Source organism: Saccoglossus kowalevskii, chromosome 8, assembly GCF_978046115.1.
Source record: "Saccoglossus kowalevskii chromosome 8, keSacKowa6.1, whole genome shotgun sequence".
NCBI classification, from domain to species: domain Eukaryota; kingdom Metazoa; phylum Hemichordata; class Enteropneusta; family Harrimaniidae; genus Saccoglossus; species Saccoglossus kowalevskii.
Window position 1 is genome coordinate 20,050,767 of NC_140648.1, and position 53,163 is coordinate 20,103,929.

The window sequence follows — 53,163 nt, forward strand, 5'->3', positions numbered from 1 at the left end:
TGCCCAGATCATGTGCTTTTTGGAACACAAATCATGAAAGTTTAAAAATGCATCATTTAATACGCCATCTGCAGAGGCTGATCTTCACTCTTATATAGATAACCATGATTTATATATAGCTTCAGTAGCGCCTCATTTCAAATGCAGCTTATGTGTTTGTTGTTTGTGCTGGTGGTTGGGCGAGGATAGACGTGTCCGTGTTTTTCTCAGCCAATTATTTGTGTTTACTTTAATACATGACCAAGAACAGTACTGAATCAGATTGTTCTATTTTTAACATTAAGTCACATGAATTTTTATCAAAACTTGTAGCCGATTAAGTTGTCAATTAATATATTCAAAAGCAAGAGTCATGTTTCTAATATTTGATACCATACGGCCACACCTGGGATTTTTCGAGAGAAAAAAATCATCATCAGCACCGCATTGAGCGAATTATCATCCAACAATCCTCCCAAAATACATTTGTAAATGTTACAAACGGCAAATTCACAGAGCAAGATATCTTCTGAATGATAACATTAGAGACACCCCTAACTGGTCGCCATATTTAATAAAATTGCAGACACAACACAGGAAATTGCACAAACTTTAAAACAAAAATATTTTGTTTCTTTATATAAAATATTTATAAGTTTTATAAATTTGAAAGAATGGTTGAAAAATTGACTAATTTTGCCTCAGTTGATGCATACTATTCATACAGAATATCTTTTGCATGCATGGCTGTAAATAAGTCAAGGGTTTCATGAGTACGGTAAGTTTTATAAATTTCCATAAAAGCATCATATCTTCATAAAATGGAGTGTAAACCTAACACACATACATTTCAATTTGTATATTACGTTAATAAAAATCTGATTTGAAGGCATTGGTCATAATGCAGCACTGTTAAAAGTTTTGAAAACAAGTCATTGTCAATGACACGTCCCCGTTCCGTTCATATTTGAGTGACATATACATTCAAAGCAGATCATGACCGAAATGCACCTGCATATGTACAACACATTGTGCTAAATCTGAACAAAATCCATCCATGCATGACTGAGATCCGGTTCTGGAATTGTGAAAATACGTGATTTTGATGCATTTTCGGCCTTAAAATGGCTATCATTTCGCTATTGTTAAGCAGATCATGAAACAAAGGCACATATCTATTTGTGACATGATGTACCATGTGTGTGTGAAGTTTGAACTTGATCAATCCAGACATGTCTTGGATACGGATCCAGAACTGAATTCTTTAACAAAATGGCCGCCAGTCGGCCATTTCGAACTTGATCCGAAAAAAAAAAGACGTGCATCAAGGTCCTATTATGTTTAATGTATGTACCAAATTTGAACAAAATCCATCCATGCATAACTGAGATACGGGTCCGGAATGGTGAAAATGTGCGATTTCAATGCATTTTCGGCCTTAAAGCGGCCGCCATTTGGCTATCGTTAATGAGATCATGATACAAATGCACATACATATTTGTGACATGATGTACCTTGTGTGTGTGAAGTTTGAACTCGATCAATCCAAGCATGTCTCGGATACGGATCCAGAACTGAATTCTTTAAAACAAAATGGCCGCCAGTCGGCTATTTCGAACTTGATCCGAAAAAAAAAATGACGTGCATCAAGGTCCTATTATGTTTAATGTATGTACCAAGTTTGAATGAAATCCGTCCATGCATAACTGAGATCCGGGTCCGGAATGGTGAAAATGTGCGATTTCAATGCAGTTTCGGCCTTAAAGCGGCCGCCATTTGGCTATCGTTAATGAGATCATGAAACAAATACACATACATATTTGTGACATGATGTACCTTGTGTGTGTGAAGTTTGAACTTGATCAATCCAGACATGTCTCGGATACGGATCCAGAACTGAATTCTTTAAAACAAAATGGCCGCCAGTCGGCTATTTCGAACTTGATCCGAAAAAAAAATGACGTGCATCAAGGTCCTATTATGTTTAATGTATGTACCAAATTTGAATGAAATCCGTCCATGCATAACTGAGATCCGGGTCCGGAATGGTGAAAATGTGCGATTTCAATGCATTTTCGGCCTTAAAGCGGCCGCCATTTGGCTATCGTTAATGAGATCATGAAACAAATGCACATACATATTTGTGACATGATGTACCTTGTGTGTGTGAAGTTTGAACTCGATCAATCCAAGCATGTCTCAGATACGGATCCAGAACTGAATTCTTTAAAACAAAATGGCCGCCAGTCGGCCATTTCGAACCCGATCCAAAAAAAAAATGACGTGCATCAAGGTCCTATTATGTTTAATGTATGTACCAAATTTGAACAAAATCCGTCCATGCATAACTGAGATCCGGGTCCGGAATGGTGAAAATGTGCGATTTTGATGCATTTTCGGCCTTAAAATGGCCGCTATTCGGCTATCGTTAATCGGATCATGAAAAAAATGCATGTGCATATGTCCCATATAATGTGTGATGTATGAGTGAAGTTTGAACTCAATCGGTCCATGCATGTTCGAGATACAGGTGATCACGGACGCACGGACGCACGGAAGCACGGACGCACGGACGCACACAGGGCAAAACATAAGTCCCCGTTTTCGGACTGCGTCCGAACGGGGACTAATAATGTATTTTAAATGTGTTCACTCTTAAATATTGTTTAAAAAGTGCAAATACATCCTCTAAATCAAGGTTTGAAGACATCAAACTCTTTGGTGCTTGATAAAAACCTAGAATTTATGCAGCGTTCCACTCGCTCTACATTCCATAAATGCCTAGTTAGAATGCTAGTTTTATCATTACCCATCCAGACACACTATGGAATGTAATAAGCATCTTATGAAATAATATACTGTATGCTCATTGGCGAGTTTAGATGTTACACAAATGATTACAGATGTGCTCTTATATTACGGTAAATATTGTAATCTGCACACCTTGAATTTTCTATTGAAATTGATATTCTAGGTCTATTTGCTCCTATATTTTTTCTGGGACATAAAACAGACCTTCAACTTTCCATCTACTAGTATTAAATTAAATTCCAAACTTGTTTTTTTTTTTCCTTTCCAAAACTTGTTGCTGGATACAGCTTATCTATGATAACACAATATGGATAAAGTACTTATTAATGAAAAGATGTTTATTCAGGAATTAAAAAAAAAATTGTTTGGAAAACAAGATTAATCTATGAAAATGTACACGTTTACAGATAAATCTGTTGGTGACTTGAAAAAAACAAAGAGACAAGAAGTAAGGACTAAATGTTTGTCATGAATACAGAAAACTGGACTAATGGAAAAAAGTAATATTCAAATGTTACAAATATAGTAATATGCAAATTAATGTTTCTTATGTAATTACAGTAATATGCAAATTAACAGATGTTACTCATCCACGTACAGTAATATGCAAATTACATCAGGCATTACTCATCCAAGTACAGTAATATGCAAATGAATTCAGCTGTTACTCCTCCCAGTACAGTAATATGCAAATTCCTAAAAATATTTATGTTATCACCGTAATATGCAAATTACATCAGACATCACTCATCCAAGTACAGTAATATGCAAATGAATTCAGCTGTTACTCCTCCCAGTACAGTAATATGCAAATTCCTAAAAAATTTTTTGTTATTACCGTAATATGCAAATTACATCAGACATTACTCATCTAAGTACAGTAATATGCGAATGAATTCAGACACTTACCATCCCATTACAGTAATATGCAAATTATCTAGACGTTACTCATCTAATTACAGTAATATGCAAATTATTTCAGACATTACTTTTCAAAAATACAGTAATTTGTAAATTGAATACATATATCCATTTACAGTATGGTAATATACAAATAAACTCAACAAGTGTACACTACTGAAGTCATCCTGGGTGTTGTATTTTACCAAGTGGGCTTAGTAAAACGATGAATATATTGGAAACGTCACAGCTGGACCAAGTCGTCACGATGTATACAGATGTCACATTGCTGATGCGTGCTTAGTTCACAGCAATAACAAAACAAGAATATCAGTCCATGGAATAAAAGTGTGAAGTCAGTTATGTATATCATCTTTTTTTAAATCCATACTTCTTTCTTTCGTAGAACAGATCTGTTTTGGCACTGCCGAGGTTTACTATTTTTGGACAGCCATCTCTCTAGAAAAAATAAATAAAATGTTGGAATTTAGTTAAATGGTTTCATGTTCAGATTTTTTGAAGCACTTTTCGAGGGATGTATTGTTTATTGAATAATATAGAACCACTGCTTATCCAAATGCAACTGCTGGTCTGTATTAAAAATATATAGTGCAACATCAGATTTTTTTATAACATAAGATATGAATATGTATGTATGATTTATTCCATTTAACAGCATAAAAATCTACAAATATAAACTTGTATTATATACAGTTTAAAAATAGCAAGATAAAATATATTTGGTCTCCATGTTGAACATATAGGGTTTATGATTTGTGGTCAAAATACTAGACACGTATTTTCACTGCAAGATATGTTTGCGCTTATAGGATCTTATGGCATTTGTTAATTTGCTTTGTTTTACTACCACACTGATCCTACTCCGCTACAGTGATCAGGGGTTCCCTTGTTTAAGAAAATCCCTGGTCATTATCCTGACTGCCATTTACATATTTTAAATCAAATTGCTGAAAACAATCTTAAAGCAATAACAGTTTTGTAAGTCAATAATTTTTACATTGTGTGAATGTGTAGGTTTATTCATCACCATATAATTGATATAATTATGCAAATGAGTATATAAATGAGTATTGTCATCACTATAGTGGTTTGAATTTCTGGGGAGAATACTGAGATTTAGCATATGATAATGTACTTCAGACAAAGTATATATTTTTTTGTTTTGTAGATTATGAAAGATTCTTGAAAACAAGAAGGACTTTATAATTTAGACTTTACTGTGAATGTTCATTTTCATAGTAATTATAGATTTACATGCAATCTGACTATTTTGAGTACCGGTACATTTACTTGGTTTCAAATTCACAGAACTTGCATGCATGTGTATATGTGTGATATAACTTGATTCGTCAGAGATATGGCACTGGAACAGCATTCGTTAAATGCCACCAGTCGGCCATTTTGTATCTGATTTAAAAAAACAACGATGTGCAAGGTCCCTTAGTGCTGAACACCAAGTTTGAAAGAAATCCATCGCTACACGTCAGCTATCTGGTTCTGAAATTGCAGAAATGCTGGATTTTGATGAATAAGCATAAAAATGCACACCATTCAGCCATCTAGAATTGAATCGTGAAACGAATGCACATGCATATGTTCCTACCCCTAGAATTGAATACAGTTATTTTTTGTTGGTTATTTTTTGTCAAGAAAATAAAATGTTATGAGAATGTATAAATGCCGATAGCAAGAGACTGCAATAAACAAGAGATTGTATACAAGTCTATTCCTCCCAAAGATCTATGAAGTTTTAATTTCATTGACTCAGGCATGTCTAAGACACAGCTTAAAGCGCAGACACACATAGAGGTCAACCCATAAGTCCTTGTGTTATGACTGCATCAGAAAATAATTAATTCAATAAACTAAAGCCTCGTTTAGATCAATGAACATAATAATTGATGATATTCTGCAAAAAAACAACATGAATTCAAAGGGGGGAGGTTGGGATAAAAGAACTTCACAAATGCAGGACAACGAAATTTACAGTTATTTTATATCAGTTTTCATTGTCTAGATATTCAACTTTTCATTATGTAGAAGGATAGCACATTGAATTGCCATTTGATAGAGAGATGACCACACTGCCCTGTCATATATTAGTCTAGTCCCAAACATGAACAGGGCTTCAGTGACAAAATGCACTATGTGTATCATCTTGATTCTCCAGCAAAGGATTACAAGTGAAAAATGTAACAAAGACACTGTAGTGATTAATTGGAAGCATTATATTATTTTCTCAGCCTTTCCCTTTAAAGCGAGAGGGTCGTCACCTGCGTACACGCAGGAATTGAGTCCCATGCGACATTAACAACACACGCTAAAAATGCAAAGGCAATGACAATAAAAAAATGACACGCTATGGCCATATGATACATGCGCAGGTGACGACTCCCCCGCTTTAAATAAACTAAAATACTACATGAAGAAAATAAAATATAGCCATGATGGCATGTAATGACTTACATCTTTTTCTTGTATCGTACATTCTTTACAATAGTAAGCATCAGACACGCCAGGTCCGCCACAAATAACACATCTACCTTGATAAGAACCATAGTTACACTCGTCGCATATCCGAACTAAAGTACACGGACGTACGTATGAATCACATATCACACATTTACCATCGCATTTCTCGCATAATCTACCAATAGCTGGTGAAGAAATAGACAAATTAAAGTTGGTTAGTGTGACACACAAGAGTTATAGTGTAAATAAGTGATGCCAAAGGCTCTTCCTGATTAAAACTAGACAAAACAGTTACTCTCATAACCAACACTGATCTTCACAGATTTTAACAACCAATTTAGCAACCAAATAGAAGCAAACTCTCAAATGACAGAGATAGCACACATCGGCTTAAAATATAGAAAAGATTTTAACATATGAATGTTTTTTACTCGAGAGACATGTAGCCTTTTAATGTAATGAACATAATACCCTTCCACTGAGCTCAAACATTTTTAGAAAATTTGTGCCACATTGTGTACCTGTGGTAAAACTCATAGCAAAAGAACACGTAAAACTGATTTTTGTTTTCGATATTAAAAACTAGAATTCAATTACTAGTACAAATCTTAGCAATTTTCATTTTTCCTATACAGCACTTTCCACTATATGTTGTTATGCAAGTTGCATTGTACATTTTAGTTTTGGGGGAAATTTTTCTTGGTGAAGCTTGAAATATGATTGTGTCTCAATACACACACTTTACCAAACTTGACACTTGTCTTCTAACATGGTACCACTGATCATTTAAGGTTCATTTTAGAACAATTCATACATGTATTATTGGGTGGTGGTCGTCAAGCCACATCCAGTCGATATGGAACCCATAATGGCGTATACATACATGTATACAAAATGTATACGTACATAACACATGTAAAATACATTGTTTGTTTACATGAAAATCAAACACATGCTACGTGAAGACCACCGCCCTTTATTAGGAGTTCTGCAACTGTTATTTGAATTATTTGTTGGTAAGAATTAGTAGAAAACATGTACTAAATGTTCAATTCTCAGTGATTATCACTGCAGCTAAGATTGTTTGAATTTCAATTGTCAATGCTTTTGAATAATGTAAAGAATTAAGTATTCCCTGGCTTTTATTTTTTTGAATAAACCCATGTGAATCTGTAAAATAACAGAAGAACTCATTTTTTCTCCGGCAAATTTGAGAAAATAAAGCCCAGTGTATACGCTCAAAATAGTTTTTTGTTTCAAACAACATCAAGTGTGTGATTTTTTTTTTAGGAAAGAAATTTCGGTAAGGGTAGGTGAGATGTACATGTATAATGCATCTTGTTTTCAGCAGGTTTTGAGGTTTGAAACATTGACGTTAAAGAATAATTATTTACCAGACGAATAGTGGATCTCTTTTCCTTTCACTCAAGGGAGAATAGCACTTCCATAGACATAATACCGTAGTATGTATTGCAGAGAAGAGTTTTGCTACTAAGCAATGCACTCAAATTTGTTTTTTTTCGAAACTTCTTTTACAATATACTTTTCGTCACCAAAAAACTTTAAAAAAAAACTGCATATTACATTAAATATACTGGGATTTTTTTTATCAAGGGAAAAATTTGTTTTTTTGATTGATTGTAATGTTTCAACATTTCGTGACGCCTATTATAAAACCAAATTAAGGCCTTCCTCTCTTCTATGACGGCTAAATTAGAGTGACGCCTAAACTAGAGATTTAACGATAATGAAAAATTACTGCCAATGTAATAATAAGCAAATTCATTCTGATGAGGAATCCCCCTCTAATTTGATCTGAAGGGGCGACAACCCCCTCCCCCTCACATGAAAATAGGGTGAGGGTTAGAGTTTGGGTTCGAGATAGGGGTGGGGGTACAAAAAGAACTCTTTCTGTATTCCCAACTGAATTATTACATTTTTTTACACATTCATACACACAGTATTTGCTTATGTTCCAAATAACTGCAGGCGGAGGAATTCGAAATAACCACGAATATCAGCGAATCCCAAAATATTTCTCGCAACATTAGGCATATATATGTCATCAAATTATGTTTCAAGACCTCAAGTTATTTTTATGAATGACCTCCGAGCGTAGTACGAACCTAAAGCTGAATATACGTTGTATTGTAACTTCTGCCCCAGAGACAAAACACGCGTGTTTAAAATCTTACGGAAATACGTTCATGTCGAATTACTCATAATTGCACCACGGCTCAAAGCATACTAGTATACTGAAAATGTTTTAGATATTTCGCTTGGGTTATCACACTTACCAACACCGGGCTGTTTACGACAAAATATCAAATCAGGATGATGCTTCGCCATTTTGAAAAACGTGTTGTGTACGTAATAGCGCCCTCTCACTGGAAATGTTGAAATATTCTAAAGATAGAGGGCACTTTGGCTGGTTCCCGCCTCAAGTGTCATGGCGTACCAAGCCACAAGAGGCCGGTAACTAGTAATGAATCCGGCATTCTGATTGGTCCGTCACTTTCTCGTTGCTTGTTCTATTTCCCTTGGTTCTGCGTAAACATATCTATAATACTACAATAAAGCCATCCTCATACAAATGTGTAAATCTAAGCAGGCAGTATGCCTGCTTAGATTTACACATTTGAGATGTTTCTGACATTCCTCGCTGTTTCTGTGAAAATTTATAACAAAAGAAACAGTTTTTTATTTTTATTTTTTGCTTGTTCCATTTCCCTTAGTTACCTGACGTCAGCGCTTACGCTCGTGGTCGTTCAGGGGTTTCCTTTTGCTTTCGAAAGTTGGGCGAATAAAAAGAATTGTTTCTTTTGTTATAAATTTGCACAGAACATATCAAATCTGTAAATCTAAGCAGGCAGTATGTATGAGCATGGCTTTATTGTAGCATTACAGACACGTTTACGCAAAACGGAACTTGGAATGTTTTCAAATTACGTCACTCAGTCACGTGCCTTCCGGCCGGAAAACCGGCCCAAATGGAACAATATGGCGATTACTAGTTACCTGCGTCCTACCTACCATTCGCAAAGGACGCCGGGAACCAGCGAAATATGTCTGAGTGCCCTCTTCGCTGGTTCCCGGCGTCCTTTGCGAATGGCAGGTAGGACGCAGGTAACTAGTAATCGCCATATTGTTCCATTTGGGCCGGTTTTCAGGCCGGAAGGAACGCGACTGGGTGACGTAATTTGAAAACATTCCCAGTTCCGTTCTGCGTAAACATGTCTATAATACTACAATAAAGCCATGCTCAAACATACTGCCTGCTTAGATTTACACATTTGAGATGTTTCTGATATTCCTCGCTGTTTCTGTGAAAATTTATAACAAAAGAAACAGTTTTTATTCAATTCACCCAACTTTCGAAAGTAAAAGGAAACCCCTGAACGGCCACGAGCGTAAGCGCTGACGTCAGGTAACTAAGGGAAATGGAACAAGCAACGAGAAAGTGACGGACCAATCAGAATGCCGGATTCATTACTAGTTACCGGCCTCTTGTGGCTTGGTACGCCATGACACTTGAGGCGGGAACCAGCCAATCAGACATATTCGCTGGTTCCCGGCGTCCTTTGCGAATAGTAGTTTATAAATAAATAAACGCTGCTCGGACTGATAAGTATGATATATTGAAGATAATATTTGGTAATCGTAGTCCTAAATAACTATTTTTAATACTACGATTACCAAATATTATCTTCAATATATCGTCCTTTGCGAATGGCAGGTAGGACGCAGGTAACGAGTAATCGCCATATTGTTCCATTTGGGCCGGTTTTCCGGCCGGAAGGAACGCGACTGGGTGACGTAATTTGAAAACATTCCAAGTGCCGTTTTGCGTAAACGTATCTGTAATGCTACAATAAAGCCATGCTCATACATACTGCCTGCTTAGATTTACAGATTTGATATGTTCTGTGCAAATTTATAACAAAAGAAACAATTCTTTTTATTCGCCCAACTTTCGAAAACAAATGGAAACCCCTGAATGGCCACGAGCGCAAGCGCTGACGTCAGGTAAGTGAGGGAAATGGAACAAGCAACGAGAAAGTGATGTACCAATCAGAATGCCAGAACCGTTACTAGTTACCGGCCTCTTGTGGCTTGGTACACCATGATACTTGAGGCGGGAACCAGCCAATCAGACATACAGCCCAATTACCACTTTGCGCCAACGCCAGAGATTCTATAAACTCGTTATTTATCATATAAAACAATAACATTGCCAAGACTGGGTCAGTCTAAAGGGTACTAAATCTAATATGTACTCTGCCGAGATCCCGAGGTCCGACTTAAAGAATGATCTGGTACGCATGTCTGTGAAAGAAAATGCGTTAAAAGAATGTTTTTTTTAAAGAAAAGCACGTTAACGCGCGTTACGCGTTTAGGGTTACCATTTCAGTCAAAATAGACAAAAAATGGTGTCTTTTCCGGTACTGCCAACGGGATAAGGATGGTTATTTTTTAAATGAGAATATTCTTTTTTTTTTTGTATTCAATGATCGCAAAAACGAGGAAAACTTCCGGTCCCCTGGTTAACGACCCTCGACCACGGGCGATCACGGCATACGACCAACCCGTGCTTACACTGAAGAGTTAGAAAGCTCAAATATAGCTAGATCGGGCGCGAGTTCAAGGTGCGTAATCTTCAGCTTTCTAACAGTGAATAAGGTACGAAATTTTGACCTTTTAAAACGTGTTTAGGGTCATTTTGAAAATCCCTTTCACAGACATGGGTTCCAGGTATTTCCCGGGGCCGAGATCGACCTAGAACGACCTTTACATAAAATACCGCACCTGGTAAGCAATTACCGAAGGACTTTGCAACATCACCAGACACTATCCCAGACGATCCAGTGATCGTTGTAGACGCAATAAAGTTACATACACGCACCGTTGTAGACGCAATAAAGTTACATACACGCCTACGTGTGTCGGAGATTCATAATATATATTTGTATTCGTTTTCATATTGCTAATATTATTATTACATGTCATTTCGCTATAGTTAATTCGTTTACCTTTCGCATGAAGGATTCCTCTGAGTAATTCTCGACCAATTAGAATCATTTAATTTCAGCCAATCATTTTACTCTGTATTGTATCTTTTTCTCCCGCGTACTTCATTTTGTATTTCCCGCTTACGTGTTTTCTCTCACGTTCGATACGCACCTATATAAAGGGCTAGTTTCGGAGTTTCGGGGCTCCTTATTCATGTGTTACATGTTTCTATGCCAGTTTATCCAGCAATAAACCATACCGTGTTTTGCATCCACATTGACTGTTTTATTCTGCCATCAAGTTCAACTGAAGCGTATTATTATACCCCACATAATTTGGTGACCTAGACCAGGATATCGCAGCTCAACACGATGTCAGAAGAACAGCCACCACAGAACGCCGCTGCTGATGCCCAAGCAGTGGAGACGACAAACGCATTGGCAAAGCTGAAATTGAAGCGAAGGAGTCAACGAGGGCAGCTCACACGACTTTTCAACAAAGCCGAAACCCAGAAGAAGCAAATCGCCGACGCGGAAGGCCGGGAAAATAAGCTTACAGAGATTGAACAACTCGTCGCGCTCCACTCTCTCCTGACCGACCGCTACGCAACGCTCATCATGCTCGAAGAACAAATTCTCGAACTCACTGAAGAAGCACTCTTTGATTCAGTCAGCGAAGAGAGCTCCGAATATACTGACGACGTATTCTGCAAGAATCACGCTCTGAACGTTTTCATTAACAAGATGAAGACAGAAAACGAACCGCTACTTGACACCGCAAGCATCGCGTCCGCCAACTCATCTAGAGGCACCTCATCGACAGGTACATCGTCTACCTCCTCAACAAAGACCGTCTCGCTACCCAAGATCGTCCTACCACAGTTTGAAGGTGACGTACTGGAATGGGCTAGCTTTTATGACATTTTCAGATCTTCGATTCATTATGATGACACTCTCAGCAACGTACAAAAGTTCACCTACCTACGCACCATGCTAAAGGGCGAGGCAGCGCGAACTATTGCTGGACTATCTCTCACTGATGGTAACTACCACCACGCTATTGAACTGCTTTTGGAACGATACGGACGTGACCACCTAGTTACCGAGGCACATATGACTTCGCTCTGGCAATTGCAACAACCCACCAGCGACATCGAAAGTCTGCGTAGATTTTATGACGCGCTGGAAGGACATATCCGTGGTCTACAAACACTCGGAAAACCGGAAAGTTCTTACGGTGACCTCCTCGTTCCGATCATCCGCGACAAACTACCGGCAACCATTCGAAAGCAAATCGCTCGCGAAATCGGGGGAGAAGCTTGGAGTTTACCTAATCTACGTAAAGCACTGCTACGCGAAATAACCGCGATCCAATCCGGGAACCCGCTCGACGAATCGTCAATCAACAATTCACGGTATCAACCGGACATTACTGCTACATTTCATACAAATGTGCGATCTCCAAAACGCGATCCGAAACCGCGTAACGCCAGCGCCAAATGCACCTACTGTAAAGGAACACACTTCACTTCTGCATGTCGCGTAGTAACGGACATAAACAAACGTTGGGAAATAGTCAAACGTGACAAACTTTGTTACAATTGTTTGGGAAGACATCGAGCATCGGAATGTAAATCTAAGTTCAATTGTCGTACATGTAAACGAAGACACCACTCAACACTACACCAAGAAAGCTAACCCGCGACGGACGTTGCAACATCTGATACGAATCCAAATTCACCGGTTCATGTGACATTGACAAAACTCAACGACACCCACAGGAACTCGCCAAATAATACATGTCTGCGTCCCGTACTTCTCAAGACTGCTATTATTCCGATATCTGTAGGTAATAGCCAGCCACTACAAGCTAACGTACTTTTCGACGAAGGGGCAAGCCGTTCATTTATCTCTCGTAAGTTTGCTAACGATTTAAACTTATCTCCTACACGCACTGAACAAGTATTTCTTTCTACATTTGGCGACAATACTGATCACTCACGAGCGTTAGACTTTGCTAGTGTCACAGCACACGATTTGTCGGGACATACTTTGAATATTGACGTACTGTTCATCTCTGAAATATCGACTAAACTGACAAACCACATCACTGAATCTATTCACCACGTTGATTATTTGCGGGGACTAACATTTGCGCATCCAGTCACAGAAGATAAATCATTCTCTAATGATTTACTTATCGGCGCTGACCAGTATTGGAATTACGTCGGGGATAACGTTATCCGCGGCAATGGTCCTACAGCGGTTTCGTCCAAATTCGGATATTTATTATCAGGGCCAGTTGACAAGGGTCAAAGGTCAACGAACGCAGATGTAAACATACTACACGTCTCTACCGAATCGCAACAACTCGACAGCAAACTCCAGCGTCTCTGGGATTTAGAAAGTATCGGTGTGACCGACGACCCCTCCGCAGAAGTACGTATGGATTTTGAAACTTATCGTGACACTCATTTGCAAATTGAAAACAAAAAATACATTGCGAGATTACCATGGTGTGATAACCACACACCGTTGCCTACCAATTACGACGTCACAGTTAGTCGAACGCGCGCCATGCTCAGACGTTTGTCTCCTGAGTTACTCGACGCATACAACTCTATCATCGAACAGCAACTCAACCGCGACTTCATCGAAGAAGTCTACAATGATGACAATACTGTCGGACATTATCTACCCCATCGCTCGGTAGCAAAGGACTCTACTACAACCCCGATTCGCATTGTGTACGATTGCTCTTGCCGCCGAAACGCCAATTCCCCGAGTTTGAACGATTGTCTCCAAACCGGGCCTTCTATGATTAATGATTTGCCAGCCATCTTAATGAGGTTCCGTGCTAACAATATTGCGGTCTGTAGTGATATTGAGAAAGCATTCCTTAACGTGAGACTGCATCCCGATGAACGGAAATTTACCAAATTTCTGTGGCTGACAGACGTGAACAATATCGACAGTCCACTCAAAGTGTATCAATTTAAATCTGTGCTGTTTGGTGTTGTGTGCTCACCTTTTATCCTGAATGCTGTGATCAAAACTCATTTGGATAATAACTGTGATATTAATACTGCCAATCAAATGAAAGACAGCATCTATGTCGATAATGTCATTGATGGAGTCTATTCGGAAGCAGATGCTGTTAAATACTACAGTGAATCTACGAGCCTCATGAATTCTTGTGGATTTAATTTACGTGCTTGGTCATCGAATTCTCCTGATTTGTGTGAACTTGCTACCCGAGATAACAAATATGAGCCCGCCGACGAAGTTTCTGTGCTTGGTATGCGTTGGAAAATTACACCCGACGTGTTGACACATTCTCGTGTTAACAGTCAACCTCAAGTCGCGTCGTTTATTACAAAACGTGACATTGTAAGTTTCACAGCGAGTGTATACGACCCGCTTGGATTAATTTCACCGGTATTGGTACGCGCCAAACTATTTATTCAACTTTTGTGGAAGTTGAAATTGGAGTGGGATGAACCACTAAGTCCTGAACTTTACGAACAATGGATTTTAATTGCTGAGGATTTAACCGCTGCTCGTGATAATCAAATCAACCGGAAATATTTTGACAAGACTTCTCCAGGTGATACCTATCAAATGCACACTTTCGCAGACGCGAGCACTTCCGCGTATGGTGCTGTTGTGTTTCTTCGTCGTCAGCACGAAACGGTTCTTGTCATGTCAAAGACACGAGTCGCCCCTAAATCGGAATTATCTCTGCCGAAATTGGAATTAATGGCTGCACTGATCGCTACAAGACTCGGTAAATTCGTACTGAATGCTTTATCGGACAAATTCAATATAACTGAACATTTCCTGTGGTCCGACAGTCAAGCGACCTTGCATTGGATTAATAGCAGTAAGAAGTTGCCAGTATTTGTTCAAAATAGAGTGCAAGAAATACGCGACTTCACACAAGAATATAAATACTGTCCAACCGTGGACAATCCCGCGGACTTACTAACGAGAGGTATATCAGCTAATGACCTCCGTTCAAACCCCAAATGGAATTATGGGCCGTCATGGTTACCAGATCAACAAATGTGGCCAACATGGGATGTGAACAATGCTACTCAACTACATGTCAACATCACGAAGGAAGATGACGACCTCGTCAACCCGGATACTACTTCGCCAGTCATCAACGCACAAACCGCTCGTCAAGAGACTGATGAAAGTGACAACTCCGGTGTTCAAAGTATTATTGACATTTCCAGGTACAATTCACTCGATAAACTGTTGCGTGTGACCGTCTACGTACTGCGATTTGTTAACCGTATAAAACAAATCACTCGCCAGCCAAACTCGGACAATAACAACGATATAATCACATCAACAGAACTCAAGAACGCTGAACTTCTGTGGACAAGAAATGTCCAATCTGAACATTACGGGGATACTATCCATGCGTTACGCGAACAACGACGCAAGTTCGGACCGCTCATTAGTCAATTGAACTTATTTCTAGACGAGAAGGAAATACTTCACTGTGGAAGTCGTATCCACAACGCACCGCTCGACTATGTGACGAAATACCCGATACTGTTACCATCATACCATGCATATACACGACTAATTGTGATGAAAGCACACGAACTAAATAAACATTCTGGTGTCCAGTCTACAGTGACCCAGATTCGGCAACAACACTGGATACCCAAAATACGCCAGGTTGTACAGAGTATACTGAGAAGTTGTGTGACGTGTCGCAAGGTCGATGGAAAACCGTTTTCCAACCCCGTTCAAGCACCGCTACCATCATATCGCGTAAATATGATGCCCCCATTCGCCGTGTGTGGAGTTGACTTCACTGGAAGTCTCATAACCAAAACACCTGATGGAAAAAGAAATAAAGCCTACGTTTGCTTATTCACTTGTGCAGTGACACGCGCCGTCCATTTGGAAGTTATACCCGACCTGTCAACAAAGACATTTCTACACGCTTTCCGTCGCTTCGCTGCAAGACGTTCACTACCCAGTCGTATGTTGTCCGACAACGCGTCCACTTATATATCCGCCGCGGAAGAAATACGCAATCTACTCGATACTTCAGAAGTTCGCGAATATCTCGCTTCGCATCGCGTCGAGTGGACGTTCATCCCGAAACGAGCTCCATGGTTCGGAGGATTCTGGGAAAGGTTAATCGGCATAACCAAGAACGCCATCAAAAAGGTATTGGGCCGTGCGCTAATCACCTTTGATGAACTTTCTACCATAGTTACCGAAATCGAAGCTACTGTTAATGATCGTCCATTAACATACGTGTCTTCTAGCATCGAAGACAACGTCAGTTTGACACCGTCTCATCTGCTCAACGGCCGGTCATTGACACAGTTACCGTACATAAACATTACCGACGATGAACTTTATGACCCCGATTATGACAGTCATACGAAAGTCAACAAACGATATGAACATTTAGTTCGTCTACACATACAATTCTGGCGTCGATGGCAGACAGAATATCTCACCGCACTACGCGAACGTCACCCTACTACCGGTACAAAGAACAATACTATTAAAGTAGGTGATGTTGTCATAGTACACGACGACATTAATCGCCGAGTAAAGTGGCAACTTGCTATAGTAAACAGTCTAGTTTACGGCAAAGATGGACTTGTCCGGTCAGCTGAGGTGAAAACTTCCAATGGTCATATGTCCCGCCCTATTCATAAATTGTTCCCGCTGGAAATTGTATCGAAGGAATTGACATCATCCAGCGATGACACAACGCAACCCACTGCCACAGATGGTATCACTAACATGCATGATGAAATCAACATCCCTACCAGTGGAAGTACAGATGATATACCATTGCCACAACGCAGATCACATCGTGACGCCGCAGCTGCCGCCAACGTCAGACTCAAAGATTTAATCTGAACTTTAGTGAAAATCGCACTAGATCAGAAGTTTACAAGTTCAATTTGTGTTCCCCTGAACTTGAAAAAATGAACTAATAATTATTAGTGAACTCTTTTATCAATCGTTATTTGTTTATTCTCATATATATATATTATTCCTGAATGTGTACTTTTTCTCAAAGTCGGGAGAATGTCGGAGATTCATAATATATATTTGTATTCGTTTTCATATTGCTAATATTATTATTACATGTCATTTCGCTATAGTTAATTCGTTTACCTTTCGCATGAAGGATTCCTCTGAGTAATTCTCGACCAATTAGAATCATTTAATTTCAGCCAATCATTTTACTCTGTATTGTATCTTTTTCTCCCGCGTACTTCATTTTGTATTTCCCGCTTACGTGTTTTCTCTCACGTTCGATACGCACCTATATAAAGGGCTAGTTTCGGAGTTTCGGGGCTCCTTATTCATGTGTTACATGTTTCTATGCCAGTTTATCCAGCAATAAACCATACCGTGTTTTGCATCCACATTGACTGTTTATTCTGCCATCAAGTTCAACTGAAGCGTATTATTATACCCCACAACGTGACAGTTAATCAAAACAACAAAGCAGTGTATCAGATGGGTTAAACTATTACAACTTGTAAGTGTCCAGTTCAGTTTTATCAAACAATGTTTTATTCATAGTTGATATCGGACACCTTTTCACGAATTCATAAGCTCGTTCATTCAATAAACACTTCCCATTACGGATTGTATACATCATACTATGTAAAATTAGAAAAATGTCCATACACCTCATTATTGTCAGCAGAGACACTGAACATGTAGCGATATATATATCGATTTCACTATTTTCAATAATGAACGGCTTTGTGTATTTTGTGCGTGTGCATACTAATACCATGACCCAGTTACAAGTTCAGTCATAAAAACAATCTTACATGCACAGTGTTGTTATCAATGTTCAAGTTAGTAAACTTGATGGGAAAGTGCCATACAGGTGTTAATAGGTGATTTTCCGTACAATTGCGAGATCTCGCGAGATGCATGAAAGACGCGCGTCGAACGTCTGCCGCAAAAATCGAACGATTTGATTTTGAACTAGAATTTCTTTATTTCGTAGCTTACATTGACCGGCCGATCTTCGACAGAGGAATATTGCTTCCGAATACCCTTACTTAATCGAAATTGCCTATCATCAAATGTGGACAGCACATTATTAAGCATGGAAATGTCCCCGAAATACTTTCGCGTTTGTCGAATCCCACGCGATGTTTGACGCGACTACGACGCTATGACCTTTGTTTGTCCTGTTTTTACGTTCGATTTCACGCATAACGCGTGATTCTCACAGTGAACGGAAAATGGTCTATTGCCTGTGATCTAATAAAAAAAAATCATTTTCTTCATAGCTATTATTCAATTGGCGACTATTCTAATCTATTCTATTTTAATGTTGAACTCCATCTAATATGATTATTTCCAAATACCTTTGCGAATTTGCGTATAATCTAAACGAGCTCTTCTGAGTCTGATACACACGATTTCACTATTATTTGGACATGCCATGCATACAATACAATATGAAAACTAATATTGAAAAGTAATGTAGATGTCTACTTATATGTAACTAGGTAATATATCACCATTATAATACCCCTTCCCCTCGTTGCTAGATTATATGCTTCTTTCTTTTAAGCTTCTTGATGGCTACCATTGTTTTATTCCTGGTTCAGATCAAATAGAAGATCAACAAGTAGATGCGGGGATCTCCCAAACAACAGGTAGAACGGGAAAAAAAAAACGGTCGCCTCAATTCTGGTACAGTTATTGGCTTGGATCATTTTGTTGACAGATTTGTTTCCATCTGGACTTCTCTTTCTCTGGAAGTGTTTGAAGCATGGACAACAAAGTTCAGTTCATCTGTTCCACCTGTCCATTTACTATGGCATGGTAAGTGGTAGTTCGTGATAACTTCATTCCACTTGTAAACCTTGCACCTGCAAACGTTTGAATAGTTAGTTTTCAAACGCACCACCCTGGTCAGCACCTAGTGTATCCTTGCTGGATATCCAAATCCTAAGATAAAATCATTGATGCTTGGGCGAATCAACTGATCATGAAATCCACAATTAACAAGATGTACTCATAGCCACCAGTGCTCTTTCTAAATGTAGAAAGTCAATGGATACCAATTCAAATGGTCCACTTGTTGTTGCCTACCGGAGCTCTAGTATTGATTGTTTGGTATTTCTATTTGAGAAATGTATTGTCACATATGAGCGTTCTCTGTCCATATTCACTACACGTTCTGTCTCTAGGTGACCCATATCTCCAAGCAGCTTTTTTAACACACGTTCTCCATACATTATAGGTAATACCAGTTGTGATCTTAATGTGGTAGTTCGATGTGATACCCCATTATCATCTACTGTCACGGTGTTATATTCCTGCATCTGTGCCTTTATTTTTGGGATCTCTCCTCTGCGTTGAGCTCTAATCGGTCTTAATCTGCTCTTTTTGTAATCAGCGTAAACAGTCTCCTTGCTGTGTCCTCCTCACTTCATCACCGATTAATGGTGTTATGGTTTGTGCCTGGTTGTCTAGGGTGTCATTTATTAGACATTCGTTGAGAAAAAACAGCATTTACCCAGGCAGTTTCTTCTTCATGGTTGGCATTGATTGACTGACTGTAGCACAAACAACATCTTAGGACACTTCTTCTTCACCACACTCCTGTACATATTGTTCTATGTCAGTCGGTATACGAGGGAGAACATCAGTGTAATTATGAGTTTTGCCTTGTCTGTATCTGATGGTAACGTTGTAATCTACGAGTTCTGCTACTCAGTGATGTCCTGTTGCATTTAAACAAGTGGCTGACATCACAAAAGATGGAGCATAGTAGAAATAGTTCTCGAATTATTTAGAGCCAAGAATTCCAATTTGCCCGAATGCATGTAGTAATTTTTCTCAGCTGGTGAGAGTGTCCTTGGTGGGTTCACCAGTTTGTCATATAAACTTTTTAGTATTTGTCGATGTTGTCGATTGGGTGATGTGATGGTTTTTGCCCTTTTCCAGACTTTTGCCCTTCAGATTTTCTTTTAATTTCAGGATTTCCACTAGAGACATTCAAGGGTGCATATAATGGTCTAGCAATTCTAGAGAATTCCTGTATTTAATGGCGATAATATCCTAACAGTCCAAGCTATTTTCTTACCGGTAGTTCACCTACTGTGTTTGGAAGCTTATTGTTTAATATCCTTGCTGCTATTGTGTCCCTGGATCAGGTTTATATCCATGTTCATACATAATCTTCCATATCTTACTTGGTTTTTTAATACATGCATGTTTTTTTATTCTACAAATAACTCTCTTAATATGTTCTTCGTACTTTTCAAATGATTTTTAATGTACAGGAATATTATCTAGGTATTCTCCATTCAGTAAGAGCAGCTTTTAACCCAACTGGAACCCGCTGCTTTTCATACTGCCCCATGGACTAACAAAAGCTGTCAGTGGTTGACTTACTTTATCAACATATCCTTGATGATATGCTTTGCCTTGACCGAGAACAGAAAACCAGGAACCTCATTGTATCCGTGGGATTAGTTGCCTGTCTAGTAGTGTTTTCTTGTTCAACTCACAATAGTCGATGCGTAACCATAAACTGCCATCTTGTTTCTGGTTACACATGCCAATGGCAAGAAATATGAATACCTGGATTTGGTGACCCAATTTTGGTTGGTCAAATCTTCAAGGTACTGTTTCACTTCTTAGTATAATGCCTTAGATAATGATCAATATTTTTGATGAACTGGTGTACTTTTATTTAGTTTGATGTGTAATTTTAAATTCTGAGTACAGCCTATTTCATTGTCATTCTTTGCTAATGCTTGTGTATGTGATTCATCCTTCAACATTTCACAAGCAATTTGCTGAATTCTCTGTACTGCTTGACTCTGTGATGTCATTGGTGTTAGTGCTATCTTTAGGGGGCAAAAATGGGATGCATGATTATACCCACTGAAATTGTCCTATCACCAATCTGCTTCTGAGTGTAGATTCATGTTTAGTTGAGTTGTTAACAGGAATCATAACTTTATGTGAAGATCCTTTAGATATTTCTGTTAAATATTCACCAATTTTCAATCTTTTACTTAGTACCCAACTCCCGGACGAGCCCCAAGAAATTGTTTCCAGTGTCAATTAGGCACCAAAACACGAAAGCAACTTTCTTTCAACACTGGATTATCTAAAAAAAATACTTACAGTGGTCCGAAAAGGGCCTTCCTACTTCACAGTTCCAGCTTCCGACTTCTAACTTCTGAGTTATTATTGTTGCAAACCGCAGGAGCAAAAAAGTACCGTCATCTGTTGTGATGAACTTCATAGTAGTTTCTATCATTTGTGATAGAAACAGAATTGCAGAGAATTGTTTTGCATACAGGTTATGGGGTGAGATCAGCGCCAAATATCATTTTTATTTTTATATTATCTTTGCATTAGAATGACATTGTCTTACCATATTTATATTGTCATTGCATTTGAATATATATTCTACCTTGGGAAAAGTGACCTAATAATATTCCAAGGTAGAATATATTCAAATGCAAAGACAATGCCATCCTTATGCAAAGATAATAACAATAACAATAATTTGGCGCTGATCTCACCATAACCTGTATGCAAAACAATTCTGTGCACAAATGATAGAAACTACTATGAAGTTTCATCACTACAGATGACGGTACTTTTCTTGCTCCTGCGGTTTGGAACAATAATAAATCGAAAGCTAGAAGTCGGAACTCGGAAGTTGGAACTGTGAAGTAGGAGGTGTTATGATATCATATATGTATAATAACTGTAGTAGTGCGCCCTCTCTTGACAAAGAGTATTATATCTGTTATGACCTATGACCCAGGTTGTAGTTGTTGTTGGCGGAGTTGTTTTACTTGAATTAAATGAGTTCAAACCTTCATGCTGCATCAATAACATAATATGGTGACCCCGACGTTCAAGTTAGAAGAAAAGTGATACCCAAATAGCTGAAAATTGGCGTAAGTTGACTTCTGATTCACGAACATTTGCAAGTCTGATCCAGACAAAACAAACATGGCTGATAAACTCCCTACCATGAACTGGGAATCTGATAACGTAACAGAGTCATTCAGTTTATTCAAACAGTGCATAGAGCTTTATTTCATCGTGAAAAATGTGAAAGACGAAGAAAAGGCTGCTAATATTTTGCTGGCAACAGGGGAAGAAGGATTACGTAAATTCAATAGTTGGGACCTGTCAAATGACGACAAGTCAAAACCAGAGGTAATATACAAGAAATTTCAAGAGTCAATTGAACCAGCCGAGAATTTCAGAATTAGTTGACTCAAATTAACCACATTGAGACAAAAACCTGATGAATCTCTTGATTCTTTTGTTAGCAAATGTAAACTGCTGGCTAATAAGTGTAACTTTGAACAGAAGGAGCTCCAGGAGCGAATAATTGAATTATTGCCGCTACACCAATACCAGAATTCCAGAAAGAGCTACTAGCAAAGCCTAAGACATATACATTGGATGAAGCTATTGCCCATGGAAGGAATTATGAAGCTGCAAATGCTCACTTATCGGCACTAAAGTCCATGGAACAACCAACTACATCTAAAACAGTTGACGTTGTAAAGTCAGCAAAGCGAACACACAACAGCCGAGAAAGTGTCCTGCTTTTGGCCAAATATGCAAGAAATGTGGAAAGTGAAACCACTGGGCAAGAAAGTGTCAGTCTTCAGCCAAAAGTGGAGAAACAAATAAGAAATGTGAAAAGAAAACACATGAGGTGAGGACAGATTATGAGTCTGACAGTGCTGAGAATTATGGGTTTGATGAATGCACAAGAGGAATGAAAGACAAATTCGCAGTGATCAAGATTAGCACAACACAGGGACAAAAACTTCCCAAAGCAAAGATCGACACCGGAGCTCTTGCAAACCTTTTGAATTATACAACATACAGAACACTGTTTGGTATAGACCATAAGCCAAAAACCTCAGAAGTACGTCTCAGCGGGTATGGAGATACACCTTTTAAGAGTTGTGGGAAAGTTACAATTCCTGTTGTTGAACACAAAGGCAAACAGGAAAGAGATGTAGAATTTTTCATATCAGAGCATGGAAACAACCTATTTGGTTTAGGATTATGCACATGCCTAGAACTTGTCAAATTCCCTTGTGGGGGACACAAATGCTGTACAGAATATGACGTGGAGGAAACTATAGCCTACAGCACCAAAGAGCAGTTAGTAAAGGACAATCCAGATATATTTGAAGGTGTTGGCAAGATAAAAACAGACTACAAAATTGATGATGCAACACTTGTGATAAATCCAGCAAGAAGAACACCAGATGCATTGAAAATACCCTTAAAACAGGAACTGGATCGCCTAATACAGCTTGGAATCATCAGGGAAGTGCAAGAACCCACTGACTGGGTGAACAGCATTGTGTTGGTCACCAAGCCTAACGGATCACTAGCCATCTGTTTGGATACCCGCGAGCTAAATAAGTTCATCAAAAGACCACACTATTACTCCAAAACACTTGATGATATCCTGCCAGACCTAAAGATCACACAACATTTCTCAACATTGAATCTACGCAGTGGATATTGGAATATACCACTTGACACAGAGTCACAACTGCTAACAATGTTTAGTACAATCTTTGAAGGATACTGTTTCACAAGATTGCCTTTCGGTCTGATATCCGCACAAGATGTGTTTCAAGTCGACCTTGATAGAATCTTTGTACAAATAGATAATGTACACTGTCTTAAAGATGACATACTGATTGCAGCTGAAACTAGCATACAGCATGACAAAGCAGTTCAAGATGTGCTAAAGGCCTGTAGACAATACAATGTAAAGCTGAATGATGAGAAATGTCAGTTCCACCAAGATAAGGCAAAACTGTTCGGACATATTCTGAGTAAGGATGGTGTATCGCCTGACCAATCCAAGGTGAAAGCTATCCAGAGGATGGAAGCACCAAAAGATAAGTAAGAATTACAGTCACTCCTCGGGCTTGTCAATTATTTGTCTAAGTTTGTAAAGTTAAGTCCACTTACTGAGCTGCTTAGAAAATTACTGCAGAAAGGTGTAGTGTTTGAATGGTCTGCAAGTCACGATAAAGCACTTGACCAGATAACACAAGCCGTAACAAAAGCACCAGTATTGACATACTTTGATGCTAGTAAAGAAATTGTGATCCAGTGCGACACATCCAGTAAAGGTCTCGGGCTGTTTTGCTGCAAGATGATAAACCTATCCACTTTGCTTCAAAAGCCCTAACCCTGGCAGAAGCCAACTATAGTAACATAGAACGTGAAATGCTAGCTGTTGTTTGGGCAACAAGGTATTTCAAACACCATGTTTTTGGTAGACCCTTTACCATCCATTCTGACCACCAACCTCTAGAATCAATAGCAAAGAAACAGATCAATAAGATGCCAGCCAGACTACATAGACTAATCCTACAGATTCAAGGATATAATTACAACATAAAATATGTGCCAGGGAGAGATGTACCTCTCGCTGACTGTCTATCAAGATGCAAAAACATCAAACAAACAACCTTCCAAATACATGATGTTGACGTACATATACACGAAGTTTCAACAATGAAGCCATTTGTCATTGACCGCATCCGCGAACTCAATGTCAAAGATCCAGTTCTCCAAGCCTTAATCTCATACATCACAAATGGATGGCCTAACGAGAAAAAACAATGCAATGAAATTACTCATGCATATTGGCAGCATCGCTCAGAGTTAGCCATCCACAATGGTGTAGTGCTAAAAGGTCATCGAATCATCATCCCGACGGGAATGCGAGACAGAGTACTCCAAATACTCCACAAACAACACCAAGGTATAAAGAAAACACGTCTCAGAGCCAGACAATCAGTATATTGGCCGGGTCTGAATGCAGACATAGAATACATGATAAAAGATTGTAACCAATGTCAAACCTATCAGAGAAGTCAGTCAAAACTCCCAGTACAACCTACCTACAATACTGAACCCATGAACACGATTGGTATCAACATATTCGAGTTTGAAGGCTCCCAATACCTTTTAATCGTTGATTACTATGCTGGTTATATTTGGGCATATAAGTTACATAACATGACTAGTTCAACTGTCATCAGCAAGATTGATGAAATATTCTCCAATTTTGGATACCCAACAGACTTAATATCGGATAATGAGCCACAGCTTACAAGCTGTGAATTTCAAGAATATTGCCAGACTCATGAGATAAGACATACAACCAGTGCACCCCATCAGCAACAAGCCAATGGACACGCAGAAAGAAATATATACACAGTCAAAACTATGCTCAAAGAGTCTCTTCAGAAAAGGGAGAAAAACCTGAGGGAAATCCTGACAACATTGAGACACTCCCATTACAGCTGATATCCCATCTCCATTTGCATTAATGTTTCCCATTTCTACAGTATGGACGTGATCAGTCAAAATAGTTATAAGGAGAAGATTGAACAGAGAGCAAAATCTTATGGAAGTCAAACGGACATTACACCACTCAAAAAAAATTCTCCATGTAGATTCCAGAAAACACCAAGTTCACCATGGCAACCTGCCACAGTCATTAACAAATTATCTGACAGAAAATACACAGTGCAGACGCCTGACAGCACTCAATACCAACGAGATCTATCTCACATCAAACCAGCACATGATAGGCCTACTATGGATATGCAAATTAAGCATACTGCAAGCAAATTAAACCAGGAACCACAAGGAATCAACAACACACCTAACAAAAATTAACTGGCCTGCCAAAGAAAGACCAAAAAGACATTGCAAACCCCCTGCAAAATATAAGGATTTTGTATTGACATAAACTGTCGAATTTGGAAAGCTCAAATAAGAGCTATGTTATTCAATTTCTATTGTGTTTATCGAGTTCCAGAGTTTTGAGTTTATTTAATATTTAGATGTTCCATTTATGTTTACATGTATTGAGAAAACAAACAAAACTGTTCTAAATAAAAACTTATTATCTGTATCAATACACGATATACATTTCCATCCCAGAACTCTGAATCGGTATTTGAACATTTATTTTCTATAAACACTTCGCAGAATACCACTATTTAGCTTGAGGAGGGGGATGTTATGATATCACATATGTATAGTAACTGTAGTAGTGCGCCCTCTCTTGACAGAGAGTACTATATCTGTTATGACCTATGACCCAGTTTGTAGTTGGCGGCAGCCATTACTGTCAGTTTCACTCGTTGTAAACCAGAGTTGTTTTACTTGAATTAAATGAGTTCAAACCTTCATGCTGCATCAGTAACATAGCAGGAGGGCTCCTCTCGGCTTTCGTATGTTAGCCCTGTCCTACTGACCGCAACCACTGCATAATATCCATTTCGTCTGCTGCAGCCATTATCGTCTGCAGGTTGTCAATGGAGCCGGTTAACAGGATGCGTAAACATATCCATTCGCAGTGCCAAACTTATTGATCAACGCGATTGCATTCAAAACTTTGTTACTGCTTATGAAAAATGTACCCTTTTACCTATAAGAATTACCTTTAAACATTAAGATATAAACCCTGTATTCTTTATGATAATAAGGGCATGTATTACAAATATTACAGTCCGAATATGGGCGTTAGTGCCCTCGCGCAAGAAGATCATTTGCCCTCCTAACGTCGGGCAAATAATCACCTGCGCTCGGGCACAAACGCCCATATTCGGGCAGTAATATACAAATTTGCATATCAATAGATGAATAATGAAGTTGTATCGTTGAATTTTTAAATGGTCAGGAAATCTTCTGGTTAGCATACGTTTAATGTGTTTTTTTTTTCAATATTTTTTTATTTTAAATTAGTGATGGTTATGACAGTATCTATGACTGTGCTTTTATTCAAAACAAAAACTCCACTTTATAAGGCTTACTAGTATTTCAACGTTTTTTTTCTATTTCAAAACATTGTCACGTGTGATTGTTTATAAACACAACCATCACAAGCACAACACTTGCATGAAAGTAATCCTAATTGTCACTTGATGAATGATCCAATTTGCATATCAATACTACAAAGTTTATGTAATTACGGTACTCATTTCGCCCAGCCTACCGCTTTTACACCAACAGCTTATTGCTTGATTTCCGACCGCGCGGTCTTGTCCGACCCGGAAACCGACCACATTGTAATCGCCTTTTTTTTTTTTTGCTCGCTCGCTCATTGAAAACACTGACTGCTCGCCAAAACACTGAGTAGTCGCAATAGTGGTTTTTCAAATATAATACATTGTAGTTGCATGACACTTGTATCGTCAAAGCAACTCAAATGGGACCTTTGGTTACGTGTTTTGGCTGCTTGTTCTAAATGTAATATTTTATTTTAATGAGACAATTACGTAAAAAAAGCATGCGTAACTTCTTTCGACAGAGCAGAAAAACGAAGAATATGTTAATGATTAATTCCAAATACAACGATACCAAAACCACGTCGGTCCACAGTCTGGTAAAATTTGACATCCAATTTTCAAAATTAAGTCACGATCAGTGAATGAGCTCGATCTATACAATGTACGTACCGTAAAGAGTTCCCACAAATAATATTTTGACTAAAACGGCCACATGCTCTGGAAAAAATAGAACAAAGCTTGACATAAATGAATAATTCAGAAATAAAACGTGTCAAATTTAGTTATAGCCATAAATATTTGATGGCCAGACGATGAACAATTCGAAATCAGGATTCACGCGGAAGTCCTTCAGGGCTGAAAATCATCGACCCTACTCTCGTTTACCTTATTTCACAACTAACAAAGAAAACTGATTCACCGTGGACTCAGCTTAGTTTTTTTTCTTTCTGAACTGAGGTCAAATCCCCTCCGTTAGTCAAAATATACCGATGTTTTTCAGTGAATAATTTTGAAGCCTGTCACAGAACAAAACAAGCTATGTGAATCGAAGCCGGGGATTGGACGGTACGACGAACCTTCAATTACCGTCAAATATGCTTTGTTACAACATCATTGATTTGCTGAAAGCCACCTGATTGGAGCACGACCTGGGTCACAGAACCATATTTGTCCGTATTATCAAACATGATTTTGGAGAGAACCACACCCACATTTTCAACCATTTTTAGCGCGGAAGTTGCCAACGAATGTCGAAAAACTCGTGAATTCCATGTATTCGGATAAAATAAAGCTAGCGATTGCTAAAAATGGTTATTAATATATTCCTCGATGCTCTTGGAATTTTTATTTTTTTATTTCAAGGTAAGAAATGGCTAGTTGAAGTTGCATCGACTTCAAGGCGGCTGTTTCACGGCGAACAACTCTAGCTCTGTTGTCACTGAGTTTCGCGATGTAAAATGAAATAATATATATAATAATAATACTTCTTTAATTAATTGGGTTTTCAGTCCACAAATTACGGGACATGTTTGTCCTGTCTCGGCTGATTGTGTTAAATGCCGGATGTCTGGACCAACGCCCGTCTATATACGGAAACGAGGTGTGGCTATGGGCAGTTGTTTTGGTCATGTCATATCAAGAGGAGTTAATTTTTTCGTCCTTTCAAGGCACTACCAAATATTATCTTCTATATAACATATTTATCAGTCCGAGCAGCGTTTATTTATTTATAAACTACTAAACTCAGTATGGAGGAACCAACGGGGATCGATATTCTGAACAAATTATTGGGGCACGGTCGACAGACACAACAAACAATGGAAATTATCAACGAAAGAGGAGATTTTTCTAGATATACTGTCATGACAAACATGTAAAATTAACAAATACACAAAGAGGTGTAATATTAGGTTTTATTTTAGGCTTAGAAATATTTTCTTTCACTCAGCCCATGCATGGAACTGCCATTTAGCTTCATGGTCCTTCAGCTTGTCTTCGCCTTGGGGGAAAATAACAATAATTAGACAAACCGTAAACACATTGCGACGACTCAACAATCGGGAAAGAAAATCCAGACAACCATGTCGTACTTGTGTTGAAATACATTTTGTATTTCGCGTCAGAATGTTGTTGAAAATAAAATATTCAATCCAAGCCAAATCGAAGTCAAAGGGTCAGATTGCGTGCATATAATTATAGATACTGTAGTTAAAACGAAAAGTATTTGAACTTTTGTCGGCTGTTCAAAATTTATAAAAACCAGTAAGACAATTATAAGACATTGTGAACCTCGGAAATTTTCTGCGAGCGAGCGGGCGGTGATATTTCGGGGTTTTCGCGATCGAAAATGAGGCGGAAATTGTCCAGTCGAATTCAACTGTTCGCACCACGGACACTAAAAAAGAAACCGTGTTCGCACGCTTGCTACGACCATGGAGCTAAATTTTATTTTAGCTCCATGCTACGACCATGGATGTACTAGTACATCCATGCAACGACGTACCAAACGGCTATCAGTTTTACAGTGAACAGGCATCAAAACAAACTTGAAGATACCTTGTGCACACGGCTTAAGGTAGCGAGACTATTATTTGCATACTTGTTTTCATCTTCTAATTGTGACTAAATGACTACAAATAGACCCGGAAAAGTATATATTTTTAGAATCGCCAGACTTCAAGCTTTTCACAAGTGTATTTTGCATGCCCGTATCTGCATTCTACGACGCGTTACTCAATCAAAAATGAAAATTTACTTTTTCTGTAAAAAAAATAATTACGCATTTAGGCTGGCGATAAAAAGTATTTTTTTCACTTTTCCTAGTTGTTCAATAGTCTGGTAAATTGAATGTGTCTGGTCAGTTTTATTCAAGCAACGCGTTTTAAAAAATAGTGTGCTGAATTTCAATTACTGTTTTAGTCACATTGCCCCCAACTCAAACCACAACTCGTTGGTAAATAATCGATGAAATAGTTTGTCTGGACACATTCAAGTTCCTCTCATTGTCACCTTAAAGCTGTGAAAATTTGGTGTTAATCCGACGACAATAAGTATACGTTATTTTTTGTTAAAGACCTTGTATTTTGAAAAACATAAACTCCTAGAAAACGTCCATGAAGTCACAGCAAAGATTTTCAAGCTTGTTTATCGGCACAATCAATTTGTTTTCCCATCAAGGTCTGTTTTACCATGTGTAGGGGCATCCAAATGTGTAAGGCTATTAGAAACCAAAAAAATAAAGGAATGGGATAGCTATAATTGGATAAATTCGGCATATGAAAACACCAAGATCAATGACTTTTTTCAGTGGCTGTGTGACCTCGTGTCTGACACATTCATATGCAAATGACTAATCTGTGAAACAAACAGGGGCGGAGACAACCCACTCGAATGTTTGGAAACGCTCATTGTGTGTCAGATAGCTACTGATAACACATCCTAACATTGCTTTGTCTTGAGTTTATCTTTGAAACTTATAGGCACACAGATTAAACCTGTATTGTTGATTTTGGAAAACACTACTGAGGCTGCCTTGCTACCCTTCAGAAAATATACATTTTAACCAACTTACATGACATTCTATGTTATGTTGACTTTATCATATGAAAGTTTATAGTGCATTTCATCAATTAATAAATAAATGTGAAAATCGTAATTTTCAACACAAATAATAGTCTCGCTACCTTAAACCATTCTTTATATATATATATATATATATATATAATATAATATATAATAATATATATATAATATATATATATATATATTTATATATATATATATATATACCATATTAGTAATATGCAAATCACTTTCGCGGGAAGTCACCACGTTGTCGGTTGACACACGGTAGGGCCGTTCTGAGATTTCAAAACATATTTCATCTTTAACGCGTAAAGCAACAAAGTTGTGATGAAGGAAAGAGTGGTATAAACAAAGATCAGTGATTACTTAAAATCGATACCAGAAAGGGGGGGTAAAAGAAAAGTTATATAATATTGTATTATTTAATAATTTATTAAAATACATAAGTTTGTCCAACTCCCTGCGGTGAAACCCGTTCAAGCCGACGCACGCCATACCACGTAGCCAAACATTGCGGCAAAGGCCCTTATATCCTGCTGTACGGGATATTGATGGTGCAGCATTATAATATTGAATAAGAACAGAGACACAATGGTAAACTCATAGTAGTTTCCGACACAGAAAATAAATAAATAAATAATTTGGCATGCCGTTTATTCGGTGTTATATACTAGCTTGAAATACAGCCGTCTTTCGTAAGTTCTGTTTATCAATAAGACCATCGTCTCCTCCAAGATCTGTGAATAATAACGCACGGAGGATTATCTTTGCCATGATAAAAAGAATTACGTATACGTATATACTTTTGACATTCAATCAAGGTGAGAGGGGGTTTAATATGTAACACGTGATGAAACAAATGGAAACTCAACTTTCGAATGCCTTTAGGGTACATAGAAGGCATTCGCCTTGTTCATGCGTTCTTGGGTCGGTAGTACAAATTTTGTTGTTGCAAATCTAGCTACGTAATAATTTACTGCCCCGGATGCTAAACAAATGACTCCCTGAATATGATTGGTAGAGTATAGAATATATATATATATACAGCAAGGTTGTCATATATACAATACTTCATACACGTCCATTTTACACGGGCGGACACAGTGATGGAGAACACATCTAATTCTGTGGGCTTGAGCTCGGATACTATGGAAGCTGTATCTCTCATGTCAGTGGTAAATATACTAATTGGAGTAATTGGTATTATTGGTCTTCTGGGCAACTCGCTGGTCTGCGTCGTAATGTTGCGAGTTCCACAGCTACGGACTCTTACAAATTACCTCATCGTCCACCAAGCTATCATTGACGTAATTGCTTCTATCGTGATAACAGTACGTTTTTTCGGACCACAGACAACGCAGCTGCCTGACAATCTATTCGGGGAGATGGCTTGTCGGCTCTGGAAGTCTGACTATCTTATGTGGTCGCTATTCCTGCTATCCAGTTTGAATCTGGTTCTTATTACGATGGAGCGCTATTATGCCATTGTATATCCCTTAAGTTACCAGTTTATATACTCTCCGGGCAAGGTGAAAATAATGGTGGTCGTGGTCTGGATCGCAGCATTCGTATTCAAGATATATAACCCAATTGTACAGTCCTTTGATCATGGAGTTTGCATAAAAAAATTTCCATCGCCAGCCGTGTCAAAACTTGCTGGAATAGCCACCGTAATTGTCCAGTACATCACGCCTCTTATTGTCATGGCAATGGCGTACACGCGTTGTATCTTCGCTATAAAGCATACCGTTCACAACGGGCCTTTAACAAACAAAGAGAAGAGCGCAATGAGGGCACGCAACAATATCCTGAAGATGTTAGTCTTGGTTTTCTTGGTTTATGCAGTGTGCTGGGGGCCAAATCAGATCATGTTCATGCTGTATCAGAGTGGTGTGAAGATCGAATTCTATAAGGGGTACTATCAGTTCAGTACTGTTCTTGGGTTCATCAATTCGGCAATCAATCCGTTCATCTATGCGTTAAAATACAAACAGTTCCAGGACGGCATCAAATTACTTTTCTGTCGACGCCGCATTGGTGTTATTGGTGATGTCAATCTAACTATGGCTGTTGTCAGTATACACAAACAATAGTAAAATCGCCTCATTACAAGTCTAATATTATAAATTCTAACAATTAATTTGACCATTATTGTGTGTTATAAAGGTTTTTATCACGTCAAAACAATATCACACAAAACTCCCCCAAATTTAATTAAATTTGATTAACTTGGGGGATTTATAACAACAATAATGAATCCCACACAGCGTGAATTTAGTCGCACACTTTATCTTGCCGTGGTCATTTCTCCTCTCATCAATTATGGCGCTATGAGGAATACAGGGCTAGGACGGAGATGTGCGCAATAATGGACAAGACGTATTCGAGCCGACTGTTTAAGCGAACATCCACACCCCAGTCCTGATATCATGGTACCGATGGACCAACGGGAATGCGCTGTCGCAGCCTACTTTGCATATTATAATGTGTTTGATAGTTGACAGTGTTTAGTTGCAATTTTTCTGTGAGTAACTGTGACATTGACAAAGTATCTGATTTTAAACGGTTACGGATAGCGATATAGAAAATCTAAATAGTTCAAGAATGATAAATCATAATATTTCATCAGCTTTCAAAATTTAAAGCGGGAGAGTCGCTACCTGCGCATGCGTCAGGTGGCCTTAGCGTGTCATTTATAAACAAGCGTCTACCCATGAGCCTTTGCGTTTTTAGCGTGTGTTGTCATCGTTCTTGGGACTCAATTCCCGCGCGTGCGCAGGTGAAGACCCTCCCGTTTTAATATATATATACAACCTAAATCCTAAACAGTTTGAAATCAACTTTTTTAAAACTTTTTGTATGAGATCAGGATTACGAGTAGATAATTTCTGAAAAAAAAACTTCACTAAAATGTACGTTATTCTTGTACTGTGTGTCAGGACAAAAACAAAAAACAGAAAAAATGATGTACAGATGTCTAGTCAGTTAGCGTGGTAATTCAATTACGTACGTTTGTAATTGTATGTAACATACATAATAGAAGCATGTGATACTTTTCAACATTTTAAGTGAAGGGTACAAAGCTGGGGTCGCTATAAATCGATGTAAACATTCAAATCTACCAATCCAGAAATAGTATTTTGAAATCATGTTAGTTCTTATTTAATATTTATGAGTTAGTTCAACACTACCAGTAGGAGGTCCCAGTTGCTATGTCACGTGAAGACATGCGCACGCATTATGGTCATGGATAATGTTCAGCTTTTGAGCCAATCACTACTGAATATTTGAGAATTTGAATAACAGCTGATGATTGGTATTTACAAATGTTATAAATACGTTTATAAGCAAAGACCCAGCATTCTTCCCTTCATTATTTGAATCGAGAATGAATGGCACATCATGGTACATATCATAAACAAAGTATTATTAACACAATTAACCGATCTATATACTTGATATTGTCATTTTAGACGCATTTCTAAATGTTTCCAATTCTTTCGTATTTTTATCATGTATATTTATTTCATATCATTATTTATCACGATCCATTATATTTAGTAGTTAATGTGAACTTGATGTAAATGAAAAACCTTACAAATTTGCGATGACATATTGTTTTGGGATGTTCAATAGTAGCTTTTTAAGAGTAGCCCTGGCAGCTTCCAATCACGATGTAAACTATCCCGAAGGCAAAAAAATATATGTATTCCGTGATATATATAGCATGATTACAAAGCGGAAATTTATGTGTTCTGTTTTTTCATACTTTTGTCATGAATTTGTTTTTCCCGTATCTGTTGACCGACTTAATTAGCGGATTATTAGCGAATTGCTGTGTTATGTATGTCATCGTTTAGGCCTATTTGAAGTTTTGGACGGAACTTGGCTCAGTGATTTGGAACTAATTACCAGATAACCGTCGCTATTGTGACTACGATTTCTGACAGTTTATATTCATAGTTATTAATGTAGTGAACGATTAATCAAAAGATATGACGTATTCAGCACTTAGTGTGATTGGCTTTATGATTGAAGGTTACGCCCTAGAGTCTTTTTACTGCTTTGTAATTGGTTAGAGTTTTGAAAATGAATAAAGAGAGTTTGAGTTGGTCTTGGGGAGCACAGCACGATAGACGCAGTCGAGTGCAGTCCTGGAGAGCCTTGGGGCGAGTGTTGACGCAGTCTAAAAGAATCTTGGGTCAGCCTTGCGATAGTCTTGGGGATTTTTTCCCCAGGGCGCTGTGTCTTATAGAGTGCTCCACAGACCGACTAAGACGAGAATTGAAACGTATTTCGTTGTGTGCGTCTTATTTGACTGTAAAGTATAAGTGACTTTTCCTGATCCCGTACCTCAAGGGGACGAGATAGTGAGACGAAACGAGATTCCCCCTGGCACGTGTGGAGAAGCCAGAGGAGACGAAATTCCCCCCTGATACTTTATTTACAATGTTTAAATTTATGCATTTTAATGAACATGTTAATTACAGCCCGGGGTCAGACTATATTGTGTATGTCTCGTCCAGCTTAAACGTACGCATTCAGTATTTGTATTGGGATGTATGGTGCATAATATAAGACATATATTAACGTATTGAGTATTGCACCAAACGTTGCAAGGCTAAAATGTAACTCTTTCATGGTCATGGTTTCCGGTAGCCTGATCCCTCTATTGTTTTATTGGTCCGTGCGCCTTCTTCTCAATAGTCTGTTGCATCTGGTTTATTCATTAACCATGTATAAATAAATAAATAAATAAATAAATAAATAAATAAATAAATAAATAAATAAATAAATAAATAAATAAATAAATAAATAAATAAATAAATAAATAAATAAATAAATAAGTAAATAAATAAATACGTCACGAAAACTCCCGTCTCTGTGGCAACTATCAGTTGATACAGGGCGCGCGAAAAACGAATAACTGTCGACCCTTGTTTAACAGCGTGCTATATTTATCAACCAATAAACTCCACGCTCAGAACCATGGGTAAATGACATATTTTTGAAATTGTAACTTTTCATTTGACAAAAATAAATAATGCAAGGGCAGATTATTAGCTAAAACCACAAAGTTGTCATTAAAGATGCAGGGGAAAACAAAGTACTATCGATGCATCAAAATGTTACCTCGCGTTTCTCTACGTATTTCACAGATGGTCCTAACACAGAGCATCATGTAATTTTACTCAAAATAAAAAACTTTCTGAATCACTATAGGAAAGGTGGTATTTTTGACCAAGCACAGGCAAAGACACAAAGAAAAAATATATGCGTGCTGTCAACTTATTTAAACTAAAATTATTCTTCGAAATAAAAACTTCAACATAGTTAGCAAGAGTTGGCTGAGCCATCTCACTTCTGGAATTTCAGACTGGCAAAGTAGGGAGGGAAAGAGACGAAAGGGAATTTGTGTTTTTCTAAATGATACAGCCCAGTTAATCTGTCAAGGAGCAAAGTGATTTCTGACTGGTTTTGCAAGTGAGCAAGCGTGAACAATTTCGGAAAGAAAAAAGTAATTATCTTTACATTTCTACATTGCTCCTAACAGCATGTTTTGTATATTATCAGTAACTGTAAACAAATAGTACAATAAATATTGTATATTTATCTTTATATAAATCAACTCGTTTCCAAATGTTTTCGGAAGATTAAACTGCATTTCTAAAACTGATATTTGAAATAGAATACTGTTTATACGCTTGAACATATCGATATTCTGTCGAAAATCATTTAATGGTGGATGGCAATGTGACGTGAACGTAAATTAAGTTGCTGTACATGCCGGTTCAAAGATTCAATCAGAAATTCAAATACATGTTTTAACAAATACAACTAATCAAACATGTAACAACGTCCCTCCTGTCGTTCGACTTGACACGAGATCTACTGAATGCACACAAGTTTGATATTACTTTCACAATGACAGTCATATTCATCAATAATTCCAAACACTATTGCGCAAGATGTTTGTACATACCCACGATCGATAATGAGCAGCTATTATTTAACAACATGTCTAGAAGTTGCCAGGTGAATGTACAATGGAGGAAATACCAAGGCCACTGGAACATGCCAATAAATGGAATTTAATGTAGTGATGTATTCCATCCATATATTACGAGAATGAGAAGGTATTGACAGGTAAGAGAGCGTTACTTGGTATGAAATGCATTTCGGACATGTTCGTATAAGGCTTTGAAATTTGGCAATGAAATAATGCAATAAACACGTGTATTCAACAGTTGCCTTTTGTCGCAATAAAATGCACACTTCGAAACCTATGAGCCAGACGCTAATATCTGAAGTAAAATGACCAGCAACGTGAGCATTTCATCTGATCAGTAGTCAGACAGTGGAACGAGTAAACGTTTAATTAACGTAATTTGTGTTTTTTTCCCGACGGAACAAGCGTGAAATTCCTGCACCTCTTGCAAGGAATTTGATTCACTTCAATACTGTCTGAAAAGAGCACTTCGTTGCATAGAATAGAATAAAATTGCAAATGTTTCAAACGTAGCTTATGTTAATGTGATAATGTTTCCTACGAACGACAAATAGTATTCAAATTTTGTCATTTTCACAAAAAGAACATATAAAATATTTTTTTACAAAAATATTGATTGCAAAATTTTGGCCAATAACAAATGATGTTCATTTCGTCCAAAACTATCTAAAAAGGTCAAATCTATGATGCTCAAACATTTTAAATTGCACCAGGAAGCAGGCAGTCTACCAAATGTGCAACAGCAATGCCATGCAAATACTATATTGGACATCTATAACAAACAAAAATAACCTAATAATGGAACAACTGATATAACTGGTAGATCTGTTGAGTTATTCAGTCATGGTTGGACAATGCATTTCAACATCTCATTAGGATTCAAACAATACAATTAAGGACAATGTGAAATTCCACAAAACATAGACTTATTGTGTTTTTGTTGTTGAAATAATAGTTGTATTCATTCGAATTTAGTAAATAATTCCTTTACATTCGGGACATTGAAGATTTTCTGTTTTCAGACAAACAGTCATGCGTATAATCTGGCATACAAGATATACATCGTTATAACACATCACTCGTTAATACTGTACTGTAATTGGTCAAAACATGATCACGTGATATCGGCTAAATTACCATAGCAGCGCCAGGGAAGTTACTAGTTCCCTAGGAAGACTAGTACATCAACTAGTGCCCTGGGATGATGTTACTCGTCACCTGATCGTGTGATTTCCAATATGTCGTCTGCTAGTTCGGTCGCTGATATCGATGGTTCGCCTCGAAAGCCTACGATTTAGCTTCAGTTCAGAAGAACTTGACACACTAGTAAAAAATTAAGATGCGCCGAAGACGAAGGACTGAAGGACGCAATCAGGTTTTCTAGAAGCGTCTTTACAACGTTTTGTGAAGAAATCGGGACACCGCTAGCAGACGCCGAGAAGAACTTCTTAGACGGCAGACGATCTATGCACGTTCCTAGTATGAACGTGTAATGTGTTATAAAACACATATTGCATGGCCTAATTCGGGCACTACTCTACGTCTATTTTCCCCTCGGGTATGTGCTTAATATGCCATAGGTCAAATACGGTAAATTCCCAATAACTACACCGAGTGATATTTTTACACCGCATTCAAATACACGGCACGCAGAGTCTGTCCGTGTTTAGACTTCATAACACATGCACATAAATAGTATCAAATCGACTATTATTTTTCTACTAGAAGCTACGTCTAAGAAAATTATAAATACATACCTCTCGAATTTCTCAATCGAGTCGTGTGACATCTAGGACCCGGGGATATACTGCCGCTATGTGGCACTTCATTCGTTTGCGATAAAGCAAAACTCAAAATCAAGGTTCAATACTGTATGAACTATTGTCCACATTTTGTCCAATATATATGTTGTGGAAATAGTCAGGTATTTTAATCTTTCAACATTTTAAGGCCATGTATTTGTGGTAACAATGCATTTGCAAACGTTTTGTAGTCACTCAAGTCGCTGCAACCTATTATATAAATGGAGAAAAAAAGGTAAATAGCAGTAAACAAGCAGAAAATATAGTTATAGTTGTCGATATCAACAAAGTTTTATTAAACAAATGACAGTGAGTGACTAAAAAGGGGAGAACCCAAGCCTGTGTTTATAGAATTATTTACTTTTTATTTCCCCACAGCGATACTGCTGCGGGTAATCCCTACTCCGACATAGATTTTTAATAAAACAATTGTCAAAATACATGCTAGGACAAAATTTCGTAGAGCGCAGCATTAAATTTGCTAGACAAACAAATAATTTCTTGACGCAATACATCAACTCTGTAAGACAAGATTTTCCGCGGACAAAACATTTCGCAAAACACATTAAATTTGAAAAAATAACTCTTATTACCCTCATAGTGGTAGACATATCATTATATATTTGCACTTTATATTGAAGAAAGTCGACCATTGCATACAATACAAACTGTAAATTTTCAACCACAGGTGTGTATTTTATGTGGTTTATCGCTTCTCTTTTGTCAAGCACTAGCGAGATCATGACAGTGAATATTCACTCAACAACAAAACATCGTTTTAATGAAACAAATATTGGATTTGGTCGCAGGCATTCAGTATGAGGAATAGCCATACATTGGTATTTTATAGTTGATGATATTAAAAAGGAAACAATATGAACACGTTTCCTGAATGTAATGTATTTAAATTAATATAAACTTGGTATAAAAAACTGACCCCAAATTTGAACAATATTTGCCAGAATTTGTTACAAATGGATTAGCCAAAATTCCACAATCACGAAAATTTTATATATTGCGTGATCTTTTTTCCAGGAAGATATAGTCTTCACAACACTATTTTTGCCCAATATTATTCTGAAGGTTATTAATTTATTTTCTATAATCATAACGTAAATAAAACAACTATGAACATGGCAACCAGGTTTGAAAACATACAGAACTAAGCACAATGGTGCGAAATGAACAAGCTTTAAGGCAAACTATTTACCATATCATTTGTCTTGGTTTTACACATGGAGACCAGTAATGACAGTCTACACTGCAGTAAATTGTACAAATACTTACTTCAAATTTATGTTCTGTTACTCTACAAAACTAGTTCTGGAAAATCATATAAAACCTTCTTAGAATACATGTGCAATGTTTTCAAGGTGTTCAAAGGTGTTCTTAAAGTGTTTTAAATCATCATTCGTCATAATTACTGTCAGCAACTGATTCAGGCTCAGGCTCAATGTATCTGCCAGTATCTTCAGAGTTTACACAGTCTGTCGCTGAACATCCACGTGCATCTGTGCAAGGAAATCCTGTATTCTTGCATGAGCAGCGTCGTGTGTCACAATTCTTGCAGGTTTTGCAGCTAACCATCTGGAGCAATGCTTTTTGGTGCTGAATCCTAAGTCATCCACAAGATCTTTATTGTGTTTCCTTCTACCACCCAGGCATGGCCATTGGGGCTCGGAGTTTGAAATGAGACATTCAGTTAATTCGTCCATATGTAGCACTGGTAGTTTGCTCTGCGAGTGTGTAGAGTCAGGGCATTTTGAGTTGATGGTATTGCATGGGCTGGTGGTATTGCATGGGCTTTCTGTACCTCACCTCATTCACACTGGCTGCATTTGGCTCATTATAAATGCAACACAGGCCATTTTCACATTTCGTCAATAGGTCTGCTGCAATGTCAAGCTTCTCACCCAGATCTGTCATGGCAGATATGAAATCTGCATCTTTCTTCATTAACTTGAAGAATGTCTTCTTCTCATTGCACAGAAACTGCTTGTTGTATCACATCGTGATAATGTGTGTATACCAGGAAGTGCCTTGAAGACGTCTTCTCCATGTTTCCTGCATATAGCTTGAATGTCAATATCAGTAGCCTGTCTGTTGACAATCAGTGTAATGTCAATTTCGTTTTGAAAATACACAGCAAGGACAATCACATCAGTGTCAGTTGTTTTTAGAACAACTGTTCTGAAATCTCCAGTTTCTGCAATTTTTTTTACAGTGCAACAATAGTCTTGTGTCAGCCTCTTCAGCAAAGCATGTCAGAGGCGGAACAGCATCTTTGAGTATTGAGTCTTCATATACCTTCAATCTGTGGCATTCTTTACCACGACAAACAAAGAAAGATCTTTCTCTAATGATATCAGAATAACCTGCATCACCATTCTTCGACCATTCATCCACCAGGAATTAGTCATTGGGTGCCTATCACTTTGCTCCTCCCCTCACGTTCTGTATTCTTAATGGAGACTGGAATGTAGTTATCAATCACAAGATAAATTCTTGCAGGATGTGGAGCTATGGCTTTACATGCAGAATAGAGCACAGATTGGGCCACTTCGTTGAAGGTTGATGGCTTCCTGTTGTTTGGTGTAGGTATGAGCTTCTGGATAGTGGCAAAAGTGTCAATCACCAGGGTCACGCTGTCTGGGCATCTAATTGCTTGGTTATCCTTCCTTGAGATCCTCCAGGAGTTTAGACTTTTGTGATTTGTAGAGTATGCCATGAGATGTCGCTATTGCCCATAGAATTGAACCTAACTAGTGAGAAAAAAGTTTAATAGGTTAAACTCTCGTGACCTTGCAAGAAACACCAATTTGCAGAAAAGGGAATGATCTGCCTTGATGATTTAATATCGTCCAGCAACTTTAAGTTTATGTTCAGCTGTTTGTGTTGAGAATGTTTAAAGCTTCTGTTTTGATATAGTCTCAACAATTGATGATTCAGCATACTTTGATGACTCATTTTTGATCAGTCGACATTTCACAAACTCTTCACGAAGTTGATCACCAATCTGTTGAGTAGTCAATAGAAACTTCACTGTTTTATCTTCGGCTGCTACCCCTGTTGAAATTGAAGTTAACATCTCTGATTCAGAAATTTGATTCAACGTGCTGGCAAGGACCTCGACTCACTGTCTCACATCTTTCTCATCTGTTTTTATCCGGGAGGGTCCTGCCTCTTTGTGGAGCCACTTGCATTCATATGATATGCCAGCATATCTTCTGATGTTTTCAGTTATCTGTGAGCGGTCAGCTGTTGTTTCAATCCATCTCACAACTGCATCTGATTCCAACAATTGTTCCAGATATTTTGCTTCTCTTGTTTATTGTTTCCTCAATAGATTGATCCTCTGGAACTTTGTAAATGGATTTTTCTTTGATAGTTGAACGCCAAAGTGACCATGTGTTAGCTGGTATTAGCAAAATTCTTCATGGTGCAAAGGTAGTATGCCCAAAACCTTGCATAATTGGAGTGATTAAGTATCCCGTATAAATGCGTACGCATTCATAAATTATTCATATGTAATTATGTACTCACTTGGCATGACTTGTAAAGCTCTATCATCAACAGTAAATAATCCGGTAACAGGTGGTTGTCTCACAACTGTCCAAAGGAAATCTTCCTTGGCTGCTTCCTGCACAATCGCTGATTCTCTGAGATTTAGAAAGGGTCATTACAATATCAACTTCAAGTGGCTTAGACACTTGCTTCTTAGGTTGCAAAACAAATGGTAGAATAGTCCTGTGCCAATGTAGTGATAGAGTGGTCTGTATCAGCACTCACTTCAACCTTATCAGCTGAATCAGGTGATAAAATCCCTGTGATGATGTACGCAAGCAGATTGTATAGTAAATCTGGCACCTGTCTTAGTTCCTTTGTGAGGTCTTCAGGGGATGGGGGCCAAGGCATAGTGTGTTTGATATGCATGATGATTTGCTGAATCATTATACCACAGTGATACGCATTCTTCATGTTATCATCATTATCATAATCTGTCGATTCCTGGATCTCGTCCTGTGATCTCTCCTCTTCAGCATCCGGACATTGCTTTAAGAGTGATGGTATTACATCCTCAATGTGAAGTTGACCACAGTAAATGTATTCACAGTGTTTCATATCCGGACGTACGGTTTTCACACTTTCCCCATATGTTGAAATAATCTTTTTTCTAAACTTGTATGTGCAACATGTCATCAATGTATTTGGTTCAGCGGGTATGGATCTTACGTACTCATCTCGTAGGAATTGAATGCTTACTACTGTCTTTTTAAGGAAAACAGTATCATCAATTATGGCACAGACTTTTTCAAAGGCAGAATGAGAAGCTGTCCTTTCCGTTTCCTCTCTTTGCCTTTCCATAGCAGCAAGAGATTTCTTGTTGGTGTAACTACCATAACATGTTCGGTGGTAACTGTACTCAATAGCTTTGAAATCTTTGCCCTCTATATCAAGGAGTACTCTCCCGTCTTTCCTGATTCTAGCAGCACTTTTGATCCTTTACTCTACAACATCATGTTCACATGGGATGGGAATTTCATAGTTTTTCTTATCACGTTTGATTTTATATTTTTTTCGACAGACAAAGCATATACATTCTCTTTCCCTAATTCCTGTGAGAACATCTGTTTTGTTCTCCACAACAATTCAAGCAAATCTATATTAGATAAACTGATGTCAAGGTACTACGCTAGTACTACACTACTAATACTATACCATAAAGTTATTTACTTCTCAAAAATGGTCTACAGTTACTTCCAGCTTAGACTGTAATCATGTGAATGGCACTTGGATCCCTGGTAACAAACATGATTTTATTTTAAAATAGAGGTTTTATATTTACCAGAGATGCAAATGTCATAATCGTGATCGAACTGTAAGCTGAAAGTCACAATACAATGTTTCTGAACCATTTTGCGTAAGGAACAACTATTTATGAAAATGTCAGGTTAGTTTTCGCGATTATACTAAAAGGACTAAAAAACAATTAGTTATTTATTTTTGTAAGACAAAAACGAAGTCCCGACTTTGCCAGTCTATAGAATAGCGTTTGTTCGCTTCATCGTGTTGAGATAAAGACATACTCACGAATCAGAGGAATATCTAAGAGCATAATAAATATGTAAAAGACCGTAAAAAACAGGGTACAAACAGTCAAATATATATGCCAAGAATATTTCTTCTTCATAACACTTGATTAGGATGTGATTTCTCGGAATACTAAATGCTACCCAAACATAAATCGACCATCACATGCCATATCAGACATTATCTTTTACACGGACATGACATAGACATGGCTGCTTAACAAGGAAATAATGTTTAATCCTTAGTGATCGCTTAACAAAGTAATGTTTTCTAATCCTTTAGGATACTTGCTTTAGACTCCCGGCTATCTTTACCTGAACAGAACCAAACCACATTATGCCGTATTAGGCAGTTTTTTTCTTTACAGTCAGATTTTATAGATACAGCCGCTCGAGAAAGTTATGCTACTTAATTCCTGGTTTAACAGTTCAGCTATTGCTAAGTCACCGACCCATCCGATCATTATTATACACATTTTGTTTCTCACAGACAATGTTATAGACACGACCAAGTCATTTTTTTCTTACCCTTTGTATATACCTCTCTAATGACAAAGTGGTTTACGTTTAACAGAACGCCATAGCCTAGCCCTGGTGTTTTGGGTTATTTTAACGAGATATGCGCTGTATCCTGCGACCGATGCCAGTGAAAATAACTTCCACGTTTCACAAACAAAGGTTGGTCTGCGCATGACCAACAATGTGTAGGTCGTGGTTCACTGCTGCTCCGGTAGACCCTCCATTTTACAGTATTTCAGTTTGTAAGTAAGCCTCATTTATTACGAACAATTGCGGGGTAGTTTGTGATACCTTGCGTGACGGAGCGATGCCAATCGAAACTAGGACAAGCATAAAAGAAAAAGATAAAATGAAACCGATGAATACACTGAAGCCATCGACTCAGAGAACCATTACGCAGTATATGGATACCGCCAAGGACAGTGCGAGTGGGGATGATAGTGATCAGGACTTCCAACGTTTTATGAGAGAAGCGATCTTGCGTATTGATTCTAACCTATATAAAATAGTGAATGACCTGAAGAATACAAGCGAAAGAGTCAACAGAGTGGAAAATGAACTAGAAGAAAGACAAGCTAGTTTCGAAAACTTCGCAGAAAAGAATGAGCAATCATTCCACACATTAAATCGTAAGGTCGGCGAACTCTCTGCACGAGTATATGAATTGGAGAAACAAAATAAACTGCTATCGACACACAATGACGAGCTACGTCTACGACAGATGAAACTAGACAGGTACTCAAGAAATTATAATTTGCGATTTGGAGGAATCAGACAAACCAAAGATGAAAATTGCATAGAAATTATTGAAAAACTGTTAGTTGAAAAATTCAAGATGGCTTCTGGGCAAGTCGTTGAAAATGCACACCGCCTCCGGTCTAAAAGAAATGGGAAAACACCTAGCCATATAATCGCGATATTCTATAGCAGGCCAGTAAAAGAACTTGTAGTCAAGGATGCCAGATCCGTTTTAAACGATTCGCCTCTTTTTGTCGCCCGTGATCTCATCCCGGAACACTATAAAGTAAAACAGTCGTTGAAGGATGTGATGAGAAAGGCCTACGAAGAAGGCAAAAAACAAACTTTTCGCGATGGTAAACTTTATATTGAAGGAACATTTTATAGAGGGTAAACCATTTATGTATTGATATAATTTGTTTAATTTAGCTTTATCCCATGTTATGTGTGATTTGTAGATGAACATTGCTATATTCATGTGCGAATTAGGATACATTGTGTGTAATACACACATGTTGCATGTTTAATGATGGTAATTAGCCACGCTGGTATTTAACTTGTATTTTGAACCTTTGTGATTAACTACAGACAAGATGTTTGTCACTCGATACAGTTTACCACATTTTTTTTTTTTTTTCATTTTTTTCATTTTGTCGATGATGACTATGAATAATTGGTCTACTTCCTTTCGATTTATTATATATATAGATATATTTTTGAAATGGGTCTTTCGGAGCAGTATTGATTGTTTCACTGCTCTCTTACATCATGCAGTTTGCAATTGGGTGTATTTGTTACTGCTACGTTTTTGAATGTTTTCCTGTGTTGTGTATGCGTGCTTTCGTGTGTATTTGTGTTATTTGGGCCACATCTCAAGGTACATTTACATGTAGTCAATTTAGACAATGTAATTATGGCGACTGAGTTGAAAATATTGACACTTAATGTAAATGGCCTGAGAAGTTATTCTAAAAGAGCAAAAATATTTAACTGGATTAAAAGTAAAAATGCTAATATTGTTTTTTTTTTCAGGAAACCCATAGCACGGCTGGAGATCCAAGGCAATGGTCTAGTCAAACAAATGGTCACTGTGTTTATTCCCATGGTATTAGTAGCAGTAAGGGTGTACTTGCTATTATTCACAATTTCAAATATGATATTACAGATGTTGTTTCCAACCCGAGTGGCTGTTTTGTTTTAATCCGTATGTTAATAGATAATAAACTGTTCATTTTATTAAACATTTACGCCCCAAACGACCAAAACTCTCATTACCAGTTTTTAGATCACATAAACACCACTGTTCAAAACTACAGCTAAGATGTGGACACACAGATTATCTGTGGAGGAGACTTTAACTATACTCCAGACATTGCCTTGGATCGCCACGGAGGTAATCCTCGCGCCTGGAACCGTTCCAATGCTAGTTTTAGTAATGTTATAGAAAAGTATGATTTAGTTGACATTTGGAGAATACGCAATCCTACAGGTGAACGTTTTACTTGGCGAAGGGGTGTCTCGACACCTGTTCAAAGTCGATTGGATTATTTTCTTATTTCTGAACATATGCAACATATTGTTAGTATGGTGGATATTGTACCAGTTCATTTCAGTGACCATTCATGTGTGTTTATCAAGCTATCATCACAAGATTCAATTCATGAACCATCGTTTTGGAAGTTTAATATCAGTCTACTGGATGATATCAATTATGTAAATGAGATGCAAAAATCATTACACGATTGGCTATCTGAAATTAATAATTATTCTACTCCAACTCTATCTTGGGATTATTTAAAATACAAAATTCGCAAATCACTGTAAATTTTAGTAAAACTAGTGCCAGACAACGAAAGGATAAACGAATCTCACTCGAAAATAAATTTGAAGAGTTAGATCTATTGTGTTCATCTGACCCTTCAAATGCAAACCTTGAACAATATAACCAGGTTAAAAATGAACTTGACTTTTGTAATGATTATATTACACGGGGAGCAATTATCCGCTCCCGGTCGCAGTGGACCGGAAGTGGAGAAAAAAGTACTAAGTACTTCCTAGGGCTAGAGAAACGTAATTATCAAAAATCCCACATACAGAGAATAGTTGGTCCTGACAATACTGTTCACGAAACTCCCTCTACAATTCTGTCTGAAATAAGACAATTTTATGAGGCGTTGTACAAGTCTAAGCATAAATCGCGCTATGTTAATTTCGAAAACTGTGATTTATTTTCCAATCAGACAATACCCAAACTCTCACAGGCTGAGCAAGAGTTGTGTGAAGGTCTGATTACAGTTGATGAGGCATACTAGGCTCTAGTCACAATGCCGCGCTGTAAAACGCCTGGGAATGACGGTTTACCGTCCGAATTTTATCTTTATTTTTGGCAGTCCCTGGGTAACACGCTTGTTAAAGATTTGAATTATGCATATGTCAATGGGACTCTTTCAGCGTCTCAACGCCAAAGTATAATAGCATTAATAGACAAAAAGGGAAAGGACAAACGCTACATAAAAACATTGGAGACCAATTTCACTAATTAATGTGGATGTTAAGATAGCCTCTAAATGTATTTCGGAGCGCCTTGATAAAGTACTACCTTCTTTAATTCACAACACCCAGTCAGCTTTTGTTAAAGGGATATTTCGGACTGTGTTCGTTTAATTGAGGAAATTCTCATGACAACTAAGGAAGAAACGCTATCAGGAATTTTGATGGCGATAGACTTCAAAAAAGCCTTCGATTTTCTGGAGTGGGATTACATTCTACACTGCCTTAAAATGTAAATTTTGGACCGTCGTTAATAAGGTGATTTGATGCTTTATATTGTAACATTGAATGTATAAACAATGGACTTACAACAGGATACTTTACAATCGAACGAGGCGTCAGACAGGGGGTTCCCCTTTCACCGGCACTATTTATACTTGCACTTGAAATATTTCTTTTGTCGATAAGGTCAGATACAGATGTTGAAGAAATACGGTTAGATACAGATATAGATGTGAAAGGGGTTGCGTTCGCCGACGACATTACGTGTTTCTTGCGTAATATGGATTCCGCGTCCAAAGTGTTAACTTTACTGAACGACTTTGAAAGGCTCTCTGAACTAAAAATAAATTGGGGAAAAACAGAATGCATGTGGTTGGGTCGCTGGAAAAATCGGAAGGATACGCCATTTGGATTGAAGCGGCCCAGAGAGCCAATTAAAATCGTTGGGGTATACTTTTCTTATAATACATCATTGGCAACAAGATTAAATTATGCAAAACCATTGGAAAATTTGGCATGCACTTTTAAATTCTGGAAATCTTACTCTTATTGGAAAATCGCAAATTATTAAATCACTAGCAATCTCCAAAATAATATATCTTATGCGCATGACCAACACACCTGATACAATTCTTTCTCAAGTGAACACACTTTGTTATCATTTTTTATGGGGCGGAAAAGGGGCTAATCTGCACTGGCTCGGAAGGTTGTAAATGATTAGCTAGTTTGAATTTGCATAACAATACTGACAATGAACGTGCATTCAACGCCACAATTTTGTTTTGTTTTTTTAGTCAATCAGAATTCATCTTCCAAGCCAGTGCAGATCAGCCGCGGAAAAGATAAAATCGCAAGGAGCACGATGCTGTCGGATATAAAGGATGGAGGTCATAACATCCCAGACGTATTTGTCTTGAAGGATTCATTTCGAATCCAAACAATTAAGAAATATTTGGACCCCAAATTCCATCACCCATGGAAAGATTTCTTCACACATAGACTACAATCCGTAGGCGGCTCATTTCTATTTAACTGTGACTTCGGCATCGAATCTCTTCCTATAAATTTATCTAATTTTCACAAAGAAGCTCTTACGGCATGGAGCAGACTTCTACACCTGACTGGAAATAACTCATCTAGATTTATAATTTGGAACAATCGCAACATATTGATTGGAAATAAGAGAGTATATTACTCTAATATTAGCAACGGTGGCATCACATATATCAACGATCTTTTTACAAACGGCACGATAAAAACAGCAGCTGTTTTTCGGGAAGCTTATAATTTATCAAGTGTTGATTACTTTCGAGTCCTGGGAATTATTCATTCTACCCCCCCCCCCTGGCTGAAATACAATCATACACGTACGGCCAATAAAAAACATTCACCGTGTATTTATATTGACAACAAGTTTGTTCCAATCAGTGTTGTTTCTAAATATACAATTAAACGACAATTGGGAAAATCGAAATACCAAAGGCCGACAAGTGCTAACAAATTTATGAATGATTTTGATATTCCATTTTCGAGTTTGAGAAAGTTGTATATTTTACCATTTTATGTCACGATAGACACTAAATCACGAGAGTTTCAATTTAAAATTATACACAATATATTGTACTTTAATTCAGATCTCTTTAAATTTAATTCTCCACTGGTTGACAACCCTTTATGTACCTTTTGTAAAGCTGAAAATGAAACAATGTATCATTTATTTTATTATTGTATCTTCTCCCGTAATTTCTGGACAACATTCTCGAGGTGGCTCCCAGAATGCATTCCAACAGGTGGTTTTCCGAGTGTTCGGGATATAATACTTGGTTCAACGGAATTGTCCCAACTCACAAATCATCTTCTCATTCTTGGTAAAATACACTTGTATCAATGCAAACTGCAACTAATCAATCCAAATTTTAATATTTACATAACCATGGTCAAAGATATAAAATAGATTGAGGAATATATAAACTCGAGGTACATAACAAAAAGTGGTCAATCATATACAGGATAGACTCTAACTCAGGCTTATTAAAATTGAAATTAAAATAGTCAATATTTATTTATGTATTCATTTCCCAGCTAGCTAGATCTTACCACACACAGTTTCTTTTGAAATCATATCTTGAGATTAAGCCTTCTGTAATGTAATGTACATGTTTTGTTTGTCCATGTATGTTATATACATAAATGTAAATAAATATTACAAAAAAACATAAAAAAACAAAGGTTATTCAGTAGTTGTTTTATTTCAAAATGAAAACAATAAAATACAATTGACATTTCTTGCAACATAGAGCGTCTTCATACGTATTTTAACATCGATAAATGGATTTTGATGTTTAAATTGCTGATCATTATAGATAAGATAGTTTCGTTTGTTTTTACATTGCATTGGAACGTCACTTTGGATTGTTGTTTTCAATTTGAGCTGTACGACACCGAAGCGATTCATTTGTACTAATACATAATCATGTGACTGGTTTATTTAAAGATCACGTGATAGTTGTTTCATGGATCTTGACAATCTTTGTGCAAGATTTTTTTCCCCAGTTTTAATGGTATTAATGGAAGTCATTGGATATACGCATGTAAGTATTTGTGTATTCTCGGGAGCGAACATCCGGGGCTTTTTAACTACCTTGCAATTATCACCGTTGAAAGAGAAGATCGAAATACCTCAGAAAATGTTGTATTTTGGGCTAGTTGTTGAAACTTTCCTGAACAATATTATATGATGATCTACGGCTGGTCAAAAGTTTTTTCATTCACACAGACATTTAGTAAGACTCTCAGTAAAATGTTTTTATGATAATAAGTTTTAAAATGTTAGTTTCTGCTTAGAGTTAATTGCTTTTGTTTTCTCAAGCAGCCCTCGACCTTTGGATTATGTAGACCTTCTGTGCATGCTCTGTAGTCTGTTTTTATTTATTTTTTCAATTCAACATCTGACATTTTGATGTCACATTTTTATGACTTTGAGCCTCAAGCAACAATACCTCTAAATCTCCAGTCTCATCTATATCTACAGACACCTTTCTATAAAAAGAAGGAAAGTAAAAATTCACCAGCCATGAACAGTGCGTGTGAGAATGATAATAATCAGGACTTTCAACATTTTATGAAAGACGCGATCCTGTGTATTGATTGCAATCTTACATGTAGTGTAAAGTACTTCAGGGATCCAAGGAAATGGTCTAGTCAAACTAATGGAAACTGTGTTTAATCCTCTGTCACTAACATGATATTACCGACGTTATTTCTCAGTGTTTTGTTTTAATCCGTATATAATTGATTATAAACCTTTTATGTTATCAAACACCTACGCCTTAAACGACCAAACCTCTCATTATCAGTTTTAGATAACATTAACACCACTGTTCAGAACAACAGCAACGACATGAATACACGGATTATATGTGGAGGGAATTTAATTATATAATTATATCCCAAACATTACTTTGGATCGCCGCGAAGGTAGTCGAATCTGGAACAATGCTAAGTTTAGTGATTTTATAGAAAAGTACGATTTGGAGAACACGTAATCCTACTGGTCAACGTTCTCCCTGGAGCCTTTCGACACCTATTCCCAGTCAATTTGATTGTTTTCTTATTTACGAATCAATGCAATATACTGTTAGTATTATCAGGGGGAAAATCTCTCTTTCGGGGTTCTCCACACGTGTCCGGGGGGAAACTCGTCTCGACTCTCTATCTCGTCCCCTTGAGGTACGGGATCGGGAAAATCACTTTAACTTTACAGTCAAATAAGACACACACAACGAAATACGTTTCAACTCTTGTCTTAGTCGATCTTTGGAGCACTCTATAAGACACAGCGCCCTGGGGAAAGTCCCCAAGACTTTCACAAGGCTGAACCAAGACTCGCCCAAGACTGGACTGCCTCAAGGCTCGCCCCTGGACTGGACTCTCGACTCTCCAGGACTGCCCTCTCTCTACTCTCAGACTGTGTCTATCGTAGAGTACTCTTTAAGACCAACTCAAACTCTCTTTATTCATTTTCAAAACTCTAACCAATTACAAAGCAGTAAAAAGACTCTAGGGCGTAACCTTCAATCATAAAGCCAATCACACTAAGTACTGAATACGTCATATCTTTTGATTAATCGTTCACTACATTAATAACTATGGATGTCAGAATAGCGACGGTATCTTGTAATTAGTTCCAAACCACTGAGCCAAGTTCCGTCCAAAACTTCAAATAGACCTAAACGATGACAGACATAACACAGCAATTCAGCTAATAATCAACTAATTAAGTCGGTTAACAGATACGCGAAAACAAATTCATGACACATCCCTTCACCCAAACTGAGATATGCCTCTCGGCATTGCACGTTCACAAATCAAAGATACCGTCAGCCACTCATCGTCATACGGGTTAAATACAATACTAAGAAAAGGTATAAATCAAAAAGAGTAAAACACACTAATTAATAAACTGATTATAAGTCTAAATACAGTGGTTATAAAGTCACAAATATCAACGGTTATAAATAAAAACAAGGGAAAGGCTACCAATCGACTCACTTTTCTCAAACAGGTTTGCTGAGGTAACCCGTCGCTTCACTTTCTCCGTTACTAAGGTTACAAACTTTATATCAAAAGGTCAAAAAAATACTAAGGCGTGGAGGTGTAACCAAGCGATCAGCCAATCGCTGCAGTCGACAGCATGATCACGTGATTACCAGGGATGCGTCTCTCGGTTAAAGCATTGCAAAGCGGTAACTAATAAACAATGAATAAAAAGCTATTAATCAAACTCTTGTCACATACGCTTATAAACTTCAACTGAACTCACAAGTCATTAATCTAAACAAAAGTCATACGGCGTGGAAGCAGAATGCAAAGACAAATGTCGCTTTCATAACACATTACTCCTCTGGCAAAAAGACGGAAAAGTAAAACGATATACACTACTGAATTACATATAATCCTGTCAATCATGAACAAAAGCTTGCGATATCAAACAATACGTATATAAGCGCACCAAACTCTCACCTCAAAAAAGACATTAAAAAACGTTACAAAGGTGCTCTCAACTCAAAAAGCGTCAGAAGTATTCCGGAAACAACGTTAACACATAAACAACAACAACTCTTAAAACGTCGATATCTCTGTACATCGACAAATCTCAAAACTCTTAAAAACACGTGGGGGCATCATTCCTCCCATCATAATCCGTACTCATAAACTCATTAAAACTCACAACACTGTGTGGCAAATACTCGTCCACTGAAGCGCGCTTAAATCGTTATAAAGGACCTCGAACGTCACTAAATATCAGTTCAAAACAAAGATCTGGGCGCTCACGTACATACAATTCAACATCACTAAAAGAAACGGTAAGAAAAAACGATAGGAAAAGCCAGCAATACATTACATTACTGAGCAATAGGGTTAGGGTTCTGGAAAAGAGTTCAACGTCCTGAGTTACACAGTGTCAGTTACAGTGTCCAGCGAGCAGTTCTCTAAGCAATACACAGATAGCTAAAGTTCTAATCAAAGTCTATAAGCGTCTTCTTCTTTCGTCGCGTTAGTCCGGGGTTGTTCTTTGTCATCTTCTTCTTG

At 37.7% G+C, this 53,163-nt stretch overlaps 3 protein-coding genes across 3 annotated transcripts; 2 read left to right on the forward strand and 1 right to left on the reverse strand.

The window, feature by feature from the left end:
* Positions 1 to 3,699: 3,699 nt before the first annotated feature.
* Positions 3,700 to 8,611, reverse strand: LOC100371649 (PHD finger-like domain-containing protein 5A). Its single transcript, XM_002741035.4, has 3 exons — positions 8,481 to 8,611; positions 6,178 to 6,368; positions 3,700 to 4,149 (listed from the first exon to the last, which is right to left on the reverse strand). Exons 1-3 carry the CDS (start codon positions 8,530 to 8,532, stop codon positions 4,060 to 4,062), a joined length of 333 nt encoding a protein of 110 aa, XP_002741081.1. The 5' UTR covers positions 8,533 to 8,611; the 3' UTR covers positions 3,700 to 4,059.
* A 2,953-nt stretch (positions 8,612 to 11,564) lies between these two features.
* LOC146739379 (uncharacterized) lies at positions 11,565 to 17,099 on the forward strand. Its single transcript, XM_085502742.1, has 2 exons — positions 11,565 to 12,822; positions 13,042 to 17,099. The coding sequence occupies exons 1-2, from the start codon at positions 11,565 to 11,567 to the stop codon at positions 17,097 to 17,099; spliced, it is 5,316 nt and encodes a 1,771-aa protein (XP_085358868.1).
* Positions 17,100 to 31,746: 14,647 nt separating this feature from the next.
* LOC102808630 (G protein-coupled receptor 54-like) lies at positions 31,747 to 32,733 on the forward strand. The gene has a single exon (XM_006824369.2). It carries the CDS (start codon positions 31,747 to 31,749, stop codon positions 32,731 to 32,733), a length of 987 nt encoding a protein of 328 aa, XP_006824432.2.
* Positions 32,734 to 53,163: the final 20,430 nt, after the last annotated feature.

Excerpts from the sequence above, each read along its gene's own strand:
- LOC100371649 (XM_002741035.4), bottom strand. The coding sequence starts at position 8,532 with ATGGCGAAGCATCATCCTGATTTGATATTTTGTCGTAAACAGCCCGGT. Across the intron at positions 6,369-8,480 it reads TCGTAAACAGCCCGGTGTTG|CTATTGGTAGATTATGCGAG; the intron begins GTAAGTGTGATA and ends TTTCTTCACCAG. Across the intron at positions 4,150-6,177 it reads GTACGATACAAGAAAAAGAT|AGAGATGGCTGTCCAAAAAT; the intron begins GTAAGTCATTAC and ends TATTTTTTCTAG.
- LOC146739379 (XM_085502742.1), top strand. The coding sequence starts at position 11,565 with ATGTCAGAAGAACAGCCACCACAGAACGCCGCTGCTGATGCCCAAGCA. Across the intron at positions 12,823-13,041 it reads AAGACATCGAGCATCGGAAT|GTAATAGCCAGCCACTACAA; the intron begins GTAAATCTAAGT and ends CGATATCTGTAG.
- LOC102808630 (XM_006824369.2), top strand. The coding sequence starts at position 31,747 with ATGGAGAACACATCTAATTCTGTGGGCTTGAGCTCGGATACTATGGAA.